We start from the raw sequence: 60,948 nt of genomic DNA, 5'->3' as shown, positions 1-60,948 counted from the left end.
CTTCGGAACCGGAGGGTTTCAGGTTCGTGACCCGATTCCACCGAAGAACCGTCGTGTAAGAGGGTCTGTTGCACGTTAAATCCGTCAGGGCCAAACGTCCTCCCGCTGGTGTGGTGTGGTGTGGAGAGGGGGGTGCCAGCTCAAGGGTCGTCCTCGTCATCTGACCGTGGTTCAAAATGACGAGGTCCGTCTCAAAATTGCCCTAGTGTTGCTTCAAACGGGACGTTAATATAACCAAATCAAGCGTCTCGTTATACGTTGGATTTTCGAATAAAATTTACAGCATTTTTTTTAAAAATTGCGTTACATTAGTATCAACTGATACATGTTACTAAAGATTTCGAAAAAATTGCATTACAGATTTGATATGTTATGCAATGAGTGGAGTGCTTATTGAATATTTGTGACATTTTCAATCAAAGCTTCAATACATTTTCTGTTAAAATATGTTTGTATTTCCTAAATAAATACAAGACGATTCCTTTAAGCTGTATACAATTCCACAGTCAAGGATTGAAATCCGAGAATCCATTTAGGTAAATTTTAATTCCATTAAAACTCCATTAAATTTCAGCTCCACTAAAACTTTGGGAAGATTTATTCTTTCTTTTCAATTGCTAATTAAATCTTTTTCGAACAATTGATATTTCAACTAAACAAATATTTTTGAATCACTGTTAAAGAAAATGTTATTTTTTAATGTAACAGCTTGATTTACTTTGACACTTGTTGAAATTTCAAATCCCCTGTCGAATTTTTCCATGAAAATCATTTGAAAGATTGAATCATTCATCTAATCTTTCGTTATATAATAATTTTTTTTTTCAATTCCTGACAATATAAAGGCTGCGACCATTTAATTCCAAGTGCAAACCTTATTATGTCTTTTTACAATAAAACTATTTGATAATTTCTCTCAACAATTTTTCCTCATTTGTGAGATGCATTATTTTTATAGATAAAAGGAATCTGGCATTAACTTATGAATCTTACAGATTAACACAGAAATTAACTTAGTTGTAAAATTAATTCATTTTTTGAAAGAAAATAATATAATTTAAATACTTGAGATAATATAATTTAAAACTTTGTCAGGGTGAATGTTAGAAATTGAGGTCAGAAATTAATCTGTATAATATTTATGTAGTAATTTCCAATTTAATTTCGTTAATTTATCCATGTATGACTTCTTATATTAGTGTCTTGGTTATTATTATTTTAAAATGTTGAAAAATATTCTGATATTTACAGCAAAATATTCCGTCCCTTGTCAAAATTCCTTTCTTGCCTTGGAACGTATATAAGTTTTTATAATTTCTGCAAAATTTTTGGTTAATTAGACAACCAAAGTAATTTTACGTCTGCATTATTAGATTCTTATGGAGAGATTAATATAAAAATTACCTTCAATCTTAGTGATAGTACAAAAATTTGTATTTATTTCTGAGATCTTGATATCAGAAAGAAAATAGTTTACTGCATTATTACAATTTTGGAGTTTTCAAAAATTCGTTATTATTCATCGTCGAATATATCATTTTAATCATATAATTCAAATGATTTGTTTGTCGTTTATTTATTACATGCTTTATTTTTCAGTTTTTCAAAATTCATAATTGCAAAAACGTAATTGTTTTTTAAAAAGTTCTTTTAAATAATTGTTTGAATAAATAAAAAAAAATTCTGAAATTTTATCGGTTGATTGTTCTCAATAAGAAATCGTTATTTTTATTTTTTCAAAACTTATTTACCACTTAGAAGATTAATTTTGTTTAAATTTATTTTAATTTGATGTAAAAGACGCACCTGGGTATGGTTTTAAGAATAATTCTAATTTAAGGCTTTATAATATTTGCGAAAGGAATTATATGATTAATTTCGGACTAAAAATTATATAATACTAAATATAATTTTAAAAACGCTCTTTTATTAATAAAAAATAGTAAATATTTTTTGATAAAAATTTTTGGTATGAAATAAAATTACAAGAGTGTGAGGCGTTAAAATGAGTCTTATTTGAAATTCGAGCTAAAATAATTATCATACAAGAAAAGCTCTAAAATATTCTCTTTAAAATTAAAACAATATAAAAAGTATAAAAAATTCATTTCACAAATATTTACTTAGCGTCTCATATTTCTGCAGTATTGAGATGGCTTCCTATTTTTGACAAAAAAAAAATCTTATTTTTTAATACGTAATCAAAAACGTATTTATTCTTTTATATCAATTAAATAGTGAAATGCTCTTTTTTGCAGTAAAAATTTTAATTAATCCAAATTTCTTAATTGGCATAGCTTGTAAATCATTGCAGATAAACTTGCACATGTTATTTCATTGATCAGATAGTGAAAATGGAATTTATTGGCATCGAAAAATATTCATTGATAACGCAATTTTAGCATATTAGTTTAGAAAATTGTTAGGTACAAATTAAAATACTTCTTTTTAAAGTTAAACAATGATTCAACTAAGGCATTTTTATTGGTATTAACCCTCTAGCTGCGACTTCTGCTGGTCCATTTTCTGATAACTCTCCCATTTTTTGCAGCTTATTTTTAAGATTACAGATTTTATTATATCATATTATTATTGTGTAAGATATAGAATCAATTCACTTTCTTTGAAAAATATTTGAACTTATTTGCAAACATCACATCTAAATAGTAATTTTAAAGAATTATGCAGCCAGAGGGTTAATGTCTTCCACCTTTTTGTAATAAATCAAATCTTTCATGATAGCTCAAAAAATCATAATATCGGTAAATTAGGTGAATTAGGTAACTTAGTTTTTAAATGCCGAGTATTATTTCCTATTGCGTTAAGAAACCTAAATATAATTTTTTAAATATAAGTGTGATTACGATCAGGGTTGTACTAAGACGTTCTTGTGGCTTGGCTGAACTGCAAAAACTTCACCATCGCCGCATACATTATATCCCACATTTCTGTTAATTTTTCTTTTCTTTTATAATTCTCTCGGAAAACTGCTTTCATTTTTTTTTTCAATTTTTAAATCCTTGTCCAGGAGAACCCCTTCTAAATGGATAAAATGAGTTAATAGCTTTTAGACACAACAACTAAGAACTCTTAGTTTTGAAGCCTGTTTGGTAGAGCGTTGAATTCGCATCCCTTAGGTTGCGAGTTCGAACCCCGCGGGCCGAAGATTCCCCGCGTGCTTGGTGGCTGATACGCGTATAAATCTGTCGTGGTCACAAAGTCCTCCATGTCGAGAGTAATACCACTGGGGGTACTGGATTAGGGGTGATCGTTCTCTGATTCAGGTCTAAATTACGATCTGTGGATGAGTGAATGAAATGCTAGAATGAAGTCCGCCCCGTGAAAAGGGTTGTGACGTGTCTGTAGTTAAGTCGTACTCTTGCCCCTAGTTGGCTCTACGATAAAAACAAGAGGCGTTCCCTCTTAGGCTTAAATCGGCTGTCTTCGAACAGTGAGCTTGTCCGTGGCTCAAAAACACTCTTAGTTTTAAATCGCAAACGCAAAAGTAGATTTAGTCTTTTTTTATTTATTTGCACAGCAATTTGTATCATTCCAACTCTTGTTACTTATTCTTTTATAATTTTATGAGTTTTATATCCCCCCCCAATCTCTACATCCCCTCGGCACAGCCCTGATTATCGATTGAATATGAGAATTTGGAAGACATTTCGGAAAATGGTCGAGAAAACTTAAAAAAAGAAGGTCGTGTTTCTATAATTAGCTAAAACGATTATCTTATTGGAAGTTTAATTTAAAAAAATTAGGTTGACAGAACAGACTGAATTAATAAACTACTTTACGCCACTGAATCTTATAAACACTTCATTTATTTTAAATATGTTTTAACAAAATATTGTTTTTATGAGTTCTCCATCTTGATGTCGACTATAAACAAGATAATCATCGAAAAAATTTGGCAAAAATAATCAACTTCCTTCAGAGCTGCTTCAAGCTCCTGTCAGTTTTTCATCATCTTTGAGTTTTTCCAGGATACCATTCACTCTATTAGCTTCTTTTAATAGTGAAATTAATGGAGAAGATTTGGATATCTGTACTGCGCCTTCAGCGTCTGGTGGAACTACCTTCTCAGTAGATGATGACGGAGTTTCTGACGTAGTTTCGGGCGTAGAAGGTGATCCTGTACTAGGTGATGCTTCTGGAGATGTCGCCGGTGATGTTTCAATACTCGAAGAGACTGTGGAGTCACTAGATGGCGTTGTATCTCCTGTCACCGTCGTTTCACTTGTCGCTGCTGTAGAAGTGATGGGGGGCGCTGCAGTTGTAGAATCACCTATTTGGGCAGAGAGTTATTGCATTATTGTAATTAAAATTTAATTACGGATGAATAAAAGGATTTTGGTTAACACATTCAATGAGCTCATGATAAGGTTCTTTGGTGCTTTATTTATTTATTTATTATTTTTTTTTTTTTTTTTGCAGGATACAAAGTATCATGACAGTTCTTCCTTTCCTTGAATCAGATACGGAAAACATGTCATTTTAGCTATTGTATTGATAGAATTAGATTTGCTTTCCATACCTCGAATAAAGGAAAAATGTGTTGCAATCTATGATAAAAATAACAATCAGGGTTCCGAACATACTCATTATAGTGAATGTAAATTACAATCAGCATGTTATTCATCAGACCTATTTATGATAATACATTCTGGGTTCTTGAGAAGCAAATAATAGTTTGAGCCATGTCAAATGATTATGAGTCAAGTTTAAGATATCTTGCGTACTTGTTCAACGTTCTGCGTCCCGGGTAAAATGCATTATTGTCTCGTGATAGTAGGAAAAGTTTGCTACCTGGCTGATGGGGATATAAACTTATAATTTTTTGCCAAGTAATGATTAACGTCATGACTGGGTGGACTGTATATCAAGTGGGGAATACTTTATTCATCACGTTGATTTCTGATAATCCTTTTCGTAACTATTATACACCACTGACATGCAAAGCATTCTCTGAAATAACACCTGTATTAGAGACTACGCGAAAATTTTTGGGAAGACCATTGAGTCTCGTTTACTCATTATTTTACAGAAGAATTTATAAATAATATTGATATTAATATTATTACGAATCTGTGGTGCGGTTTTCCAGCATAGTTGGTTCCATGGGAGGTCCCAGAGCTTGGCGACCATTTGGTGACTTGGCGACGAATTTGGTGACTTTGGCGCCAAAATAGATTATACCCGAAACATCGAGAATTTTCCCGATCCGTCCAATAGGAACGGAGATACACCTCGAACGTTCCTGATGAGAGGCTTTTAGCCCCGCCTCCTAAGACCTATAAAAGGAGCTGTAGCTGCCGGGGAGTCGACGGTGAATTGGGTCGTGGACCAGTGGAGTCGAAGAGTAGTCGGAAGCGACGGTTAAGAACTCGTCTTTCAGGGACAACGGAGCAGCGACGGAGTAGAGCTGCTGTGTATACTGTTGTATGCTGTTGTGTATACTGTTGTATGCTGCTGTGTATATTGTTGTATGCTGCACGTCTCGGCTGAAGATAATCGTCTTCTGTGCTGTATATAGTTGTCGTCTTTGTGCTGTCCTGTGTGTCTTCGTGTAAATAAACGTCGTTGTTTTATTTTCTACTGCCACCTGGTGATTGAGCGTTTTTCACACCATATAACCCCCACTATCCAAACGAACCCCGGAAATTTCGTAACAATATTATTTTTTTTATTGATGAAATCCTGAAAGGTTGGTGTAGTCTTCATAAGTATGTATATCTTTAAAAATTGAGCTTATATAGTTCTCGTTTATCAATGGATTAAGCATCGATGATCAGCCTTTCATACTAAACAAAGTTTCTTTTGAAAAGTAAATTTGAAAAAAGTATTCTCAGAATTTTCAGTATTTTATCTCGCATTTTTCATTTCAAGGACATATCAGTGGCTGAAGAATAAACGTTAATGATAATGGGGAATCGATTTGATGTGTCGCTGTCTTGTGAAATGCCATTTGACGATAAAAACCACTTTTTTCAAAGGTGATAAGCATAGTTTAAGTTCTTCAATATTTATTTTCTTTATCATAGGATATGTTTGTTCGAACGGTTACTGAAACTCGGTTTTCACTTTAAAAAAATGAGCATTTTTAAATTCTGATTTTAGAAATATAATTTTTTAAAATATACATATAAAACTTTATAATTTATCTATGGTATTAAGGTTCCAATTCAGTACAATGTAATTTTATTGTTAAAATATGAAGATTAAATAATTATTTGTTGTATTATTATTTACTGAAATTTTCTACGAATTATTTTTTTTTCCTATATTTTATATAATTTGTTCCACGTTTTCAAATTTTTTGTCAAATTTTACATTACATTTTTGATGAATTAGAGTTGCGAAATTTTACACGGCTTTCTGTCCCTTATCACACTAAAATGTTTTAAAATTTGTAGAACTTTGTTATTAGTTCATCTATTAATTTTGATTAATTTTTAATTTCTATATACAAATGCCATCTGATTGTATTATGAAAAAAAATGTAACGTCAATTTCATAATGATTATGAATTATATTGAAAATTAAAATAAACAAACAAGTGAAGAAATTTTAAACACTTTCATTTTTGTTAATGTGCTGTACAGAAGAAAATAATTTTTATTTGAATTTTGGTGATCAAAGCAAAGATTGTTTTAATGTGAGGCTTCAGATGCAATATAAGAAAATTAAGCGGTAATAGAGTTTCAATGAAGAGCGTTCAAGAAGATTTTTAAGAACTAAAAATGTGCCTTAAAGATAATTCAAGTTGTCCAATGTATTTATACAGTTTCCATCAGGTTTGTAAATTCATTTAGAAATTTTTGTGCCTCCATTTTTAAAAATTTTTCTTTCTTTTCGATTTATTGATGGAATTGTGTTTTTAAAATTTATATTATTATTATTTAAATTAATTATTTTTTTTATTTTACAAATAATTTATTGTTTTTATTTGATGGTTGATTGAATCTTCAAAAATTCATTGACAATAATTTAAAATCAGTAATACTTCAAAACGAGCTACTTATTGGAATGCCTGACATGCAGATATCAGGAGCAAGAAAAGATTCTTTTCCTAATATAAATTAATTGTTTTCTTATAAGAATAGGATTTCAAAATAGTCAATATAAAATTTTCTTAATTATTAGAATAATTAAATGCGTTTCGTTAAAAATAAATTTCTTCACTTAATTTAATATTGGTATACATACATAAAATAAAAAAATTCTGACAATGTCATATTTATTAATTCTAAGGTTACCAGAGAAAAATGAAAACTATTACATATCATTTATCAAAACATCAAGCTGATAATTTGAATTCTTAAAAATTAAAGCAAATGTTTTATTAAATTTCTGTATATATAATTTTATTTTTCACTTTAAAATTTGCCAAAGAATCCAAACGAAATATATTTTTAATTACTAAACTAGAATGAATTCTTATTTGATCCAGATAACTGAGTATCATATTTTATCCAAATATTACATCCAAACAATGATACAGATGAGTAGCAGAGCAAACATGGAATTTAAAGTCAAAATCGTTATATTCAACATTTGTGAGAAAATTCCTAATAGTTAATATAAAACCTTAAAATAGATGCATGAGATATTTCAAAACGGATTGAGGGTGACAAAATATGTGCGCGTTTACTAGTGTACAAATTATTTTGAAATGCCATTTTTGGAATTGGAGAAGTTATCTTTTACAGGAAAACAACATATTATTTATATTTTAGAAGCTAATGATAATTGAAGAAAATATTTATTTATAATAATTTAAAAACTGGGCTGAAATATTTTATCAAAAGGATTTTGCTTATATTTAAAAACATAATTATCAGAATTTGTCTCAAGCATTATCTTGGATATTTCTGAAAATAAAACACAAACTTTTGAATCAAAATTTGGTTTTAATATTTAAAACTATTTTTAAAAAATAGTTAACATGTAACTATACTATTTTAACTTTAAAAGAAATATTTTCTAATTTAAACTTCATAGTTTTTGATATTCAAATTTTATCGATATATAATTCAAATTATATCGATATATATAATCGATATAAAAATTTTATAGATCTTCTAAAAAAGGTATAAAATCCAAATTTCAATAAATTTTTTTAGTTAAACTGCGAATTAATAGATTTTATATTACGCTTTATTTTAGACATCAAAAATTAGAATTGAACTTGGAAATTAACTGAATTAGAATTGAACTTGTTCTTACCTGAACTTGAACGATTTTTGTAGACAATAACCGTTATGGTTAAGGAGAAGCAAACAATAAATAATATCGTGGATAAAATGATGAGTTTCTGTTCTAGACCTGTTCTGGACGTCCACCAGCCCCTATTTAGAAAGAAAAATGCAGAATTGGAACAACAAATATAAATGTGCACGAAACAGAATGGATACAACTTTTTATAAATTTTGTGTAAAAAAAAAGGCATGTTATATATTATACAGATGTTATTTGTAATTTTGTAATAACAAATATAGTTTACAAAAAGTTTTGATTTTTAACAATTCTTGACAAGAATAATGATCAAAATTTTAAAAGTCGTGTTCATTTAATATAATTCATTGTATATTTTAAATATATATGATATTGATTTTCATTGCAGCTCTTTAAAAATGAAAAGCGCAAGCGATGTAGGTATATTTCCAATTGAAAAAATGCCTTCGATAAAGTAACAAACATTTTTTAATATTGCTTCTTTCAATAAATGTATTGCTGTAAAAAATATACTCTAAATTTTTTTATACATTTCCAATACTATTAATCAGATTTACAAAAATCTTGACATAATTTAACTTTACGTTTGCAACTAATAAAATATTTTTAAATGATTTTTTATTTTATTGAAAGTATTTTTACATTTGGAACTGAATATCTATTTCTAAAGGTTTAAAAATTAGAGATGGAGCCACGATTGAGTATTTTGTAGGAACATTTTTTCCGTTTTGCTTCAATCAGAAATACTTAATTTGTTTAAAAACTGATCTTTTTCTTAATGAGTACGAATTACACAGAAATGTAATCGGTGTTCATCAATTGTCTTTCTTTTGAATAGTTTTCTATGGAAAAACTAATTATGAACTCTTTGTAGAAGATTTACTTCAAGTTGTAATAAGTAAAACTTTACAAGATTTTAAAAAAGACGCCATGATAAAAAAAAATAATCGCATGATTTTGGTTATTAAAAAAGAATTTTTAAAATAATTTTTCTCCCAGTACATATCAATTTTGATTGATCTTATTATTATATTTATAAAATTTATGCCTTGGCAATAACTTATTAATTACTGTCATTTATAACACAATCCAATCATCATATAAATACACTACAAATTCTATGAAACAGCATTCTGTGAAAATATATATAAAATTTTTCTTTTCTATCCTTTTATTTTCTATACAAAATAAGACTTTTATTATTTCTGAGATAAGTATTATTACTGTCTTTTCGCAATCAGGATTTAATTAAAAGAAAATGATGTACTGCCAAAATTAATTTAGTTTTTGGAATTTTTTGATTAAAGAATCTTCAAATGGTAGAAAAAAAATGTCTAAAGAAGCTTCGAAGGGTAGAAAAAGGTGCTTATAGAATCTTCGAATGGTAGAAAAAGATGCTTAAAGAATCTTCGAATGGTAGAAAAAGATGCTTAAAGAATCTTCGAATGGTAGAAAAAGATGCTTATAGAATCTTCGAATGGTAGAAAAAGATGCTTAAAGAATCTTCGAATGGTAGAAAAAGGTGCTTATAGAATCTTCGAATGGCAGAAAAAGGTGCTTATAGAATCTTCGAATGGTAGAAAAAGATGCTTAAAGAATCTTCGAATGGTAGAAAAAGATGCTTAAAGAATCTTCGAATGGTAGAAAAAGATGCTTAAAGAATCTTCGAATGGTAGAAAAAGATGCTTAAAGAATCTTCGAATGGTAGAAAAAGATGCTTATAGAATCTTCGAATGGTAGAAAAAGATGCTTAAAGAATCTTCGAATGGTAGAAAAAGATGCTTAAAGAATCTTCGAATGGTAGAAAAAGATGCTTAAGGAATCTTCGAAGGGTAGAAATAGATCTTTTATTTTTTTTTGTCCTAATATTTACAAAATTTTCGCGAGTTGAACACATTCTGCATATTAATGTTTATCAAGCAGTTCGGTATGGAGATATAAAATTATAGAGCATTTACCTATCTGTATAATCCACGGAACTGCCTTGGCTTTCCGCGTCAGGGTCCGAGATATGTCGCAGTTTACCAAAAGTTTGGGGTCTTCTAAATAGATTTATTTTTTCTCAGAAGAACTAACTATCCACATAATCACATTAATATTTATTCTTCAAAGCGTATAAGCAATAATTTTTACAAACTGTTTTTTTAATAACATAACCAATAAGTGGATTATGTCTGCCCTTTAATGCATATTTTTTAAAAAGAACTTTTTAAGCATTTATTTATAAATTTGCTTAGTAACTAAGAATAGTGTTTCTCTGCAAAATTATCTCAATTCTGATCTTGTATATAAATGGTAAAAATTTTTTTTTTTTTTTATTTGCTCATGGCCAACAAATCTATCTGAAATGGCTTAACTGTTAATTTACTTTTAAAGCATGTTGAAAAAATGTATATTAATGTAATGGGATTTAGGTAAAATATAAAGAGTGCTTCTTCATAAAGCTATTCCCACATTTTGATATCTAAGTATGATGTATTGAAAATTGCATTTTACTTGGCCTTTTCCTTATCACATATAATACGATACTTACCTGTAAATACATGTAGTTATTGACGAATTATTCTTTTGAATAATCTTAAAATGTCTAAAAAATATTACAAGTTTGAGATTCGCTGAAAAAAAAAATTGAAAGCTGCTTGAAAAAAGTTATTTATGATTTATTAAATATCTCGATAATTGAAATAGATATGTGTATCTTTTTGCCTGATTGTAAATATTTGTGAATAAGAAGAATTACTTTAGACAATAAAAATTTGTCTATCTGTAATTGTTTAAAATATTAATCTGCCTAAAAATTCCAAAAAATGCATAAAATATTAATTCCTATTATTCATATTTTTTAAAAAAATGTTATAATTGTGAAATTAGTCTTGAGAAATTAGCAAATAATGATTTAAAGTAATTTAAAATATTAAAATAGCTAGTCTGCAGCTCAGAATGTACATAATATTTTTTCGAGTATTATAAAAATTGCTGTCTCCATTTCAAAAGCAAATATTCGTTTTCGTTTACACGTTTCTAACCATTTTTTTTCACTTATATATCAAAAGCTCAATAAAAGCATTTAAAATTGGAAAACTTAAAAAAATTATTTTATGATTTCAGTCATCAGATTCTATGATATATTAACATTTCCAAATTGTTCGAGTATTTTAATAATTATAAATATTTATTGCATTTAAGTCAATTTTATTAATTTTAAAAGGTATAGTTTTAATAAAAATCTCAATTATAGAAATTCTGTTTTGTTCTGAAAGTAATTTTAAGAATCTAATGCTTTTACGTACATTCTTTTGTAGACTGCTTTTAATGGAAAAAGTAGTTTGGGAAATGAAAATTTTCTTTATTCTACTTAATTCAAAATTAGGTTAAATGATAGTGTAGAAAAAGTTGAAAAATATTTGAGGTAAGGATTTATCCAAATAAGAAATCGCACCAAAAGATATGTAATAAAGCCGTTGTCATAAATTCATTATTTGTAGTTACCTACAGAAGAGTTATGGTAATCCATTGACAGCAGCAAGGATCCAATGATTGAATCCTTGCTGATAGGTAATCCATTATTTTTGTCGAATAAATGGAAATCCTTTTTTAGCAATAACAATGTAAGATAGAAGCTATTTGCGCAGAATTAAAAATTTTTTTTTCTATTTTTTGGTGGAACAAGAAGGAAAAAAAAAAACACCAATCATTTACATTTCTTGTCCTTATTGATCTCTAAGGCTATTAGAAATTCTTCTTTCAACGACTTGCAATATTTTTGTCTACAACAGAAATAAAAGGCAATCATTTATATTTGTTTGCCCTTTTTTTCTATAATGCTATAAGAAATATCTGCTTCCGATAACTTGTAATTTTTGACTACGATAGAAGCAAAAAGCAATCATTTACATTTTTTTATCCCTTTTTGTCTATAATGCTGTTAGAAATATCTACTTTTGATAACTTGTGATTTTTTTATACAACAAGAACAAAAAACAATAATTTACATTTTTTGTCTATAATGCTATTAGAAATATCTTCTTTTAATGATTTGTCATTTCAATTCAAAGTTGTATTCATAAGCATAGATATTTGTTCAAAAAATTCGTCAATTTGAAAAAATCATAAATGCTTATAATTTCGTTGGAACAAATATTCAGAGTTTCTGTTACAGAGAAAGCATTAAAAGTAATTTCGAAAATTTAGAAAATCTGTACTACCTAATGAGATAAAAATATCCAAATTGGTATTTTTATAGACATATGGCAAAAATGTTTCATTTTTTTATGAAAACAATCTATTTGATCTTTTGAAATATTCCGAAACACGATATTGGAGCCATTTGCCTTGATCCTCTGAAATCTATGACGTCACACTTTTAACTACCTCTACAACAATTCGCTGAATTAGAAATTGAATAATTTAAACTTTTTTAAGATTTCTTGTCGAATTAATACAACAAATTATTCCAAATATGTTTGAAATCTGTGCAAGAAAATCTACTCTTTATCATCAGAACTGAAGATTTCAAATTTTAAGTGAAAAAAAGAAGCATATTTTACCTGCAATCATTGGGTTCATTAAAATACGGCATAACGGCGACTCTTCAAGTCGGAAGCTGTGGCACAGATGAGAGAAATATGGCCGCAAAATGTTTACTTAAGTTCTGATAAGATCCTCTCACAGCAAGGCAGCGAAGATGAGAGGACTTTAACCATCTACCTGGCCGCCTGCTATCTTTTGTGTTCTCGATAAATTCCTATTTATGACTCGTGACTAAGAAATCATTAGCGAGGAGTGAAAGTGAACCTCTGAATCACCGAATTTTGAAATTTCAGTATGGCTTGTAAGTGATTGCGAATTGCATCAAGCTATTGCAACAATATTTACCATTAAGAATTTTTTTCTAGGATATGAAGTATACAAAGGAATAAACAAACGAGATATTTTAACCATAAAAAAAATCTTTATGTAATTGTTATCATAAAAGTTTTAATGGATATACACTTCAATAAATTTAATGGATATGGATATTTTACCAATTTTTTATGGATATATTACAAATGGCATTAAGGGGTATGGATGTTTCACCAATTTAATTATGGCTATATTGCGAAAGGATTTAAGGGATATGGATATTTTAGGAATTTTATTATGGATATTTTACCAATTTCATAATGGATATATTACCAAGGAATTTAATAGATATGGATATTTTACCAATTTTATTATGTATATATTACTAATGGATTTAATGGATATGCATATATAACCAATGGATTTAATGAATATGGATATCTTACCAATTTTATTATGGATATATTACCAATGGATTTAATGAATATGGATATCTTACCAATTTTATTATGGATATATTACCAATGGATTTAATGAATATGGATATTTTACCAAAGGATTTACATATATTACCAATGGATTTAATGGATATGGATATATTACCAATGGATTTAATGGATATGGATATATTACCAATGGATTTAATGGATATGGATATATTACCAATGGATTTAATGGATATGGATATTTTACCAACGGATATGGATATTTTACCAACGGATTTGGATATATTACCAATTTTATTATGGATATATTACCAATGGATTTAATGGATATTTTACCAATTTTATTATAAATATCAATATTTCAATTTTATTATAAATATCAATATTTTACCAATTTTATTATAAATATCGATATTTTACCAATTTTATTATAAATATCAATATTTTACCAATTTTATTATGGATATTTTATCACTTTCATTATCGATATATTACCAAGGGATTTAATGGCTATGGATATTTTAATGGATGGAATCATGTCCGTCTGTCTGTGAACTCCATAAATTATGAAAGAGACTAATTAGCTATGTTAGTGAAATTCGATGTGCAGTTTTCACACCGATTTCTATCAACTGAATTATACAGAATCCACTAGCGTCCGTTCGCATGATAGTGAACAGTATAAAGCAACGAAATGAACAGATGAGACGTCGCATTATTCTTTTAATATTACTATTGCCGCTATGAATTAAATTTTAAACTGGTTATTGGAATATTAAATACTTCATTTAATATTACAAGAGAACACAAAATTAACTTATTCTTTAGGGGCCACGGTGGCCTGGTGGTAAGGTCTCGGCTTCATACAGAAGGGGTTGAGGTTCAAGACCCAATTCCACCGAAGAACCATCGTCTAGTGCACGTTAAATCCGTCCGGGTCAAACACCCTCCCGCTGATGTGGAAATTTGGAGAGGGAGGTGCCAGCTCAGGTGTCGTTCTCGGCATCTGACAGCGGTTCATAATCACGAGGTCCGTCCCACGAGCCTGATGTTGCTTTAAAACGGGACGTTAATATAACTAAACTAAACTAATTTATTCTTTATATGAATCTCCTCCTTTATCTCCTCATGAAGTGTAATATGAAAAAAAGGAAAAAAAAAATGTTACATGATTTAAAGAAATTATAATGAATAGAAACCAAATTGGACTGACCAATTATTTTTCTATTAATTTCTAAGAATTTGATAAGAGCTTAAGATATTAAAGTTTTCAAGTCTCCGAAATTTTCAGTCCATTTTCTTTGGGAGTTCTTGACTTGTAATGAATTGGAATCACTAGAACGATCACCTATAATTTTGGAAACTTATTATTCGCAAATGTCATTCAAACTTACATTGTTTCGTCCACTGGTAACACAATTATGTGACTTTTCTAAAAGAAATCTTGACTAAAGGATCCACTACCGAATTAAAGAATCCTTTACCTAACTCACGGATTTAAGATCTAATTACCGGATTTATCACCTAATTAAAGGATCCATATCTTAAATACATCATCTAAGAAACGGATCCATTGCCTAACTAATGGATCTATAGTTTAACTAACGGATCAATTGCCTAATGGATCTATCCCTAACTAACGGATCTATTGCCTAACTAACGGATCTATCGTCTAACTAAAGGATCCATATCTTAAACCCATCACTTAACTAACAGATCTATCGCCTAACTAACGGATCTATCACCTGATTAACGGATCTATTACCTAACTGACAGACTCATTACCTATCAAAGGGATCAATCACTAATGACATGTCATGTATTTGTGTGAGAAATCATTGCATGTAACACCCGCAAATCGTTGGCCTCAAAGTCCTAAGTTATTAATAGCAGCAATCTGGTTCTCAGCTCATCCCGGATTCTTAGATAGGATGTAGGGATTTCTTACATTGTACATAGATGGTATCATTGTATCGATTGTCTGTAGATGGCCAAAGAGGCTTTCAACCTGATACTGAAATATCATTGCTGGTGACAGTGGATATTTTTGGAATAATAAGGTGTGATTTTCAACAATTTCCCAATGATTGAAAGCTTTTGAAGATGGGACGCCATCTATCGATTACATTTGATAGTATAAAGGAGCTTCCTAAATTCCAGACCTCGTTTATTAATTTCTAAGAAACATAGTAATTGTTATTGATTGACTCCTTCGTATTCCATTGTAATTGCCGCAAATCTTGTCTTGAAAGCTTTGTATTTGACACGTTGTTTACCGTTGAATTTGTTTCGTTTTCAACATGTTGCAGCAATAAAAGTGAATTTAGAAATAAAATAAATCTGTGCTAAAGCATTGTGTAATACCATAATCAAGAGCAATGTGAAACATCATATATTCACACACTAATGGAACTAGATATATACGGTTTGAGCGGAAAGAAAATAAAGGATTTTCTTAGAAAATGAAAGTTTTCTTTTTATTGAAATCAAAATTTGATGGTTACATGAATTATTTTAAATTATCTGTTGGCTCTTCAGTTTGAAGAGCTTTGTTTTATATAAGAGAATTAGAATAAATAGAATTAAAATGTTGAGTAAACAAGTCTGTTAGAAAAGGAACCAGATTTTTCAAATTAAGTATAATTTCGAATCATACAGCAGAACATTAATAACAAAATAGTGCTTAACCCAAGGAAAATATCAGTTTCATTCTTACAAATGTGCTCTTAGACAAAGAACAACACACTGATTATTAGTAAACTATTTATCCATTCATTATCATAATTATCCACCCATTCATTCTTATCCATTTAGTTTCGTCTTTGAGCAAACTGAGGATAATCCGGCAGTTTAACCACGTATTTACCGACGGTACTTTAAAGTACCGTTTATCTTCACAATATGACTATTTTTTAAACAGTATTTGAAATAACGCAAAGAACGTATTTCCAATAGATGGCAGAAGATATCAACTCAAAATAATATTAAAAAAATCTTATATTATTAATTTAATTGATTAAATTATTTTAATTTATTAAAAAAGTATTTTTTTCTTCTTACTGGGTTTATTCTGTACCAAAACTTAACTAATGGTTCAAAAATAAATTTGAAAAATTGGTAATAAAATAATTTGGTCAATAAAGGGTAAACCATAAAATATGCAACCTCCCATTCTGGTTTCAACTCTATTTTTCTGACTGAACAATTTTTTTCGTCATTCGCTTGAGAAGTACTAATTCTTCAATTTTTCAAATCACTCTATTATTTGAACGCAATAATATTTACAACGTTTTATAGATAGCAAATATGTAAAAATTTTTATTAAAATACTTATTAATACTCACTCATCTTCGTTTCGCATCATATCGCTGCTTCCTTTTAAATGCATAGACATCTACGCCAAAATGAGAGAAAGGGCCGAGTAACCCTTATGACGCGAGATAAGCTGAAAAACAAAGATGACATTCAAAAAATTCAATTAGTAACTGATCTGTACTTAAAATAAAGGGTTAAACCATAAAATTAAACATTTACAGGGAAATTAAACATTTTTATGTGCTATCAAAATAGACAGACGATTTATTAATTCTGATGAGTATAGATGATATGCAAATGTCACATGTAATTTGTGCATTATGCCATATAATATATATAGTGAGAGGGAGAAAACAATTACGTCGATGCAAAATCAGACTCATTGTTTAATCATCAATTCGCACGTTTGGATTGTTTACATGTTTACTTCGGCTGGAAATCTCAAACAACTCTGCTTATTTATTTTATTTTTTGGAGTTGGATAACGATAGAAAGTATGCATAAGTCTAGTAGTTCCGATTGTAAATCAAAATCGTCGAAGACGAGAAGTTAAGGCTAATGTATTTGAAGAATTATAATCATTTATAAGAAAATCCAGTCATAATATACGAAAATAGAAGTATTGATGTAGGTGGAAGCCATTGTCAGTTTTCGCCACCATTGTAATACCACTTTGGAATAAAGGTAACCACTCGGAATGCTCTATTATTGTTACTTAAGTATAATTTAAAATAATGTTAAAAATATATGATATTGTGATATAGTTCATTAATGAAATGTATTAGTCATCAATTTTTAGAGCGCGTGTTAGAAATAATTAAATAAAAAAATTTATTTGGATTAGAAAAAAAGCTAAATCTATAGAATAATGGGCTAATACACGGGCCTACTAAAGATAAAATTAAGATTTTAATTAGATTAAGAAATATATATGTATGTAACATTATTTTAGTTGAAGCAGAATTCAGGTTTGAATACATAGACGAGACGTTGTATTTTTAATTTCGTTTTATTCTCTCTTTAATATCCTTCTCGGGAAAGCAATTTATTTACAAGCAGAGACGCGGACAAGGCACGTCCGCCACAGCGCAGCACAAAAGCAGAAGTAAGAAAAGGCAAAAAAGGGACGAAACAAATGATCACTAGTCTTATATAACATAGGATTTCTGGCCATGCACCAATGGAATACAAATGTTGACCTCTGACAAGGGCAACGAAAGTATCACTTTCATTTGATACGTAGTACTGATGGCGCATTATTTTTACAAAGAGATTAATTAAACCGAAAGTGGAATTGGATCACGAAATAAGAGAATATTTTTTTGGAATGAAGTTACAATGGGCTAAATTAAGATAAAATCTTGGAAATTAATTAAATTGAAATTAGAATTAAAATATAATTTGAAAAAAATTGAAGCAAGTCAAAATTTACTTTTCTCATAATAGGGCTCTGTTTTCCATAAACGTCGATTTAAGCAAGATGTAACTTTTAAATGAACAAAATGTTGGTCATGCATTTAAATATTTTTTGGTAGTATTCCGAAATATAAAACACTCTTAAAAAGGATACCTATTTCAATTTCAGAAACTTTATGAGTATTTAAGTCATTTCCTATTAACCACTTGTTTCCTTTTAATCGCTTTTCCGGTTTCAATATTTTTTTTCAATCTTCTAAATTAGACTAATCTACTCAGAAGAAAGTGGAAGTAAATAGAAAAGGGATGGATTTCAGTACTTTGCAGAAAGAGGCCTTGTTTTTAAAGCAATGACGAGGATTTTTTAATCTTTCAAATTTTAAAGATATTTGAATTTTTTAGTTGAAAAAAATTAAATAAAAGTTCCCTGTACTTTTCCTATTTTCCGTTTTTTAAGTAAAATGTCAGAATTGCAATTTATCCCTATTTTATTGATGATTTTTAAATTTTCTGTATTTTCTCGATTTTTACAGTGTGGCTGCGAAAGAGACCCTCAAATACAAAGATGAAATTTTTATTTCGGACTCTGGAAAGCATAAATCATTATAATTAATCAAATATTTAGGATTGACCACCACAGTACAGTTTCTGCATATATTTTCTGCACAAAGAAATAATATTCTTAGTAAAAAAAATGTTTTAAAACACTTTAATTTAGTATTAAAATAAAATTTTTTTTTTAATTTAATTTCCTACACCTCAAATCTTAATTTGTATTTCTTTAACACAAATACCATGGTTTCTTATAAGTAATTTTTTTTGTAACTGACTGATATAGAGTCAATATTTAATTAAATTAATCGATTAACTGAAAATTTTAAAAATATTAAAGCAATGTGTTATCATAAAGCATGCCTAAGTTTCAGAGTTTCAGCACGCCTAGAAATAATGTGGGGGTGGGGTGGGGGAGTGACGATTATAAAACTAATTATGGGCACTATCTCAGTAGTTTCCCCATATCTGAGAGGCTGATTTGTTATAATTTGATAGTATGCAATGACTGAAAATTTGGAACTCTGTTATTCAGTTGAACGCATTTCTCCAAACTTATTTTATTTTGTCGTGCGTCGTTTTCCAAAATGCAATAAACAAATATTTTTCGAACAAATGGAGAATCAAAACGTTGCAATCTAAGTAAAAATGAATGGAAATTGCATAAACCTTTTCATTTATCAAAAAAAAAAAAAAAAAATCTGCGGAATGGCTTTTCCAAAGTTTTCTCGCTTATTCATTAGTGAAGATGTTTTCTTCCTACCCTCCCGCATAAAATACGTAGTGTACATTGAGAAAGGCTACGAGCGCCACTCAAGCTGAAAGTTATATTTTCAGAGTCATTGACTGAAGCCAAAATTTGACATACAATTGTAGTCACAAGATCACATATTAAATTCCGTTTATTAAAGTGACTGCGTTTTTGAACTATCATTTTTACATACATATATACAGAATATACAAGACATGCAGACGATCCATTCTTTGACAGATTTGGTTCAAACTTTGATAGAAATCCACCCTTTAGATGCTAAAATTGTGCAAATTTCACTTATTCACTGCAAAAGTCACTGCATTTTTAAGTTAGATCTTTTTTATGCGTGCAAAAATACAGACGGCCAGTTCTTTGATCTTGATTTAGTTCCGAATTTGGAACTTCCAACATGTTAGGGAGTAAATTTGTGTACCATATTTTATTTACTTAACTCTTTGCTTTCATCATTTATTGAGTTCACTTGTACACAAACTACCATACAGAAAGATTTTCTTTGAATGGTTTCCGTTCAAAATTTGATAGAAATTTACAACTTTGATGTAAAGGCCACATATCAAAATTTTATCGGTCTATATCAAAGCGTTTTTGAACTGTCATGTTCACAGATAGATAAATTCCAAAAAATGCTTTTGGGGTTCAGGGAAGTTTAAAAAGATAAAAATTAACCAAATTCTCCAGTTCAAATTTTTTTACGATTACTATACTTTCTCTCTATATATTTCGTATACGACAAAATGAGAAAGAACAAATAAATTCTTTGGTAAACATATGAGAAGGATCGAATTTCACTCCAATCTTCTTTTATACCTTATAAACATCTAATTTACAATGAGGATTTCCCAAAATTTTCTATTTTGGTAATGGAAGTAGTAGATATCAGTAGTAATATTCGATATTTCAAAATATATAATTGGCATATATTGAATACGTAACAGGAATGGTTTGTTATATACAGACAAACATGAGAGTGCATAAAAGTACTCCAGTGATGAAACACTCAAAAGTTACATTTTTCACCCATTGTTAAGGCGTATGTTTTTCATTATTCTGAAAATGGGGCCTTCATAAATCAATTCATTCCATATCTCATATGAAACCACAGATAACATTTTTGGCTTACATTATAAAATTGAATCATTCAAAGAATGAGGATCAAAAGAGACCTACATATTTCTTAGATGTGAATTTGAAGTACCTATGACTACTGATTTTAAAAATACATAAATGTGATTTAAAGCCCCAAAACAAATTTCACCCATCTCGCTTAAGGGAATTTTATTTTATTATGTTCATAGTTAAACAAATTTAATTATAAAAATGTGTTTTTTCAGACAGAGAGGCCAAAAATGTGAAAATCATCAATACTCCCGATTTTGAATATTTTGATGATTATAATATTTTCTCTTTGAATACTTTTTATGCTTAGGAACTAAAAAGTGGATTTCTTTTGAAAATACTTTCCGTGGGTAAATGAGGCATTTTAATCAGCTCATTAACTAGTTTAAAATCTTAACCTAGATAATGAGGTGTTTATGCAAAACCATTCACCTACAGTTTTCAACAGGATATCAAATTGAAATTTCTAATACTGCATATTTGGAAGAATTCGTTCGTATCAGCAAACGCAACATGTATCAATTATTTATCTTATCAGTTCCAAAAATATGTTCCGCTGTTATCAAAAATTGTGGCTGCAACTGATTTTATTTGTAAAAGCCATCTTCCTACTTTTCATTAATATTTACATGTTTGCTCCATTGAGTTTTGAAAGAAAAAACTTGCTAGCGAATTGTAGTTTTATATGATGAATTCACACCGTATTAATATTTTAAAATATTCGGTCGGACTTTATATTCTTGCTATTTTTTTTATTTCATTGTTTAATGGCTGCGTCTATTAATAAAATATATATTGACTCTTACAATGGTGCCATTATGTACAGCATTTTCTTATTAATATATTTTATTATTTTATTTATTTCATTTTATTACTTTTTATTTATTATTCTTCCTGTATTTCCCCCTTCTTATTTTTATAATTAAGATTTAGTAGAAATGAGTGTAAGTAATAATTGTAAATTTCAAGACGTATCAAATTACAATTACTTAATTTTCGCATATATACTTGAGCTAAGAAAGCAATTCATTTTGTTAAATATCTATACATGTAAAACGCGAATATCAGTTTTTGGTAATTTACTATATTTTTTTAAGCTTAAATTACAGTTGTGTTTCGAATATTGATAATACAGCATTATTGAAACTGTTTGTTAGCGAAACTTGTATCCTCATATGGAAATACCAAATTACGAATAGAGTATTATTAGCTGCACTTATACCTATTGCTATTGCCTGTATATCATGATACATATTGTAGCTTAACATCGCTTATGTAATTTTTATATGTAATAAGAAAGGAAAAAAAAACAACAACAAACTTTTCGCAATCAATAACAAAAAAAAAACGAATATTTTTTTCATGTTCGTGGATTATGTAAAGGTATCATGTTCATGCAAGTTGGGAAAAAAATCGCCATATTCGTTATTTATTGCAAAAAAATATATTTCTTTTCTTTTCTTCTTGTAAAATTCAGGAAATTGAGATATCAATGCCGCCAATCAATAATTGAGTTTATCTTTCATAGTCATGAAATGAACGGTTTTGATTATTTAGACAATAAATGTTCGATGCATTATATTCTTAAGCTATAAAAATTAATTATATGAGGATTTTTAAGATTTAAATAAGTTAAATAGTATATATTAATTATATCTCCTTAATTAATAATAATTTCTCTTTGAATCAGGTATGATACGGTATACATCTGTCATATTGTGGATATTATATGTTTTAAATTACTTGAAAGCAAATGCAGATGTAGGCCGTTTATGACCTCCAATACTGCATATTACCAATCCTCTCTTTAAAAAAACTGGTTCATTTAGTTTCACAGTTCAATCCATTTTTAACTTAATCAATATTAATAGTAATTTATAATAAATAATATTTTATATAATCTAATAATTTATTTTAAATAATATTTTTACATCAAAGCTTTGTGACAATATTATATATTTCTTAATCTAATTTAAATCTTAATTTTCTATTTTTTTTATCTATAGTTGGCCCCTGCATTAGAACATTATTCTAAAGATTTCTCTTATTTCCTAATCCAAATACAATTGTTTTTATTTAATTATTTCAATATTTATATATATAAATAAATAATAGTATAAATATAGAAAGTATAAATTTCCACAAAATGTTCAGAAAGGACAAAGAGCGTATTTGAATTTTTTCTAAGAAAAACACAAAAATGAATACAAAGAATGGTTTGATTAATTTAACAAAGAAATTCGTTTAGATTATTTCTATTCTAATGTTTGGAGGTCTAAAGAATTTTCTGACTTTTGGAAAGTCAGAAAGTTCTTGTATTATCACATAGGAATGCAGTTGTGGAAACTAGATTTCACATCAACGAGGATATCCTTGTTGAAGCCCTCAAAGGAAATTCTTTATTTGACCTAAAAACTGCATATGATGCCATAAACTTTTATAGGGGTGTCTTAAATATTACGATCTGGACAGATTTGCTTCAGTCTGCAAAATTGGCCGCTTTTGATGTATTAAGATGATTTAGAAAAGAATAAAAAAGGTCAGGAAAAAAAGAATCCAAAAAACCCAAAGAAGTGTTGTAAATTAAACTGTTAAAAAAAAGAAAAAAATGAAACTCATTACAGAAAAACTTCAGAAGTTGTAGAAAATGATGCTTAAATGAGTGAATTGGTAATGAAAACTTTGTAATGCTTTTTTTACAGCAATCATTAAATGGTTTGTATCATAACAATAATGAGTTTTATTTCAGCCGAATCTTTAATTTTGATCAGCATCTCTTTCCTCCCAATAATATGTGAATTTTTCTAGCAAAATTCTAGGCAATTTCTTTCCTCCCAATAATTTGTGAATTTTTCTAGCAAAATTCTAGGCAATTTCTTTCCTCCCAATAATTTGTGAATTTTTCTTGCAAAATCTAGAAAATTTCTTACTCCCCCCCCCCCATAATATGTGAATTTTTTCTTGCAAAATTCCAGGCAATTTCTTTCCTCCCAATAATATGTGAATTTTTCTAGCAAAATTCTAGGCAATTTCTTTCCTCCCAATAATTTGTGAATTTTTCTTGCAAAATCTAGAAAATTTCTTACACCCCCTCCCCCCCATAATATGTGAATTTTTTCTTGCAAAATTCTAGGCAATTTCTTTCCTCCCAATAATATGTGAATTTTTTTTGCAAAATTTAAGCAATTTCTTTTCCCCCCATACTATGTGAATTTTTTCTTCAAAACTCTAGGCAATTTCTTCCCCCCCCCATAATATGTGAATTTTTCTAGCAAATTTCTAGGCAATTTCTTTTTTAATTCCTACTAGTGGTTCACACTCTCCCTGTATATATTTATATATCTAGTTCAAATTTTTAATCGTTAATAAAATACTTTTTATTCATCCACTCAAGTTCAAATACATTTTTTTTAAACTTGTTGTGGATGACACTTGATGTTAATACAGTTTTTTTCAAATATTAATTCATTAATTAATAAATTTAATTAATTTTAAATCGAGTTTTAGCAGTTTGTAATGAAGATTGAAATCAACAAGCAGTAGCTCAATCGGTAAAATGCAAGGATTTCAGTATTTTTCACATGAAGTTGAAGAATACGAGTTCAATTCTGACGAAAGTAGGAATTGACATGAAAATATTTTTTTTTACATATTACTTTTTTCCCCTTAATATGTAAATTTTTCCTGCAAAATTCTGGGCATTTTATTTTTGTCCCATAATATGTGAATTTTTCTTGCAAAATTTTAGGCAATACATAAGATTTTTTTCCTGTATGTAAATACGAGAATTCATGCAATACCAATATGCATAACTTCATGCAATACCGAATTATTGCTCACTTCCCTTTGCGTTTTCGGCTGATAAATCCTAAAGCGGTAATGCTATTCTATCGTAACCAACATGTGAGTCCTGTTCGCTAGTTTCCTCTTATACTGGGTTCATATAGAGGGAAAACACGGGATTTTTTTTTCAGATTTCAGTGGCAACTCTAACGAAAATGATTTCCCAACAACGAAGTGAACCCAATTAAAACAATAAGGGATATGGTTTTTTTACTAGATATATTGATCTGTGTCAAATATTAGACGAAATCTGCCATCGGATTGTATATTCCTGCATGTATGATAAACTTGTATTTGAAAGGGCAACTAGCTACATGAGTGAATTTTGATCTTTGCAGGACAATTATAGATGTATGCCTAATTTTGAACTAGATCCATTAAATGTGCCCGTATGAATGTGCAAACATAACTCAATAAATGCATACTAAGTAAATAAAATCTTATATGTGGATTTGCATTAAATTTGTAGATTTATATCATATTTGGAATTCAGTCGTCAAAGGGAAAAGGTTCAAATTGCATTAATTATCGTCTTGAAAGTAGGAAACTAAGCGCAAAAGCCAGCCACATTGTGTAAGTATAAGAGAAAGCTGAAAGGAGAATTCTCCCGCTGGTATTATTTTCTGTGATGCTGCTTCTTATGTATATATTTGTCTTGTCATTTATTTCCATTCATATCGTTAATACAAGTTTAAATTATAAAACTCTTCTACTTAAACCTGCATATTTAAGCATTAGAGTAAGTATAATTCAGTTAGGAAAATTTAAATTTAAAAGCTCTCGAAGAAAGAAATAACAAATTTTTATAGTTAGTTGGATACTCCAGCCCCCTAAAAAAATGTGAAATTAACCATTATTTGAAAATTTCCGTTAAAAACTGCTTTACTTTTATGTATATCAGCAAACAGTATTAATTAAAATTACTGTTTGCTTATACTTCAACGAGAAGTAATGATTTTTTTTTAATATTTAAAGAACTAATTTTGATGTTTCAGAAATCCAAGTATACATACATTCATACTTACTTAGTTATAAGTTTAATTAGTAAAACTTGCTATATTTCTCTTTATACTTAATATATTTTTTAACATATTTTATTCCATAATCTTAAAAAAATTATGAATGTTTAATTTATAGTTTTGTAAAGTAATGTATGAATAAATGTTTATTGTTTAAAGAAAAATAAATTTACTTCAAAATTATTTGAAGTAGTGAACATTAAATTTATTAATTCAATTGTCAATATAATCTCATTTATTATTAACATCAAAAGATCTGCTTTGAGGTAATCTCTTATAGTGATTTTCATATTCCTTTATGATAATTGTTCAGTTTCTTTAGTTTCATGGTTCAATTCTAGAATCTCATCCATTTTGTTCAGTAAATCTCTTATTGTAATGGCAATATTTTATTTAAAAATCAGGTTGAGGCATTCATTATTAAATATATTAATTTAGTCCTCCATATAATCCCATCAATCACTATCATCCGAGGAGTTGCTTTGAGGTAATCTCTTATTGCGATTCTCTTGCAGTCTTTTATGGTAAAATTCAGTTTCTTCAGTTTTTCCAGAATCTTATCCATTATATTTAGCAAATCTCATTGTGACGACAATATTTTATTTGAAAATCAGATTGAGGCAATGAATCTTAAACATTTCCATCTATAACAATATAATTCCATCAATCACTATCATCCGAGGAGCTGCTTTGAGGTAATCTCTTATACTGATTCTCTTGCAGTCCTTTATGGTAATCGTTCAATTTTTTTAGTTCTTCTAGAATCTCATCCATTTTGTTCAGCAAATCTCTCATTGTGACGTCATCACTATTTGATGGGTGTCTTTCTACTGATGAATCTCTACTTGCTGCAGAATTGCCCTCTTCGTTATCAGACATGGCACCGATATCTTTCTGGGTTTGGATGGAGCGTTATTTTAGGTCCTCTAAGAGAAAGACCATGAAAACCAATTACAAAACGTTGAAGAAACTAAAAAAATGTATTGAACATTTAAATGATTTTAATAACAATTTTGTAACTGATAGCATTTTGAAATTTTTGGATATATTCCTATTTGATTTACAGGATGATTCAAACGAAACAGGAGGTGTGTAGGCCTTTATGTAGAGAAAATAACAGGCTATTTTCACCTAGAATTTGCGTATTTGCATTCATGAGTACTAGGTTTCAATTTTTGAAAGAAAAAGCTTGGTTCACATTTCAACTGCTAGAGAAGAAAATTTAGCCTGGGTAATTTATGTATTTATTAACATGCTTGGCAACTTTATGAATAAAAGATGCCTAGAAGTATTTTTCCACAAAAAGAGGACACAATTGTGAAGCTGACTTTACCAGATCACACATTACTTTTTATACTGCTTTATCAGTGAAGCAGTCATGATTCTACTGCACTTAAACATTTCGGGAAGTAAACAAATTATGTAGAAGCACTCTGAGGATTACGGATCTTCTTAAAATGATCTTGAATGTTGAACAGATGTTGTTCATTCGCCAAAAATTCCATATGAGACCACAAACCAACTGGATTGCAGGGTGTTGAAGAAGTTGTAATTGCATTAATGGAGCGCGAAGTGCAGGTAGAAATAAAGCATGTACGATATCATAAGAATCGGGCAATATGGATAGTTTGAGAAATATCTTGAAGTTTTATTTTTGTAAAATATCTCTAGTGATAATGAGATGCTAAACATTGATTTTGATGTTCATTGCTCGGATGAAAATGGATGATGAATGTTCGTGACAGGTGCTATGGAGTGATGAGGTACTTTCCATATGAATGGCGCTTTAAACATACGTGGATGTTGGATTTTATTCTTCAAGAAATACTTTTGTATGCTCTAAAACTGACAATGTTGTGTGGCTTCATCTCCCCTTTCAATCACTGAACCTTACTTCTGCGAAAAAAAAAATGGCCTTCAGACAAAAGTTATTTTCTTTACAGAATCTAAGTAGACATTGATGTTTCTGAATTTGGCATTCTATTGCTTCAATTTAGAAACTGTTTTAAAGTCATGATCATCTATCTATCCAATACAATTTCATGAATCTTCAATATATTGAAAATAACTCTCTAATCACTTTGTGAACTAAAAAGTTTGCTTAATAGGAAGCGTTATGGTCACCTAGGTCACCTTTTCTAAATCTTATTGAATTTCAACTGTGGGATATTTAAAAGGATGTGCTTATAAAAACAATGTTTTGAACTTGGCTATCTTAAAAAAGAGAATTTTGAACATGTGTCCCATCACCAAGCGAATGACTTACGTTCTATCATGGAATATATTGTGTTTCGAATGCATCCTTTTGTGTATAGTTTAGAGTTTTGGATAGAACAATTAGATTTTACAAAATTTGTACTAAATTACTGAACAGCTGACATTTAATAAAAAAAGAGTATTTCAAAAAATTTGATCTAAATTACTGAACAGCTGACATTTAATAAAAAATGACTATTTCAAAAAATTTGATCTAAATTACTGAGCAGCTGACATTTAATAAAAAATGACTATTTCAAAAAATTTGTTCAAATACTTTTGTATAATATAAAAGAAATTCCCCCGTATTATTCATTTGCTATTCCAATAATTATCATAAAAATCATTTGTAAAATATTTTGCAGAAAATTGAAATGATCAAATGGTATTTGATAATCTTATAATCTATAAATTTCTGTTAATAGTATAAAAAAAATAAATTTGCCAAATAAGATATTTTGCGTTGGTTTCAAATGTGTTTTTTGCAAAAATTATTTCCGAATCCTCCACCCACAAAATTATCTAATGGAAATAATTTAAAAATTCATTCCATTGGATTTAATTCATTTCATTCAATAATAAATCAGATTCCCAAAGCTGGATACTTTCTGTAGCATCTGGTTTGCATCTCGCCTTATGTTTTTGGTAAGCTGATTCCATATCTAAACTTTAATAAGTGGCAAATTTCCAACTAGGAAGACTAGACAGCTGTCTCGGTTTGGAAGGCGTAGAGCGGGAAGGAGAGGCAAGCAAGTTGAGTTAAGAACTTTCTAGTTGCCAAATAAAGGTTAATAAAAATAAAATTATTTGTTAATATATTATTATTAGTGTTGTATCATACCCAATTTATCTTGTTTCTATATATCTCATAACGTTCTGTTAATTGTTATAATATTTATAAAACCGAACATGTACTTCAATAATATTGTGTGTAATCTTCAATAATATTTGTGGGCCGCTGTGGCTTGGTGGTCAGGTTTCGGCTTCGGAACCGGAGGGCTTCAGGCTCGAGACCCGATTTTATTGAAGAACCGCCTCGTAAGTGAGCCTGATGCGTGTTAACTCCATCGGGACCAAACGTCCTCAAGAAGATGTGGTGTAGAAGTTTGAAGAGGGGGATGCCAGCTCAGGTGTTGCCTTCGCCGTCTCAACGCGGTTCAAAATTACGAGGTCCGTCCCAAAATAGGCCTAGTGTTGCTTTAAAACGGGACGTTAATATAACTGAACTGAACTGAACTGAACTGAACTCAATAATATTTGTAATAATATTGCTCGCCTTCTCTAATGCTATTCGCTCTTCTGGTGTGGAAATGAATGAAAAAACAAACAAATTCTTATTCAAAAAGTTATTAAAATAAAAAAAATGTTAACCTAGATTAAATCATTTGCATGTTTAAAAGATGCTGGAGTATGAATTTAAATTGCCCATTGTATGGAAGAAAGGGCTCTAATAATGTGCACTACATTCGATTGCAAAATATTTTAATTTGTTAATGTCGAATGTATCAATTAATAACACCAGCCTGTAAAAAAAAACAAATTTTTTTTGTTTGTAGAATTTTAATTGATTTATATCAGCAATGATGATGTCATTCCAAAATGCAAACTAAATTTTATGTAATACGTAATGATTTTTTACAAATGACGATGAAAAATTTAACAAAATGCAGTATAATGCATACAGTTGCAATTGTAGTTACTATTAACTAAACACAATAATGCTTTTCGTTTACAATATTATGATAACTTTTGTGTTTTTCTTGAAGTCAAGAAGCTTCTTTTTCGAGTTTTTCGTTTATGGTCCACATCACTGTCTCTTTTTAAAGACCAACAGTAATCGGCCATCATGTTAACATCCCACCGTCGATATCTGCGTTCCATCTCCTTTATATCCTGGTGGAATCTTTCACCTTGCTCGTCACTCATTTTTCCTAAATTGTCTGGGAAGTATTCCAAATGTGAGTGAAGGAAGTGAATTTTAATGCTCATATTGCACTCCAAAAGATGATAAGTACGTAATAACTCAGTTACAAGTTCTTTGTAATTTCCTTTTCTCTCATTTCTCAAAAAACCTTCTACGACATCTTTAAATGCAACCCAAGCCTGCTTCTCTCTATTTGTCATACATTGTTCAAAATTGGAATCTTTAACTAATTTCTTTATTTGTGTTCCATCAAATACACCTTCTTTAATTTTAGCGCTAGACAATTTTGGGAACTTCAATATAAGATACTCAAAACATTTTCCACCTTTATCCAAAGCTTTCACAAACTGCTTTATGAGTCCCAATTTTATATGAGGTAGAGGCAATAAAATATTTTGTGTATCTATTAAATATTCATTTAAAATATTTTTCTTACCAGGAATCTCTTCTTGTCTCTTCGGCCATATCTTTTCTATCCAATGACTTTTTCTGTCCCATTCACAAATAAAGCACGGAAATTTAGTAAATCCACTTTGTTGCCCGAGAAGCAGACCTATAACCTTTATGTCACCAAATATTGCCCACTTGTGTTCAGTGTATTTTATTTTAGTGAGAAGCATCTCCATACTTTCATATGATTCTTTCATGAAAACGGAATGTGCAACTGGAACTGATGCAAGTTTAGATTCGTTATGCAATAAAACTGCTTTTAGACTCCTCTTTGAGGAATCTATAAATAGTCGCCAATCATTCGGATTATAAGGAATATTATCTTCTAACTCATGTAACAAACCAGGTATGTCAGCACATTAAACCAAGAAGTTATCAAATTTGAAAAATGATAAAAATTGCTTTTCTCGATTCCTGTGCCAACTAAACGACGTATGTGTCGTTAGTAAATTTTTCTCTTTTAACCGAGAGCCTAATAATTCTGCATTTTCTTTAGTTAAACCTAAATCACGAATTAAGTCATTTAATTCGGCTTTATTAAATTTTTCTGGTACTTCATTTTTCATGGTGAAATCCAACTGCCATCTATGTTTTGAATTTTGAAATAAAAGGTTTTTTTAAATACAATTATAAGTATTTATTCAATATAAATGTATTATTTAATCTCAATGAAGTAAGAGGTTTTCAGAATTTATTTAAACAAGTAAACATACATACTTTATTAATTTATCCTATCCAAATCGCAAAAAATCTGTGCATTTTTACTTATTTAAAAATTTTACTTTTCAAAAAAACTGTACGTGATACGTAAAAACTGATAATATTTTTGAAATAAGCATGCGAAAATAGATAAAAAACAATTACTTTTAAAACAAGAAATTGTTGCAGGCTGGTGTAATCATTATTATTTTAAACTAGAAAATGTACAACTCTGAAGATTAATAATTCTCAAATGAACAATAAAAAAAACAAATGCTTCTTGAAAGAAAGGATAAGATTGAAATTGTGTTCATTGTTCCTACAAAAGCAACATTAATTGATTACAACATTCATTTACTCTATGCTGCCATTAGAAGTTTCGATTTTTTCATACAAGTGATGTGAGATATATAATTTTCATAGTTTTCTTTGTATTTTCAATTCAGTTTTATAAAATGTGATATTTTTGCAGAATATCTGGCACAGATTATTAAATGGACGTAGAAATATGCATTTAAAATGGTATTATCGATAATTTTTTTCTTTTACTGTTTTTCAGATGAATTCTACGACTTGAGAAAATGTATAATGATAAGCAAGCTTAATCAACTCTTTAATTAATATGCTTGTCAAAATTTATACAGTTTTTCTTTTTGTCGCGTGACTATTTTAAGCCAATTTTTGCGCAGTAGCTTCTGAGGGTAAATACCACTGAGCACCCCGAGAGCAGAAGTCTGACTTCTAGCTCAAATGAAGATAGCACACACACACACTCGCTTTCACAGCCCCTTTTTACAGGGGGATTCATTCCCACACCTCACAGAGAGAACACAAGGGAAGAGAACAACCATGCCCGAACCAGGACTCGAACCCTAGATAACGGGGAAGGAACGCCTAGATAACGGGGAAGACGCGCTACCCCTAGGCCAGGACGTTTATACAGTTAACTTCTGTATAGCATAAAATGAAAGGAATAGTGATCAGTAGATTCAATCTATTCACTAATTAACATGTTTGTTAAATTTTACGCAGTAAATTTTTGTATAACTTCAAATGTGTTTTATTAATTTTTATATATGTTATAAAACGCTTAGGAAAATTGATTGTTTTGCGAGAAAACACCCCTCATTTTGAAAAAATGGATAGTTATCAGTAGGCTCAATCAATCCTCTAATTTATATGCTTGTCAAAATAATAAATTTTTGTATAGCATGAAATGTATTTTTAAATACATTGTGCAAAAATTTATTTTGCAAAAGAAAGCCTATTAAAGTTTTACTCAAATGTCGTGACTCTTAATTAATTGAACGCATAGAAATGAAAGTTCTTGAGAATCATTGGTTTAAACCGTTTGGTAGGTGTGAGATGTCATCAGATCGAGGGATTGCCTTACGAATATTCATTGTTTTGTCCGTGATGCTATAACTCATCCGAGAGACGAATAAGTACATTTTTTACTTTCTCGTGTACAACTATAGAGAAAGGATTGTAATTGTCAAATAATTCGAATAAGAGATTTGACGAATCTCCACTTTTCAGACCACCTTTTGAATTCGAAAATCACATTTTAGCAATCTGTTTGTCTGTCTATCTGTGACAAAAATAATTCAAAAACGCTTTCAGCTAGACACACAACACCGCTTCATGCCCCTGCAACTAAAAGCCTCTGATTAATTAAACAGTGTAATGAGCATGAAGTGGGAGAGATATGGAAAGACGCTTCTGTTCTATCCATCCCTGTGACTATTGTTCGACGTCTGGCATTTATTGATTGAAATTTGGTTAGAGGATTTTAATATTGGATAAAAGAAAGCCGAAAGCAATGAGCTGTTTGAAATAAAAATGGGAAGTAGCTTTGGCTTATAAAGCAAACCATCAGACATAAACTGAAAACTTATACTAATTTACATAAACAGACGTAGCTATATAGATGAAATTTGGTGTACGGTCTTAACATCAAACTTGTCGATTTTCATCAAATTTTGAACAATATTCAGAGGAAATCTATCTGCTCGGCTGTTCATTTGGAAGCTAACAGGATAACTATAAAACGAAGTAAACTAGATAGATAAGATTTAGCACACAGATGTAACAGCTATAGACACATATCGAATTTTCAGCAAAATTCCACAATGTTTGACGGCCTCTATTTCCAGAAGCATGTAAACTCGATAATTAAAAAAACAATGATAAATATATCAAATTTGGTATGTGATTTTGTGACTACATTTGCGGTTCGAAGTCAAATTTAAATTCAGTTCGTTGAGGAAAAATGCGTTTAATACACAAATTCAATTTTCGGATACTATTAACAGCATGCTAGAAATTTTTTTTACCAAAAAAAAAAAAAAAAAAACTCGTCAAGGATCACAGAATAAACTTAGTAAATTGCTGAATATACACCAATGGTTAATATTTCGTAACTATTAGCATATTAATTATTGTAACATACAAGGCGTTCCCTATGGTAAATTGGGCCGTGGTGGCCTGGTGGTAAGGTCTCGGTTTGTGAGCCAGAGGGCTTCAGGTTCGAGACTTCATTCTACCGAAGAACCGACCTGTAAGGGGATCTGTTGCACGATAAATCCGTTAGGGCCAAACGTCCTCCATTTGGTGTGGTGTGGTGTTTTGTGGAGAGGGAGTGCCAGCTCAGGTGTCGTCCTCGTCATCTGACCGAGGTTCAAAATGACGAGGTTCGTCCCAAAATAGCCCTAGTGTTGCTTTAAACGGCTCGTTAATATAGCTAACTAACCCTATGATAAATTTATTAGAGAGTGTACGAGAAAGTTTTAGAGAGACCACTCCGACTGGTTCTTTCTTGTGTACGAGGTATACGAAGAGATGTTGTAATCGTCTATAAAAATTTCAATCTGGAGAGTTTGAGTCGTGGACGTATCTCCACGTTTCAGACCTGCCTCTCTTGAATACGATAATTGAAAAATTCTAGTAGGATTTAACTTGATACATGATATTGGCGCTAAATTTATAGATGACTTTCAAGTTTTGAAAAAAAATCCATTTGCAGGAAATGTGTCTTTTCTCGTGCAAGTGAACAAAATTGTTACAAAATATAAGGGTTAAATAAATAAAATTGGGCACACCGTTTTAACATTTAAACTACAGTTTTGCATCCAATTTTGAACCAATTCGCCATTGGGTTGATGGTGTGACAGTTTGCACATTCTCGTGCAATGAATGCGATAAATAAATAAAATTAAAAACAGTAATGAAAAAAGAAAAACGCTACGACATATGCTGTGAAAGTTTGTAAGTGGCTTCATTTCTAAAACTTTTGTGCCTTGTGTCCAATTTTGGTTTCTTTTAATCAGAAAAAAAAAAAAACACATACAGAATGCATATACGAAATTGTTGCACTTCAAAGTACTATTTAACCCTTTCTAGAGTTGTGGGAAGCATGCTTTCCACCAAATTTACCAATCTTTGTATGAAATTATGTAGGTTGGCATCAGTTCTGACACATTTTTTTAGTTAGTCAGAAACTTAGATGCTTCAGTTCTTTATCTTACACAAAATGATGTGTCTTGATTTGTTACTTAATTATTAATGAACGAAATTAATTAATTAATCAAATTAAATGTATGCTAATAAGCTAAATGAATCCCTTTTCTTATTCTAATTTCAAGCCTAAAAATATTTATCCATAATATGACTAGAAAAAAATGGCCCTTTAAAGGGTGAAAGCACAACACGTTCGTGCAAAACTTGGTCGGGGACTCTTCAGTTTTCGACTCAAACAGAAATGAAATTTTAACGCTTTTATTTCTTATTTTTTTGCATTTCTTTTAACATAGACCTAAATACTAACTTATACAATTATCACTTTTATTTATTCTACAACAGAAAGCATTTTATAATTTCTTTTTAAACTAAGAAAATGAACTAATCTTCTTTTTTACACGCTGTTGATATCATTTAATAAATTGTTTCTAAAAGAAACATTTCATACTTTTTAACAACAAAAATATCTGCTTATTTTGAAAAAAAAAATAGTATGGAAAATGACATTTATAGGAAAAAAAATCCATAAAAATATAATTTGACACCGAATAATATTTGTTTTAAAGAATAATCTATTTAAAAAAATATTTACCTTCTCAGCAAGAAGAAATAACTAGCAACACCTGCCGTTTCAGCGACACAGTTTGAATGGGAAGGCGTCTTCACCGAGTTTTGATAAGACCTGTGATAACACTTTTATTATGGTGAATGTTATCTTTCAATCCACTCGGAGATATAAAAATTCCGAATAGCACATCTTGCTTTGAAACAATGCCCCCGATATGCAACTTAAGTTGCAGATGCTTCGGTTTTTTTTATCAAGCCTTTCAAGTTTACAATTAAAATGAGAGAAATGAAATAACGGTGAGATAATCAGTTTTATAGTGTTTAATATTTAATCTTTCAAAACAAATTTCAATAGCTCCACTCCATTGATTTTTTGTAGATGTAACTCATTTCATTCTTAATTGCAATAGCTCAAAATAGCATTTCAGTGTCATTTTTACTTTCTCTTATGTATGCAGAAGGTGCAGTAATCATATAAAAATTCAAGTTCCAGATTTTGACGAATTCCTACGTTTTAGACCCCCCCCCCCCACCCTACCCTCAGTTCAAAAAACACATTTTTCTAAAATATTTGTCTATGACAAAGATTACTAAAAAAAAAAAACTTTGAGCTAGACAGATGAAATTTGGTTTGCGGTGTTTACGCCAAATTTGCAGATTTCTATCAAAATCTGTTCAGAGGAAATCTGTCTCTCCGAAAATTCGAATATAAGTTAACCTAAATACAACCGGAGAGAGTTAGACAGATAAAATTCAGTACACATATTTAACATTTATAGTGTAGGCACGTATCGATTTTTGAGCCAAATTCAATGAGAGGGGTGGCAGCCTGTCGGTCTGTACTTTTAGAAATATATAAACAGGATAACTTAAAATTTCAATGAGTAGATATATTAAATTTGGTATAGGATTTTTTAAATACAAGTGTGGTTTTTTAATAATTTTTTTTGCTTCAATCGATCGAGAAAAACGCACCTGAATCACAGATTTGATTTTCGGATGCTATTGGCTACATACCAGGGATTCATCGCCAAATAAATCGCCAAGGATCACACAGATTCAGTAAAAATGCTAAATTCATGCCAAAAGTTAATATTTTGCAGCTATTGTGCACCAATGTTCTCTGCTATAACACCTTTCTTAGAGAGTATGCGAGAATGCTTCAAGGAGACCACACCAGCTGGTTTTGAGATTTAACTCATTTGATTTTTTAAACACAATATTTCAAATTGATGTTTCAGTATCATTTTTACTTTCTCGTATAAGAGGTATATAGTATTGTCAAAGAATTCGAAACCAAGATTTTGACGAATCTCCTCGTTTGAAACTTCCTTGCATCAAAAAAAAAAAAAAAAAAAAAAAATTGGAAATTATGTTTGCTTGTATATGAACGTATTAACTCTAAAACACATTGAGCTCGATAGATGAAATTTGGATTATTGACTTATTATCAAATTTGTAGGTTTCTATTTATTTAAGAAGGAAATATTCTGAGCTGGATGTTCGTGTACAAGTGAACAAAACATAAAGAGTCAGGAAGGTAAAATTTGGTGCACAGGTTTAACCCTTAACTGGGAACGTGCGGTCTGTGAGACCGCTAGCGATGGATTTTCGGTCACCACTATTCTATTCTATTTTTAGCTCAATTGAATGGATTGGCCCTGTAGTTTCCTGTTTTGTGACCTTCAATACACGTGCACTTTTTCAACCGATTTCAGAAGATGCTTTTTTAAATAATTCAGTTATTTCTTCTCTCGCGGTCTCTAAGACCGCACCTCCCTGTTAGTGTCCCAGTGATAAACAAAACTTAGCAGATGGCACTGAAACTTGAGCCCCGAAATATCATTCAATTTACTGATCCTATAATGAAGCAGTTCTCCAGACACTTTTAAATGAAGCAGAAAGTTATTTTAGTGATAAGGATAATTGTACAGAAGAGTTTTTCGATGAAAGTTCGCATTCAACTGATTCTGATATGTACGTTCGAACATAATTAATATTTCTAGTGATAATGTATTTTGAAAAATTTATAAAATATATTAATATACCAAGATATATATATACAGAATTTATAGGTTGATTTTTATACTAGTTCTTAACCTATATGTTTAAAATGACCCAAAAAACCATGCTATGAAAGTCAAATAAGCCGATAAAAAAAGGGCCAAATTTATCCACTGTCAATTTTTTTTATTTTTCATATAATTGTTGAAATATGATTTAAAAAGTAAAAAGTAATATGTTTTTTCAAGAATATTATTTATTGTAACATGTCATTTGAGAAAAAAATGTATGTTCCAACGCATTTACTTTTTTCAATGATAATATATTTTGAAAAATTTCTAAAACATATTTATATACCAAGAAAAATGTCTGCAAAATATATTGGCAGTTTATTATACTAATGCATTCATTAGAAAATTTAATTTGAGTATAAATGAAATGCGGTCTCGTAGACCGCACCTCTTCAGTTAAGGGTTAAATTTAAAATGTAGATTCATATCAAATTCTTCATAAATTCCTCAAAAAACATGAATCATCTGTTGGTTTGTATTTTCGCATGCATGTAAACACAATACTCATAAGCGCAATGACTGACATCAACAGAATTCAGCACGCGATCTTGTCATTAAAACTATGGTTACTTGTTAAATGTTGCTTTCAATCAGACGGGGAAAAAAGCATCTAAAATAATATTCGGAAAATAAATTCAGTCAAAATGCTAGATTTATGCCAAAGATCAATGTTTCCTTCCCCAATGCATTGCAAGGCACTCGCGGCCTTATTCAAGATTCCCAATTTCATTGGGAGGAGGGTGGGAAAATGAGATTTTTATTGGGGAGTGTGCGAGGAAATGACGAAATGACCACTCCCGTTGGTTTCTATCGCACGTTGTGAGTGTGCAGTTAAACTTTATGCAGAGTGTGAAGTAAACTTTACGTAAAAATTTTAACAGTGGTTCCTCAATGTAATTTTAATTTTAAATTAATATTGAAAATGCCTTTTATGTTATTTATAAACGAATGATCAAACATATGATGTTCAATATTTCAATGAATTTAAATTTGTTTCGAGAATATATTGGTGGTCGGATTTAACACTAGAACGTCCGGAATTTCGATTACCCTTAAACGTCCGCCGGTGTCTTTTTGACATCTCGATATAAATTATATAAAGTAATTGTAATAACTAAATAATTGCAGGGCTATTGTTCAGTAAGGTTTAGTTTTAAGACTTTTTAATACTATTTCATGTAATTATATATTATTATTCTTTATATCATAAAAAAACTGTAACAAAACAAAACTAATTAGAAATTACTTCTTCAGATTCTTCGCAGTCACTTTCCCGCAATCTTATGTCTTCATCGGAATCTAAATTAGAACAAGACAACTCACCACCATCCGATTCATTCTCAGAAAGCTCTCGCAACAAATTAGCAATTTCATCCGGGCTTAGCCCTTTTCTAGGAGCCATCGTTTCAGGGTGTCTGCTCTGCACAGGGTCAGAAAATCGAATGAAATTATTTTATGAGCAGATAAGCAAATAGTGTGTAACGAAACAGACACAACAATTTTAGAATAATTCATTCATTTTCACTCTGAACCCAATATAACTGCATTCAAGGTCAAAGAAATGTGAGGTAGTACTTTGAGCGTTTGTTTTACATAGTGAAATATCGTTTGTTGAGGGACCCTATTTATAATGATAAATTGCCTTGGTGTCAAAACGACACCGCCGGACGTTCTAGGTATATTTAGTTGTAAAATCTCTCCTAATTGACCTAGAACCACAAAACTTCATCATGGAAAATGATTAAAAGTTACGAAAATTTTTCTAATTCTCTGCTAAAATGCAGAAAGGAGAACAAACTAAACAGGCTCCGGTGTCCAATCGACACCGACGGATGTTCTAGTGTTGAAACAAAATTTACACTATCATACATAACTATGGTGTTCTTCTGCGATCAAAGATTGAATTAGAAGGTGAAAGTAAAATTCACCTCAGAATTTCTTTATGTTAGCTGGCCTTGGTGATCTGATTGATAACTAAAAACATTGTTTGTAATTCTTATCAGTTAACTCTCCTGTACTATTCTTTCTCTTTGTTTTCTTGAAAAGTGTGGTATTCTTGTCCAATATAGACTTCTATAGAAGAAATCGAGTTCAGTGATTACGCCTTTTCCAAGGATTATTTTAAACAGCCCTTGGAATAATTAGGTTTTTAAAGATTTTGCGATTAATTCTTTATAAATCTAATTATTGATGATCCTTAGAAAAAATTTTAAACGATTAGACAAGTATTAAGCATATTACTTAAGACAATTTAAAAGTATTAACAATTTTACATACAAATAACATCTTGCCCCACTCTGTGGTATATTGTTACATTGAATTATTTGTTACATGCAGTATGTTTGTTATCTATTGTTTTATTATTATTATATATGTTTTTTATTATTTAATAGGTTCTATAGAACAACAATAAGTCTATGAACTTTATTCATAATGCATTTGATTTCATTGGTTTTTCTGATGATCGATCTTTGTAATTAATGTTTGAATTGCATATTTACAAATATATAAAATATGAAATAAGTTTTATGGTCGTACGCCATCTCAGCCAAGTGCTACACTGAAGATGGGACGCGGTGGCCTAATTGTAAAGTCTCTTCTTTGGAACTAGAGTATTGCAGGTTCGAGATCCGATTCCACCAAAGAAAGTTGTGTAAGTGGGTCGGGTGTGGAAGTTTGGAGAGGAGGTGCTAGCTCGGGTATCATCCTCGTCATCTGGCCGCCGTTCAAAATTACGAGTCTGTCCCAAGATAGCCTTAGTGTTGTTTTAAAACGGGACGTTAATATAACTAAATTAATCTAAGCGACATTAAAGGCAGCCTGAATTTTAGCATTTCTTCAGAAAACTTTATGCGGTATTATAAAATACAAAGATGCAAGTTATCTGCGTTGGACGTGAAAACACATCAAATTTTCATTTTAGTGCTGTTGTCGTGTAGTTTTTTTTATCTAACAAAAATGAAATCGCTTTACAATAATTTTTTCACAAAAATTTATTGCACAGCTATTTTTATTACTTTCGATGTCTATATAAGCCAACGGTTGATTTCGATAACCGTCGCCTGAGGGATTTATAAAAATAAATTTTGCAGTTGATTGATTAAGGAGCTCTTTTCTATGTTTCCAGTGTCTAAGATGATAATGTCTTTCTTTTAGCGATTGGCAACTATTAAGAAGGAAAAAATTTGTGAACTTCAAAACGGTGTAAAATTTATTTTTATGCAGGAATATTTTCATACGTTATATGAGGAAAACTTTAAAGTCTCATTTGGTTTTTAATTATTTAAAATTATAATTAAATTATAATCAAAAATATCTCTCTTAAGAGAGCATTAAGGATCTATAATGTTTAAATGGTTTACAGAGTGTCGACACTACTTCTTTCTGTTTTTTACACATCGCTCACACACACGCACACACACTTTTCCTATAAATAGACGAGTTATGTTTTTGGTGATCAGTTGGTTCGCCGAGATAAATTGTTGCTGGAAATGTTAATTATACTCTTTGGGAAATAATTTTAAATTTCAAATTTTTAAAGACATGTAATTGCACATTCTTAAAAGTCTCACACCATTCTGATCATTGCGTTGCTCTTTGAGCTTCCTCAATTTTTTTGTCAGAAACCTTTATATAATTTTTCTTTAATAATATATATCTTTATATACTGCTGTTTTGGATAGAAATGAGAAATTCTCTTGCTTCTGTTATTCAACCAGTTTTCGTACCAATATCATGAGAATAATTTTTGAATCAATATTTCCTGTATTGATGTCGAAGTTGGACAATACTATAGATATACCGAACAAAAAAACATTCTTATAATCGATATCGATTGATTCTGGGTTTCCGCAATGACTGACAGATGTAGCACAGGGACTTATTTATCCAAATACCCCACGCATTGGTATATGTAAAGTGCCTTTTTATTGTAGCTTTTTATGTATCACCTAATATGAAATAACCAAAAATATTAAAAATTATATGAAAGAATAAAAATTAATAGCAATTTTTAGGTTTTTTATATAGGAGTTTTTTATATTTGTTTATTATTTGGTAAAATATAATATCTTAAGATAAAAAGCATATTTAAATAATAATTTTTAACAGTATAATAATGTCAACAATTTAATCTATACTATTCAAATAAATTCATCTCATTTTTCATGAATATTCAAGGCGTGTAGCAGCGAAAGTTTTGTAAATTTATAAATTGCAAATTAGCATCTTTTTTTTTAATTTTCGTCTTGACAAATCAAACAAACAAATTCAAATAGATAATTTATTGATATAACTTCAATAGCATTTTAAACACGATTCCTTGCCGTCAGCCTAAATGTATCATAACCTTAACCTATCAATAAATGTTCATTAATGACAATCGAGCACTGACATTTTTTTAAAACATCGAAACAAAATATTTTAAATACTTCGCAAATATCTTAAGAAGAAAGATCATAGTGTAATGTGTACATTATTAAGTGTACAACTTTGTTTCCACCATTTTGGCGATAGATGGCTATTGCGGAAAGTGCTGATCGAAATATGCAGATCAAAAATTTCATACAGTATGTTTGGAAATTTGTCACTGTATCACATAATACACTTGTCATAATGACACTATATTCGTGCATTTGTATTTGCATCATAAATTTATTCTCGATGGCAGATTCGATTTTCGAGCTGAATTCTCGTCATTTGCATTAAATTTTGATTTGCAGAAAACCGAACTTAAGGCGTGTCGAATGTTCTCAAGTACTTACGATGATTCTATTTGTGGAAGAACATGTCGTGAGTTGTTTCGACGCTTTAGATCAAATATACATGGTGCCAAGCTATGCTGTTCTTTTGGTGGGATGAGCTTGGTACGATACATTATAAGCTGTTGAAACCCAGGGAATCTTTTATAGGGGGTTGATAACGAACGCAGTTGATATGTATGAACCGATTATTGAAGAAAAATCGATGATAGCGCCAAGAAAGACATGTCAAAGTTATTTCTAAACTTGAAATTGCTAGATTATATGTTTCAAGACTAGTCAAGACATACTTGGAAGCTCTAAAATGAGAGATCTCAGCTCATCCACCATACTCTTCAGACTTTGCTCCTTCCGACTACCATTTCTTTCGATCGACAACACACGGCCTGGCAGATGAGCATTCTCGCTGTTATGAAGAAATCCAAAAATGGATCGATTCGTGGATAGTCTCAAAAGACGCATCTTTATTTCGAGATGATATCCTATGTCTTATCCTATCATCAAAAACATGAGCAAAAGTGATAGATAGTGACGGACCATATTTTGAATCGTGAATAGGTAATTCCGTTTTAAGAGTAAAGTCTCAAAGTTTGGAAGAAAATGACCGAAGTGCGGTTGTACACCTAATATATTTTTAAAAAGTTAAACTTTCAAAGTTTTAAGGATATAAGTGATTAAAGAAGCGACTTTCAAATTCGGTAATAAGTAAGAAAAATGAATTTGACGGCTTCATATACGGATTTGTAAAAGCCCTTAAGCGATGAAATACTCATCTCACCCTTTCCGCCCCAGCTTTCAAAACTAGATAATTTTTCATTTAATTTTTTAAGACAAATTAAATAAGAAAAAATGCTTGAATCTCATTAAAGAACAGGTTCCCCTTTATATAGAATTGAGGGATCAATGTCATTGTTCTTTCTAACCTTCCCTATTACTTGAAAAAAAAGTCACAACAATTTATCAATTCTTATCCTACTTCTGCTATAGTTTTTCTTTGTTTATTTTAAGACAGTAGTTTGGCAAGATTGTTGATTTGCAAGCGAATATAAAATCATGAAAATACCGACGTTACTTATGAGTAGACACCTTTGCATATCGCCGCACAATTTAATTACTTTGATAAAGTACAAAAAGAAAATTTTTTTAGAAGACATTCAAATTGCGAAACACATAGGCAGTTGCTTACTTTGGATAATCGATAGTCTAATTTGCTTGTTAGGCAATCTACTTTACCCATTTAAAACACAGCTATGTAATACAAATATATTGAAGGAAAAAAACCATTTTTCTGATGATTTAATTTTCAAATTCTGGCGGATGTGATATTCCACCAGAAAATATTTCCGACTGAAAATTTGGACTGTCAATTTCAAACCCACGGATATTTTTATAATTATGGAGGATGCTTCACAATCTGAGGAATCAGAAAAAATAAACGAAATTAAGACACAAATAACTGTTTTATATTATTTTTATAAGTAGAGCATTCGACTGTATTTATGACGTTAAAGTTTCTAAAAATATCAAATTTTATTTTCCAGTCGAAGCTTTTCTGATATCTGAATCGTTGGTCATTTTTCATAATTCTCAATCTTTACATATTTACAAACAAAAATGAAGGAAATATTTTATTCACAATGAAAAATTTGTTATTTTATTTCAATTCTATCAGTACTCAACATTTCTTTTTAAAAATACTATTACACACAAAGTAATTTATTTTTAATCCTTATTTTTCAATTCAAACTGTGTTTTTCAGTGACAGAACAGAACAGATATTTTTTTGATTTTAGCATATGATGATTTTGAATATTTAAAAAATGATAATGGACTGAAATATTAATATTTATCACTTACGGACGCATGTTTGTCTCTGAGAATGTGTATTTTCTGTCATCTTACACAGCGCCATCTGTTGATAAAAGCCACAATTAGCTCTTTATATAAAATGCGAAGGTAACAATGATATGATGATCAAAATAAATTGGAATTAATAAATGCGATTTTTTAAAATTGTTTTACTGTTGTAAAATAATAGATTTATTAGTTGAGTGTTTTCTATGAAAATCTTTTGAAGGAATGGAATACAAATATGAAAATTTATATATTAGATGATAGCGTCATTAAATTTTATTTCCCTTTTCGTCGTAATGTATCAATATATAAAAAAAAAACATCTTGTTATGTTTATATATTCATCAACATTTGGTCATTGTTATGTGTGTTTATAGATTAATCATTTGATGTATTAATCTCATCTTTAAATTAATTAATCAGACTTTCATCATTTTACTATGTAAAAAAAGATATGGAAGGTTAATTTAATTCATTTTTATATATTTGAAGCGAATTATTTTTTTTTTAATACCTCTGCCATACCCGTTAAAAGTCACAAACTTTATTCTATATCTGACATTTTCGGTTTCAGTTTTGTAAAGAATAAATAAAGATAATAATTTCATTATAATGCCAATTAATTACAGGTTGTCACTTTAACTAAGCAGTTTGCAAATTCTAGGACTCTTCAATAAAATATCCAGCCTGAAAAAATTTAAATATGTTCATTTTTGTTATTTGCTTGTGTAAAAAGTAATAAATGGAAAAAAATAATGAAATAATGGTTATTTCATCATTGTCGTTTCATAATTAATATTTAATCTCACTGAAATTTTACATGAGACAGTTTAATACAAAAAAATTTTTGAGACAGTTTAATACAAATGTTTTGCCGTGTTATTTAAAAATGCAGATTTTTTTCTTTATTGCGTTAACATATCCGTGCAAAGAAATGAAATAGGTATTATTTCATCAAAATCATTTTTAATCGACACTTCATTGGATTGAAATTTCCCGTAAAATTCATCTTAATGCAAAAAATATACTTGTGATATAATTTAAATATGCCTTTTATTGCATTAACATGATTATACAATAAATAAATAAAATGAAAAAGGAAATACTGCTAATTTCATAAACAATATTTAATCTCATGAAAATTCCCACGGGACTCATTTTTGATCATACTTTGTGATATTGTTTAAAAAGGCTCATTTTTTATTACATTAATATGTTTGTGAAAAAAGAACACAATGGAATAACGGTTACTTCATCATAATCATTTCATAATTTGTATTTAATCTGATTGAAATTTACCATGCTACTCAGTTTAATACGAAAAATACTTTATGAAGATGTCAATGGTAACTATCGTTGAAAAATGATTTAATTGACATTACTAATTATTAATGTCGATCAGGTTCCCCTTTCAAATAAACGTATCAAGACAAAAGGAAATTTAAGCGAATTATATTCGGAAAAAGTTTGTCATTGAAAATGTTAATGAATTGACAATTATCATTTTTTGGAAATTTTTATTTTTGACAACTTACAGTTCACTGAGAAATTTACTGCATCGCAAGAAACCTATTAAAATAAATGAAATAATTCCCGATATATCTTTTAACGTTTTGTATTTAGGTTTTGATAAATGCTTCTCAAGTTAATAAAATCGCCATTTCATTAAAGAATTTAGCATTTGCGATAAAGGAATAAAGACGCAAATCAGTTTATACTTGTTAATTTTTATTTCAATTTAAAGCCAAATTTTTGCTATTCCGTTTCTCATACGAAGGATTGATTTTTCTCGAATATTAAAATCCAATTTTTTTTTCTCACAAATTGACGCAAAAAAAACAAAACATAGAGACATAATCAATTATTAACAAAACATACTAGTATTAAGAAATTACAGTACGAGCATTGAGATTTTAATTTACAAAAATAATCCGTCTTTGTTCCTAAAATGGTAAAATAAATAGTTTGTCGTTTTTGCAATTAAGAAATCTTCAGTAAATTTGTTCTACTACTGGTAGAATAATTATTTGATTCGCAACACATCATTAAAAATTTTTTTATAATGATCTTTATAATACATTTATAGTAAAAGATTTTCATTATTCATTTGTTTGTTTATGAAATTTGAACTCAGAATCTTTTATGGTCACAATTAATGCATTTTTTAATTTACTCTATTCAGTATTTATTTTTGATTAATCGCCTCGAGCAACTAGCTAGTTCGCCAAAAATAATGATTACATGTCATTTCAGATAAATAGTTTAGATATGACTTTATGTCTTTGATTTCACCTAATTAACAGATATTAAAGCCGTGTTATTCTTATTGCCTTATTTGAGTCCCATTTATTGTGTAGATGATTATAGAGATCAGCATCATAGCACTATTAAAAATGAAGATGTCCGATTTACCTATATTTTAATGTTTGCAGTATAATACTTTATTATGTCACATCTTATAACTTCAAATGAGTAATTCTTATATAATATAAATTTATTTCGTGTATCTCGGAAACGGCTAAAACGATTTGGATCAAATTTTATATTTAAATTAGGGTATTCTTTTTTATGTTTATCTATATTATCTAGCAAACACAGAAAAAGTTTTTTATAACTAACCATTAAGGTAGAGAGAGAGAGTTTTTTTTTATTTGCTCGCATGCTGACAATAGCATTATCTCGTAATATATATATAATCACTATCCCGTAAATTTTTGTGGTACTTGTTGCCATTGATAAAGATAACCTAGTGGCACCTCAAAATTTTGTGAGATGGCGCTAAGGTCTAATGCGAATATGGCCTAATGCGAATACGTTCGACTCACATCCCGTAGCAACAATTGTGTTAACCAATTCGAAAGATATATTTAGCTACGTGCATTCAGGATTTTTTTTTATTTAAATGATCTTATGTATGTAAGATTAAATAATATCCATATGTAATCAGTATGTGATTGGTATCTAAATATTTTCTCCGAAAAAATCACAATTATACAAAATAAATAAATAAATCTGCCAAGCATAGTTCAGTTTCTCTGCTACTAAATATTAACTAAGATGATTTTTCTTTAGATTTCAATAATGGAAGAAAACCACGCTATTCAATATTTGATGAATCAATGAAAACTGTTTAAATTTCAGGGAAACAACGTAATATACTGTTGAAAATTAAGCAAAAAAAAAAAAAAATAGTTCACATTACTTAAAAGACCATTTTTCAAATTTCATTCTTATATAATTATATTTTCGGTTGTTATGAATTGAAAAACGTAGAAATTCAGCATGATTTTTAATTAATTAAAATGTCAAAAAAAACCTCGGAGGGCAACATTTCCATTCTCTAAGATATAAATGTGCGAAATTTGACATAGTTGGTCAAATAGTGTGGTCCATAAAGCACCCATACACATTCATCTTTATTATTAATATAGATAACATAATACAGAAAACAATTACGTTAGTATTAAAAGATATATATATAGATAACATGATACAGAAAACAATTACGTTTGTATTAAAACGTAATGTTATGGTGGAAAAAATGTCAAAATTCAGGATAATTTTTAATGAGCTAAATGTCAAAAAATGCCTCCGAATTAAACATTTCCATTCTCTTAGATATAAATGTGTCAAATTTGGAACCGTAAGACAAACGGTGTGGTCTATAGAACGCGCATGCACACACATTTTCATGATATTATTAATACAGAAAACAATTATGTTTTTATTAAAACGCATATTTTATCAATTTCGAAGAAGTACTGTATAGATCGCAACACTTTACTGCTTGATATATTTCTTTGCACAAAGAAATCTGAAATAACGCAAACTTTATCGCATGCGAAAAGGGTGTGAAGGGCACACACGCTGTTGGGGATTACGTATTCTTTTGCAACTTCCACTCAACTCAAATAAACAAACCTCTTTTCCATTGTGCATCTGCTTTTGTTAGATATTGATCAGCTTATAAAATCCCTGCTATCTAATTCAATCCGAAAATACACATCGCCTGTAGAAAAGAGGAGGGAAACTTTTTTCTTTTGTTCTCGAGAACTTGCCTCCGCGATTTGAAGTAGAAACTACAACTGAGCCTCCAAGAGAAAGCTGGGAAATCCCGTGTAAAAGTTAGATAAAATTCTTCCTCTTGTACGAAACCCTTGCATAATTGAATTCTGTCCCTTGAATATTTCGGAGTTCTTAAGGCTCTAAAAGAATTCTAAACTAAGTTTTGGCGGCATCGATCTGCCAACATGTGAGGATGTAGCAGTCATGATAGATGCTGCTAAAAGTAGCGACCTGCCTCCTGCTCTATGTTACATTATTTCCCAGAAGAATCTGGAGAGAAATTCAGAGTAATGATTAATTAAAATATTTTAGATCAAATTTTGGCAACAAAGTCCAGCGCATGCGCAGATTGGTGCATCTAGGTAACCCATTGTTTTGGACCCCCAGGAGTACCTATTACAAGTAATTTTGCTTTTGATGCAGCCTAGGTATATTTGTTACGTTAAATGTGATTAATCCGGTGATTATGTAAAATTATTAATTATTTTGCACAATAATCAGTTTATAACATTTACCGTAACATATCTAATTTCAAGCAATTAAATTCTAGCCACATGTATCCCAAGAATTGATAAGAATTTATAGTAAAAAAGATAACTTTAATTTATAAAATGCTATTAATAATACAGAAATTTTTAATAAATCAAGATTCAGTGTAATTTGAGACTCGGATTCAATAAATCACATTATTTAGAGAATATGTTATTGGAAATTTTAGATTTCAGTTGCAAACACCAAACGTTTTTTTACATATTTAGAAAATTACTCATATTAGATTTCTTTTTTCAATAATTACTACTAGAAAATTGTTTTTATTAATTTTTTTACAGTCATGAACCATTTATTATTAATTTCGTTTATTTTCAGTCAGCGAAGTCCAGTGTTTTTTATCTCTTAATAGCTCTATAAATATTTTCGTTAAAATAATCAGTCTGTTTATGTGTTTATGAAATACTATGTTCATTTTTTTATGTTAACTGCGTTTAAAGATAAGAGACGTTTAGTTCCATGTTAAATTCCATGTTAATTTTCCATGTTCCATGCTAATTTTCAGAAGAATATTCATGAGAATACCTATCTGATTAATTAAATCATATAGGGTGTAGTTTTGACGACAAAATTCATTGTAAATGTAGAAAATATTACTAGTTAATTCATTCTTAGGAAATTACAAAGATACTCACAGTAAAAGATAAGTTAATTTAAAATTAAAGCACTGAAAAGGAAATGTGTATTTTTAGAATTCCTCTTTTTAACCAAAAATTACTATTTTGTATTGTTTAATGACTAACTCGAAATATATTCAGTAACTCGAAAATATATTCACAAATATGTATCAACTAAGCAAGATCTTTTTATATGCATGGAACAATATTTAAATTATTAAGTTACCTTCAGGTATTTTTACATTAATACGATTACTAAATTTCTCATTATGTTACTTCCAGTGAACTAGTTGGCCGCCAAGGTTATATAAAGCGAAATGACAGGAATATACTTCAAGATGTAATAAAAATATAAATATAAAAATGAATTAGGAATCTATTAGTCAAATCTATTGGAAGCACATCCATGGAATTTAACCGATCTACAGACCCTGGATAATTCTCGTCATCGGAATTAAATCAGTCAGTTGGATGAGTGGAAAAACAACAACCTTTTAATTATTTCTATTAAGGTACAAATCACATTGATGGCTTTTTATCTGTCTCGTTCTTTGAAGGAATTACGTCACTTAATATCCATCTTTCGCTCCAAATAATTTCCTATAACCTGTTCCTGTAATTGCTATTTTATCTGATATCCGGATTCTTGGAATTACCAATCAACCGTTCAGATAAGTTCGAGACGAGGCGGTCTCTCTTTGTGCTTGTTGCCTACTCCCGAGATCAGCAAGCTGATATATGGTATAAAGTAACTGCAATATCTTTAATGACTGATGATTTTGTCTTATCTGTAGAAATAATAAGAATGACGAATTCTAGTTTATCTTTCTGGGTTATTATTCCCTGTGAAATTCGGTATGAATTCGCGTTTATTTTTGGCATATCATACTTAGCATATTGTTTTAGAGAGAATCTCTTTCAAATAAATTGCCACTTTGATATATTAGATCTTGAAATTGTTAGTAATGGAATCAAAAATATTTTTGTATTCATTTGCAACATTTGTTAATTAGCTAAATTATTTCTTGATGTACAACATTTTGAACTCGTCTCAAATATGAGCAAAATAATTTTTACATTATATATAGGCGCATTCCTTTTTTACCTCTTTCATTTGTCATACAAGTGAATTATCTGTTTGATAAATCAAAACTCGAAGTTCTCAAATTTCTGCGAAGATCAATAAAATCATGTTTTTCACACTTCATGATTTTTTAATTGAAACCTACTTTATCGTATTGTTTCTAAATAGATTTCAAGTGAAATGCTGATCTGATAAACAATCTTTGCGATTGCTATTATTTTGAGTAAAATATCATTTTTGTAATATTTATTGCCAAAGTTTGTTCTAGGTAGTAAAGATTTTCCAAAAATTCATGATTTTGTAATTGAACCATTTTTGTGTCCGTACTATTATACCTTTATTATAAAAAATATATTCTAAAATAAGATTTTTTTCATACTCGTATTTCCGTCGCTGTTGAAATAGAGTAGGTCAGAATAAATGCAATTATTTTCACTATAGGCCAGTCTACAATAGGTCAGAGTAAATCCAGTTATTCTCACTATAGGTCAATCTACAATAGGTCTGATTAAATGCAATTATTTTCACTATAGGTCAGTCTACCAGTCTACAGTAGGTCTGAGTAAATGCGATAATTTTCAGTATAAATCAGTCTACAATAGGTTAAAGTAAATGCAATTATTTTCATTCGAAGATAAATCTGTGCAGTGCTTTCTTGATGTAAAAGAAAAGAAAACGTGGAAGGATTCTTTGCGAATAAAATATTAAAGGCTGGGTAACTTTAAGAATCCTTATCTCGCAACCGAATGAAGATAAAAGACCTTTCACAAGAATGGAAAAGCATCCAATATTTTCTGACACCAAAATATCTTTCATTATTGGAAAGTTTACAATTTGGACCACCAGGTAGCTCTGCACTTTTAATAATGAACTGCGTAATTTAAGGCACTCAGAGGAGTATCTACTTCGCAAAAGTGCAATTTATCGTGCAAAATCGTTATCGTTAAATTATCGTTAAAAGTGCAAATAAATAATGAAAGCGCAACTGCCAAAAGTGCAATTGAACGCTTCCCATAGGAAAGCACATCTTATAGAAGAAGAACCATATTCACAGCAGTAAAAAAAAAAAAAATATTTTTGTAACTTATGCATTGTGATACAATCATAAATTAGGTTCTGTTGATAATTGAACTTCTCAAGAAAGGACGATGTGTTGCGTTTTTTTGTAAAATGTTGCTCCATCCACTGTCTTATTTTATGGAGGAGTTAAATTGCAAATTATGTTACTTATAAGCACTTGTAGGGCGGTGGAAAAAAAATCACATGCATCTTTTTGATACAAATATAATTCTACTGCCAAACCTCGTTTAACAAATTATTCTTATATATAACGAGTAAATGTAAAAAAATTGTAAAAAAGGGATTCGCCGAACGAGCGATGTTTCGCAGATTGAATAGAAAGGAGACACTGTCGTCATATGCCTGATTGGCATGTATAAGTGTATATTGAGAGTGTGATTGAAGATAGCCATTATATGTAAATGGAACAACTTTTGGTCGCATAGCGTTGTCGCATAGAACTTCGAGAGCTTTGGAGCCTTAATAGGTGAGATTTTATTTTTGGCCAAGATTATGAGACTAGAATTGATGGAAGAACACAGCCAAAACTACCGAAGACCATACGGAGTTGTATTCTGTGTCAGAGTTAAAAGCTGCGGAAGATATTTGGTCAGCAAAGAAAGAAATAATAGAAACGACAGAGCAACAACCTTCCAGTGAAATGTGACAGATACTAAAAGCATGGGAAAATTATTACATCATATGTTGAGAAGCATTGCCCTGATAAGGCTGGAGCTAAGCGTTCTACAAATTCATTTGAGCCAGCAACCTGACCTACGGGTAGCGCGTCTTTCCCGTGATCTGGGCGTTCCGGGTTCGATTCCTGGTTCTAGCATGGTTGTTCTCTATATTGTGTTCTATCTGTGAGGTGTATAAAAGAGCCCCCCTGTAAAAAGGGGTTGTGCAAGCGACTGTGTGTGTCATCTTCATATGAGCTAGAAGTCAGACTTCTGCCCTCGGGAGCTCAGGCCCTCAGAAGCTACGGTACACTCGTCTTAAATCGCTGATAGTTCGTCAGCGGGCTTGTAAAGTAACAGCAACAACAACAAATTCATTTAACGTAGATGCTGTATTTCATTACTGCTAAATTTTGAAGCGTGGCCAAAAACAAATGTCTTCAGATAATTTTCTTGTAAAAAAGGATACATTATAAAAAATTTCATTATCATAAATTTGATAATTTATGATAATTAATTTTTATGTTTTTTGAAATTATACATTTTTTCTTAATGAAATTTTTTCGAACTGTTATATCTTTTCATTGGGAAAAAAAATGGTTTCACTTAACGAGTGTTTCGCATTACGAGTAAAATTTGGGAGCAAATTATGTTCATTAAGAAAAATACTCTGTATCTTAATACAGAGTATTTTTCTATGTCTCTTATATTTAATCACAATATTTTCTTCCCTTTTTAATAAAAGATGACGTCGGATTCTGCTTAATATCTATGTAGTTTACAAAGCGAATAAAATAAATGAAGTTTCAAGTTAAGAAAATTAAAAGATAGATAAATCGGACATTTATGTTTTTCATAACACTATGATGTCATGGGATTGATCTCATTAGAATGATTTGTGTGCTAAATGAAGAGGCATATTTGAGACAATAAAAAATAGGGCTTTTATTATTTGACAGAATCATGGGCATGAAGTTAGCATTTTAACTAAATTAAAATCAATATTCCCATTGGACCAACTGATGGCCTCAGGCAAATAGTATTATAATAAGAAGCAATAATGATACTTTTTTGTCCCAGACCTGGCATAATATCATCATAATAAATAAAAATGAATAATATGAAGCATTACCCAAGAGAATGAAACACAAAAAATGCTCATATTAAAATATTTAACCCTTTCTAAGACCATTTTTCTCCAGTCATGGTACATTGAAATATTTCAAAGTGTTGAGATTGGCTTAAGAAAAGTGATTCATTTAATTTATTAAATAAATTTAGTTTGATTAATTAAGTAATTTGATTAATTATTCGGTTAATTAATAATTAAGTAACAAATCAAGACACGCCATTTTGTGTGACATAAAGAACTGAGGCATCTAAGTTTGTCTAATTGAAAAATTTGTCAGAACTTAGCCAACCTACATAATTTCATACTGTAGAGAACGAGACTATATAACTTCATTATGAGGTAAATGAAAATAAAGGATAAGTTTCTTGAACAGTTATTTAATTATTTTCTAAGTTCCACATTTCACGAAACAAAACAAACACGAATACGAAAATACACAGCATTCACTTAGAATATAATCTAATAAACTTCTAAGAAGGATCATAGGCAGTATACCTTGATGTTAATAAGGTAACGCCATCTGTTGTATCAGAAAAGAAAGTAGCAGAGTTATGTAACTGCTACAATACAAAGATTAATGAATTAAATGGGAAGCATACTTCCTATGGCCTTTGAAAAGGGTTAACAATAATTGTAGTTTAATCGTAGTTATGCCTTTTAATAACCAATTTGATTGTTCAAAATCTTGTTATTTTTTACACGAGAGGATATGAATGTAGGAACAAAAGTCTGAAATAATCCTTTAATTTAACTCTATCTGATAGCTTCCTTTCTTCATTCGGTATTCATTTTTTGACAAATGTTTGAGAATTCTTTTTAAAACAGAAGACAATAAATACACAAATGGGTCTTATTTTAATTCAAGCTCAAATATCCCTACAGATTATCTAGTATAATTTTACAAGCTTTGAATATATATTTTTTGTCTCTTGAAAGTTTTTATGTAAAAGAAATATTTGGAGAAAAAGGATAAATCTTTCTTGAAATGCTTTTTTTTCTGAACTTTAATGTTACCGAATCCAAATTCTTTTTCCAGCGTTTAATAGCATGACAGATCGGATAACTCACTACAACAGGGAAACAATACCGAATCGATACGTATTGAAAACGATTTTGGATCGCAGGATTGGTTTCCTTTTTGCGGATACACGTGCATCATTTGAAAATCAGATTGAGATCGTTTCGTTTTGCGTTGGCGTTTAGAACTCAGTTATGGGCGATTGTTTAAAATAAATAGCTGGTTTGATGTACTAGTTACTGAAATAGCTATTGGTAAAAAATAAACGTTTTGGGAAAAAATAGAAGTGGTATTATCTTATAATATCTTATTTTATTTCCTGAATGAAATATTATTTCACTTCTTTAAATGATTGCTTAAAACTCTTACATTAGTAAGTAGCCTCAGAATGATATTTTTCTTCCCTCATTTTAATACTGAAAATATTATTCTTTTTTTTATAAATAAATAATAGCTCCTTTTTCGTGTTTTTTTTTCTGTAATCTGAATTATATTCCTTCATTTTTTTGTCCGAAATTTTTTTGAAATAGTTTTAATGAAATTTGGTTCATATTGTATTTTGAAAAATTTTCACAATGTAATATGCTTTCCTTTATAAACTGCATATTACATTGCAGTTTCTAAAACAAAAATTCTTGCATCAGATATTCTAATTTTGCTCTCTTTATCAAAATTCATGAAATAACAGCTTGAACATTTCTCCTTATTTTCAAATAAGATTTATCGAAATATCTTTTTTTATTGATTCTATTAATTGTTTTTATAGTTAATTTAAGGATTTTCTTCGCTTACCTTGTTGGACACTGAAAAGAAATATTTATTTTTCTTTGTATGATTAATGGTCTAGCATGTCGCACAATTTCATATTTTGACTAAACAAGAAGCCAAATAAGGATCCTCAAGAATTTTGAAAATACTTTTAGCATAAGTTGAATTCGAATAACATTGTTTACGGTGGATTATGTAATTTCAATATGATCATTTTCCATTTATTTATATTTGAATATGCCTGTATTTCCAAATGTTTATTTCAATTTTTATCGTTTGCAATTTCACTTGTGGTATAATTATCGTAAAGAAAGATAGACGCATAAAGTCAATATCATTTTTTGCTTTTGCAAATTTACTTAAATTTATGTTACTGTCAGTTTGATTCCTTTGATAATCATTATGCCATGGTACATTTATATACATTTTTAAAAAAAAATAATATATAGTACTAAATAACCGAACGTTTTTTTGACAAACGCATTAACTTTAAAGATTTTTAATATTTTAGAAGAAAAATTTCTTATTCTTTGCAATTGCAATATATTAGCAGAAGTGTTTCTAGTTTATAAGATTCTTCAATGATAAAAAATATCTCTGAATGAGCATTATATTGTTATAATCAATTTGTTTGGTTTTTATACATTTTCAATCAGGAATTTATTTAAATATGAAACGTTTTCCTTTTAAAAAATTTTCACTGGCAGTACAATTAACTACAGTATTTTTTTCCTGGTATTCGTAAGATATAAAAAGGATTAAGCGCAATTTAAAAATTCTCTGTTGAATAATAAGTTCATAAGATAATTTCTAAGTTCATGAATAAATGCTTCATTAAGAAAAGCAATTCAATGTGTAAATAATAAAATCATTCCAAAAGAAATGTAGGAGAAAGATGAGAAGTATTTTGTTGGAGGAAATAAACTATAGTAGTAATCATTTGCACTGGGAAAAAGACTTGCGAATTAATTTTCCATAAATTCGTTTTTAAGATTTCTTTTTTTACAAAACTTTCCAAATTTTTTAATTTTTTTTAATTATTATTATATAAACCTCAAAATACTTTCCTATTAAAATATTTATTCAGAAAAAATATTTTTTTAAAGTATTCAAGTTATTTCAAACGATATATATATATATATATATATATATATATATATATATATATATATATATATATATATATATATATATATATATATATATATATATACAGTGGCTCAAAAAATTGAGAGTACACCTTACGTTTACTTGATAAATGCGGCTTTCAATATAAATAACACATTAACGGGAAGTGTAAACTTGTTTTTATTTTTACATATAACAAATGGTTTAATTTAGAGTAAAAATAAAGAAAAATCAACGAAACATTTCTAAATTGAAAATTTTCAGAAGCATTTTAAATAAACATACGCAGAATTTTGCCTCAAAAAATTGAGAATACACCAATGAAATTTTTGCAATATCACGCATAGAAACAAAAGTGTCACTATTAAATTGCATGTCTTTTGGTTCTTATAATGGTGTCTAAACGTCATGGTACCGATTCGACCATTTTTGGTGGTATCTGAAGATATTTTACCCCATTCTTCTTGCACCACTTGTTTTAAATGGGTTTTGTTTCTAATTTTGTATTTTTGAACCACTTTTTTGAGTATCCCCCACGAATATTCAATGGCATTGATGTCAGGGTACTGTGGTGGTGTGTGTAACTATTGTTTACAATGAAAAAGACATCATATTTTGACGTTACGTGCATTCTGTTTGGGGTCGTTGTCCTGCTGGAAAATGGAATTTCCATCTAAACCCGAATTTTTAACACTGTCCTTTAGATTGCCGCTACCATATGGTTCATCCAACTTGTTGCAGAAACTTTTCAAATCATAGGCAGAAGTGTAAGTCCTGAAACTGTGCTAAATGCCATTAAACAAGCTGGATATAAAAGTAGCATTGTTAGAGAGAAACCGTTCACCAGCTTGCAAATTCAGAAAAAGCATTTGAAGTTTGCAAAAACTCATCAATTGAAGACCAATAACCTTTAGAAGAAAGCTATATTTAGTAATGAATGAAACCTCGACATTTTTGGCAGTGACAACCATCTTACTGTATGGAGAAAGCCTAATACTGCTTTGTATCCAAAAATTTTACGTCCTACAGTTAAACAGGATGGTGACTCCGTGATGATTTGAGATTACATGGCTTCATTCGGGGTAGTAAATTTAATTTTTCTAGATGGCATTATAAATGATACGGTTTACTTGGATATACTTCGCAGAAATCTAAAGGAAAGTGCTAAAAATTTGGGTTTAGATGGAAATTTCATTTTCCAGTAAGACAACGACCCCAAACAGAATACACGTAACTTCAAAATATGGTGTCTTTTTCATTGTAAATAGCAGTTACACACACCACCACATTACCCCGACATCAATGCCATTGAATATTCGTGTGTCATACCCAAAAAAGGCGTTCAAAGACACAAAATTAGAAACAAAACCCATTTAAAACAAGTGGTGCAAGAAGAATGGCGTAAAATATCTTCAAATACCACCAAAAATGGGTCAAATCGGTACCATGACGTTTAGAGGCCATTATAAGAGCCAAAAGACATGCAATTTAATAGTGATACTTTATTTCTATGCGTGATATTGCAAAAATTTCATTGGTGTATTCTCAATTTTTTGAGGCAAAATTCTGCGTATGTTTATTTAAAATGCTTCTGAAAATTTTCAATTTTGAAATTTTTCGTTGATTTTTCTTTATTTTCACTCTAAATTAAACCATTTGTTATGTATAAAAATAAAACCATGTTTGCACTTCTCGGTAATGTGTTATTTATATTGAAAGTCGGATTTATGAAGTAAAAGTAAGGTGTACTCTCAATTTTTTGAGCCACTGTATATATATATATATATATATAGTATCATTATGTTTATTTTTTCTCTGCATTAATTTTCTATCTTAATTCTACTAATCACTAAAGCTGATAGTAACTATTCGAAGGTGAGATATTATTTTTTCTATAAATTAATTATCTCTCTTAATTCTACTAATTACTAAAGTTGAGAGTAATTATTCACAGTTGTGATATGATTTTTTTTTGTATAAATTAATTATCTATCTTAATTCTTCTAATTTTAAAGTTGACAGTAATTATTCAAAGTTGTGATATTGATCGATAAAAATGAAAAAAAAAAAAAAAAAAAAAAAAAAGAACATCTAACATGGTTAGAAAATTGAAATTATTTAACGGTATTACCGCATTTAATGCTGAAGGCTATTCTCCTTTTTTTACTTTAAAAATCAATAGAAATATATTTCCTACTGTATTAATAAATTAATTTGTTTTGCAAGAAATGAATATTAATTTTTATTAGCAGGAAATCAATTAACATTTTTTATCTTTATAAGTTATTTTGAATTGAAATATATTTTAAATAAATAATCTTTAAATTACGAAATGGCTTTATATAGTTTAAGAATATTAAAAAATGAGAATGGCATCATTTTACATTTCTTAGAATGTTAGTAATTTTAAGTAAAAAAATACAATGGATTTCTGTAGTTGAATTTTTAAATCAAGCATAAAATTCTGTTATTCTTTTTTTAAAGGCTATTGTCATTGATTTGAAAATTTTTAATTATTATAAATAAATTATTGTTGATAAATAAAATTTTTATTTTAATTGCATTGTGCGAGATTTATTAACTACTATTTTGTTAGAAAAGTATTTCTTTATAATTATATTATTTTTTTTTCGTGGTGAAGTAAAATTTTACAGATTGAATCTTTTTCTTTTTTACTGGGCTTGAATTTTGGACGTTGCTCATTTCTTATTTGATTTTATTTATTCATATTAAGTATTTGCCTAAATTCATAATTTTTTTAAATTCTTTCTGCATACAGTAAAAAGGAGACCGGTTATTTGGCGAATTATCAATATTAACTAATGATTTAACTATCAGAAAAAAAGCAAAATGTAAATTTCCAACTTTGTAATGTGATTGCTAAGTAGAATATTTGTAGATTAGATATTTAAAAATGTAAAACGCCATCTTATAATCGAAACAATTATTTATTAGGGCTAAATTAGAGAATAAAAAACAACTTTTAAATTGTGAATTATTACACAGTTTTCGGAAATGTATCGCAAAATATTATATGTAAATTACCTTTTCTGTTGAGAATTACTTTATATTCTGCAAAGACAAGAGCAAATAAGGATAGATTCTCTCGGGGAGAGACTTTTATTTCATGCAAAAATCAGGTATCCTAATATTTAAGGTCTAGATATATAATTTAATAGAGGAAGAGGCAGAAGTAAAAAGGAAGTTAAAATGAATGTCTTGATTTTAAAGCTTTCATTGTCAAATAGTAGTTGCACAATTTATTTAGAACATATTCGAATGGTTAATATTAATTCAAAAATGCATTCAAGTTTCGAATACAGTAATAATTATGAATGACGCCAGCATTGATAAAGACACACTAAAAAATTTTTGGGAAAAGTTAATTACAGACTTGTTGCAACAAAAGAAGTGCACATGGAATAGCTGCGATGCTTTCTTTCAAAATTTCGATGTATTAACTTTTGAAATGTGTATCTGCCCATAGGGCTGTAAAATTTTGGAATCTAAGTACTCATTGCTATTTCACCCTGCAAATGATACTTCCAGCTGAAAAATGCTGTCATATCCATTAAGTAATAAAATTTAAGTCTACAAATTGAACATGTTCTAAAATTTAAAAGGGAAAAAGTTTCACCCCTTCGATATTTTCTGTAATTTAGTAATAGTTAAGATTATGAGGAAGAAAAAGAGTGGAAGATATGCAACAAGTAAGAATTTTTTGGTGAGTTGTCAAATACATAGATTTAAAATGTTTAATAGCGATTAGATTTCAAATCCTAAACATCATACCATAACAATACTTGGTCTATTTTTGCGTTATTTTTTTAACATTTGACTTACTTATAACAATGAAATTGTACACATAAAAAATATATTTAATAACGCCTTAATGTAACGCGCGCATATATAATAATGATATATATACGCAATAAATAATAAATAAAAATTATAAAAAATAAATTAAAAATATGAATTTGATATGATGCATGGAGTATACTTTAAAAATATTCTCGTAATTTATTAAAGTTCAAGAAAAAATTATAATCAAGGTAATGTAAGAATGGATTTTATGTGCAAAAATTTCTTACGAGTTTTATTGGAAAAAGTTAATAATTCAATTAATAACGCATTAACGTAACTAGCGTTTATATAAATACAATAAATGAAAATTATTAATATTATAAAATACTTGAAAGTATGAATTTGGTATGATACATTAAATATATTGAAAAATATTTTTAAAATTTATTAAAATTTTAGAAAAATTGTATGAAACAAAACTGATATACCTTAAAAATGTATTCCATTAAAATTATTAAGTAATGTAAGAATGATTTTTGTGTCTTATGAAAACTTCTTATGAGTTTTCGTGGAAAAAGTTAATAATTCGATTAATTTTTTATTAAAATTCTGAAGAATTTCCTTCACAGTGACAATCAGCCATTTAAGAAATAATTAGATAACAAATTTGATTGCTGCAGACCGATAGTCTACTCTGCTGGTTTTTTCCCACTTAGCTTTCCCTAGCTTCTCAGAGTTTAATTTCTGTAACTTTAGCCATGCAAAGTTAATTTACAGTATCCTTTAAAAGCATACTTCAAGCATATAGTATTTCATCTGCTATATTTTGATTAAATCTATTTTTATAAAATTAAATAAATTCTAAAAGCTTTCTCAGGCCCTCTTTTCTATTTTTTACAACGTTGGGTAAGCATGTCGGTGAAATTTTGAACATAGAATTTGTTTGATTTGTTTCTAAAAACAAATAAGAAGACTTTTGAATTTAAACAGAACTCTTCTCCTGTCCATTCATTTACCATTTTTTATTACAAAAAAAAACCTGTCTTAAACGATAAGTGGGTTTGGATTCTTTGGGCCAGGGTTGGCAAAAATCTGCAGAAATTTCATCAATTGCTGTGTTATGCAAAGAAGCGCGATAGGTAGTATTTCCACAAGAATGATCCAATTATTTATTGAATAAAGTAGAAATAAAGCAACAATTTATTGTAAACTATGCAGATATAAACATAATCATTCAAATAATTTAAATGTTATTGTCCTGATATAAAATGTGATTTAATTTTAAGCGTCTTAGCAGTATAAGAGAAGGTTTTATTTATTCTATTTTGTTTTAAATAATTCTTTCATTTAAATTTGCTAGAGGGCGCCACTGTCAAAT

At 29.3% G+C, this 60,948-nt stretch overlaps 1 protein-coding gene across 2 annotated transcripts; it reads right to left on the bottom strand.

The window, feature by feature from the left end:
• Nucleotides 1–3,805: 3,805 nt before the first annotated feature.
• On the bottom strand, nt 3,806–35,150 carry LOC129989116 (platelet glycoprotein Ib alpha chain-like). Of its 2 annotated transcripts, XM_056097440.1 has the most exons (4): nt 35,006–35,150; nt 16,874–16,974; nt 8,233–8,354; nt 3,806–4,291 (listed from the first exon to the last, which is right to left on the bottom strand). In XM_056097440.1, exons 2-4 carry the CDS (start codon nt 16,921–16,923, stop codon nt 3,948–3,950), a joined length of 516 nt encoding a protein of 171 aa, XP_055953415.1. In that variant the 5' UTR covers nt 16,924–16,974; nt 35,006–35,150; the 3' UTR covers nt 3,806–3,947. The 2 variants fall into 2 exon arrangements, with proteins under 2 accessions (XP_055953415.1, XP_055953416.1); XM_056097441.1 differs by lacking the exons at nt 16,874–16,974; nt 35,006–35,150 and adding an exon at nt 12,789–12,947.
• Between the last annotated feature and the right edge of the window lie 25,798 nt (nt 35,151–60,948).

Source organism: Argiope bruennichi, chromosome 10, assembly GCF_947563725.1.
Source record: "Argiope bruennichi chromosome 10, qqArgBrue1.1, whole genome shotgun sequence".
Lineage (NCBI taxonomy): Eukaryota > Metazoa > Arthropoda > Arachnida > Araneae > Araneidae > Argiope > Argiope bruennichi.
Note: the sequence above shows the minus strand (reverse complement) of the source record. Positions and strands in the feature narration are given on the sequence as shown.

Excerpts from the sequence above, each read along its gene's own strand:
- LOC129989116 (XM_056097440.1), bottom strand. The coding sequence starts at position 16,923 with ATGTCTATGCATTTAAAAGGAAGCAGCGATATGATGCGAAACGAAGAT. Across the intron at positions 8,355-16,873 it reads ATGATGCGAAACGAAGATGA|GGGCTGGTGGACGTCCAGAA; the intron begins GTGAGTATTAAT and ends CTTTCTAAATAG. Across the intron at positions 4,292-8,232 it reads CAAAAATCGTTCAAGTTCAG|GTGATTCTACAACTGCAGCG; the intron begins GTAAGAACAAGT and ends CTGCCCAAATAG.